The sequence below is a fragment of the Drosophila guanche genome, unplaced genomic scaffold (genome assembly GCF_900245975.1).
Source record: "Drosophila guanche unplaced genomic scaffold, DGUA_6, whole genome shotgun sequence".
NCBI classification, from domain to species: Eukaryota; Metazoa; Arthropoda; class Insecta; order Diptera; family Drosophilidae; genus Drosophila; species Drosophila guanche.
The window spans coordinates 586,407-656,370 of NW_022995750.1; the positions used below are offsets into that span (position 1 = coordinate 586,407).

Consider the following 69,964-nt stretch of genomic DNA (forward strand, 5'->3'; position numbering starts at 1 on the left):
TCAAGGGCCGATTATGGGATATAACAAACGTGAGGCACTTTTTATTCATTTTTATCTCTGGAATAGTTCATTTTCGTCACTAGTTGATGATTTAAGTGGAGAGCGAACAGAAAAACACATAAATGAAGTTACTCTCAAACTGTGCTGACAAACATTCGGTAGCAGCAGCAAAAGCCCAACTCATAATTTTCCCTTACAATTCATTAAATTCGCTCAAATACATCATGTCTAAAGCTTTCCGCTCCAAATTTCTCTCATATTTCCCCAAAGCTTCCGCTCACGGGCTAAGCCGGCGCCCGCCGGCAGGTCATTTGGTTTATTTACTCATTTAACGGCTGGACAAACAAAAAGTGTTTTCCAATCAATGGCTCTCAAAGTGTTTTTGAGGAAGTCTCAATGGCTCTCAAAGTGTTTGTGATACAAATCAATTGCTGGAAATCAGTTGTTGTGTCCAATGACTCTTCAAGTGTTTGAGAGAAACCTCAATGGCGCTCAAAGAGTGTTTGGGAAATCTCTATTTCTGTCAAAGGTTTTAAATCAGTGGCTGTGAAAGTGTTTGGTCCAGTATGATGCAAATCTTTAAAATTGCATAAAACTGTATATAAGCTCAATATCTTAAAACTCGGCGCGAATAAATCAATGAGTTAAAACCAAAATAAAAGACTTTAAAACTTGTTTCGAAAAAAAATCTGATGGAAGATATGGAAGACAAGATGCAAAATAAATTGAATAATACACATAAATGGTGAGGGACAGTGAGGACTGATAGAAAAAAGTAAGTATTATTATTATGTATTAAAATGAAATGAAATATGTTTTGTATTTCGGTTAATTATTTGTTTATTTATTTTTGGTGATTTATTATGGATTTATTGGATAAAGTCAAAACAGTGGAGAATACTTTCGTGCTACACAATAATATTTTAAGTTTCTAGATATTGTTTCTTCTGTCTCAGGTACAACATTTAATAAATTCATGAAATCTGCTTCGATTATTTTAAGAAATGTCTTAATTTGATGTTAGTATGACAAGAATATACAAAAAATATATTTAACGTCAACTCTGTAAGCATATTGTTGGCTATACAATTTAGAAATATAAAATTACGAAAAGTGCATAAATGAGTACATCCTTTTTTTGTTTTTTTCGCTTTTTCGCATTTGTATTTTCCTGGGGTTGCCTATTTGTTAAGGATAGAGTGATTGATATCTGTATGTACATATAAGTATATAATTTACCAGATCATATGCATATATTAGATAGACTCCATAGTCCGATCAAAAACAGCTCCACATTTGATGAATTCCTCTTTCATTTCTTTCATATGTCATTTTCATTTCTTATCGCACTTTCACTTCTTAGATAATGCCTATTTGGTTTAATTGCAAAAGGTGATAAGAACAATTGTCTCATTAAAACTCTTAAAAATCAATAATCCCTTAAGAATAAACCCCATAAAAAACCCCCGTTTTGAGCATGGACGTTCATTACTTTTTGTTACTCAATACATTTATAATCTTAATTGGCATTCCTTTATATATTTTTCTTACAACATTTTCCCTCTTATCTTGACCTCTAACATGTGTGCTGTTCCCTTGAATTACTTTGCACCCTTCGTTCAATCATTCAATCGGACCGCAACAATCGCACCTGGCTGCCTCTAATCATCAACAGATAAGCCGCCAACGAACCCACAAAAAAGTGATATCAAAAATGTTTCTTTCCTTTTATTTTTGTTTGGAATTTATTTGGTTGTATCTTTGCCCGCGCATGGAGTTGAATACTGACTGTGTGAGTCATACTGTAAGTCTATAGTAAGCTGTAAAACTATTTGAATGGATTCAGTGGCCATTGCCGTAGTCGGACCACTTTTTTCCGAGAGCCTGGTCGCGAGCCTGCTGCCGCAGGACCTTTCCACTGCCCGTCTTTGGCAGCTCCGTGAGGAAAAAGACGCCACAATGAAGCTGCTTGTGGGTGACGACCAGCCGCTTGGCGACATACTCCACAATGTCCATTTCGCTCAAGCGACTGCCAGGGATCTTTACGACAGCAGCGGCCGCTGGATCGCCATCCACATCGTTCCAAAGGCCAAAGACACAGGCTTCGATCACGTCTGGCAGTTCGGCAATCACTTGCTCCAGCTCGTGGGGGCAGTACTGGGCCCCATGGAAGCGCAGCATTTCGTTCTTACGCTCCACAATATGCAGGTAGTTCTCATCGTCAAAATAGCCCATGTCCCCGGTATGGAACCAGCCCTGATAGTCCTGCATGCGCTTTGTTTCGTTGGGGTTGCCATAGTAGCCATTCCATTGCTTTCCATTGTGCAGGAGGATCTCACCCGTTTCGCCATGGCCCAAACTGCGGCCAGCATCGTCCAGTATTTTCACCCTCACTCCTGGCACAATTCTGCCCACAGATGAGGGCTTTGCCACGCCCATATTGGCCGAAACGCCCCCAGTTTCTGTGAGGGCATAGCCATAAGATATCTGTCCATTCAGAAGATATTCCTGCATCTTTAGGACATTCGCCACATAGCAATTGCCGCCGCCAATGCTGATGAAACGAATGGTCGCGAGTCGCTGTTTGCTCAGCGTTGGGGCTTTGACAAGGGATGCCACCTGCTGTGGCACCAACGTGAGGAGCGTGACCTTGTACTTTTCCACCAACTGCAGGAGATATTCGGGAGTGTAGGCACGATCCGTGATGATGCGCGTGGAGCCATGGCAGGCGCTGAAGAGCATCTGAAACATGCCAGCGGACCAGTCGATTGTGCTGAAGGACAACAGAACATCCTGGCCCGTGACGAAGCTACAGAAAAGAGAGAGAGAGAGAGAGAGAGAGAGAGAGATTAGGGAGGGATTTAATCCAGAACATAGCAATAGATCTTACCCAAAATCAAATAGACAAGCTGCATTGGTTATGGTCACGGCCTTGGGTAGTCCGGTCGTGCCCGAAGTGCACAGAATGGCAACCGTTTGATCACCACCCAAGGGCAGAGGTTCGGGACTGCAGTAAGCAAACAGTTTTGTATCTATGAAACAAAAAATGGGAAAAGGCTCACTTACACATAATAGAGCTCTGCCTTCGTGGGCTCCAGCAGATCCTCCACTCTAGGAATGCCCAAACGATGCTCTTTGAGGGTGTAAACATGACTCTTGAACATCCTAGAAATGATGCTGATGCGAGGATAGACGAGACCGTCACAAAAGATGATCCTAGGTCGCGTTATGGAGAACAAGTGCTTGAGGGTGTCCTCGTCGTGCCACGGACTCACGGCATGGAAGGGTGTGCCGTTCAGAAGACAGCCCAGCACCACTGGCATTAGATATGTGGTATTTGTGCCTGCCACACCCACCACATCATCCTGCTTGAGGCCCAGGGCTTTCAGTTGTTGAGCAATCCGAATGGCAAAGGTGATGGCCTCTCCATTGGTCAAGGCTGTGCCGTCTGTATCGGAGATCTGCAGAGGAAATATTAATGGGCGGAGTTCTAGCGAAAGAGCGGCCAGCATTCACCTGACACAAATTCGATGGATGATTTCGCATAAATGCAAACAATATTTTACCAATCGAACAATCTGCATCGAAAAAGCTTTGCGGCCTCGGTCCACTCCATATTTTGGTATATTTATCGAAGTGTGTGCTCGAGCGCTCCATAATAAAGGGTCCGTCAGTCCGCTGATAAGCGCTCTGCTCTCTCCGAAATGTCGGATGGGATGTCTACGGCGGGGTCCAAACGCTTCGCACGTTCTACAGCAACTGGCAAGAGGTTTCCCTGCAGGTGCGTGTGCTCTGCTGCTGTCCAGCGCCTTACATATCATATCTTATCACGCTTTATCGCGCCATAACCGTTTTCGATTACGATTTGCGGTTTTGCGATTTCCGAGCGGTTTGCTACGTCACTTAGTTGAGAGAGAGAGAGAGAGAGAGAGTGAGAGAGTTGCCAATGCTCAGACTGAGGTGAAAATGTGTACATACAGAGAGGGAGAGGAGATTAAACCATTGACCATTGGGGTACATGATTTCCAAAGTTTATTCTGGTATTTTCTGTTCAATTTCGATCCTTAACTTCCAAAAAATACGCCTTGGTGGCCATTCGATTCGTTTTGCCATTGGGACTGCGCATCAGGTCCTGCATGATAATGGCCCCTCCATTTAATCGCTTGTACTTGGCATCCGTGTGATCTCTCACATAATCCACAATGTCCTGAGCTTTCAGATCACTTCCCTGCCTCTTGACGACAGCGGCGGCTGCCTCATCTCCATTGATTTGATCCCAGACGCCAAAGACACAGACCTCGGCGACGTCTGGCATCTCAGATATGATCGTTTCGATGTCATTCGGATAGTACATGATGTTCTGGTACTTGAGCATGTCCTTTTTCCGTTCCACAATGTACAGGAATCCATCATCGTCCATGTAGCCAATGTCTCCAGTGTGGAACCACATTTGAGAGTCCCGAATCTTGTGGCTTTCCTCGGGATTTCCATAGTATCCCGCCCAATGCTGGCCGTTGCTAATGCACACCTCACCCACCTCATCAGGACCTTGGGATTCTCCCTCTTCACAGATTATCTTTGCCTTCACTCCACTAACCAGGCGACCCACCGAGTTTGGCTTCTCGTCAAAATGGTGGTTCATGGTAGCCATGGCCCCCAATTCCGTGAATCCGTAGGCAAAATGCAGACAGTCGCTGCTCAGACGGTTTCTAATGAGATGCTGCGTCTCCACGGAAGCGCGACCTCCTCCAAATAGGTAAGACCTGATGCTCGAGAAGTCTGCGGACTCGAATTCCTCAGAATTGGCCATCATGGCCATGTGGGAGGGTGCCTGGATGAGCCATGTGATTTTGTATTCCTCAATCAAGCGCATCATGTTGACAGGATGGAAGACATTATCTGCAATAATCCTGGTAGTGCTGAAGACTCCCGATGTGATGGTTGTCAAGAGTCCAGTGATCCAGTCTAAGGTGCTGTGGGTATACTGAATATCCGAGGTGGTCAGGGAGCTGAAAATAATAAGGTAAACGATTAGATACAGATACTTCTCGGTATCAAGATCTACCTACTAGCACTCGGCTAGAATCTGTCGACTGTTGGTGATGGTCACTGCCTTGGGGATGCCCGTGGTGCCCGAGGAACAGAGTATTGCCAGAGTCTGATCGATGCCCTGCTCCAGTCGCACGGGCAGAAAGTTATCCTCGATGGAGGATGAGAGTATCTGCAGGATGGGAGTCGATCCTCCCTCTGGATGGTTCCGCATCGTAACGATCTCCACCTTCTCCAGGTCCTGAGTGGCTTCTCTCACTTTCTCGTACTCATCCCCGTCGCAGAATATGATCCGTGGCCGTGTGATGGAGAAAAGCTTCTCGATGGTACCCCGATCGTAGGCGATGTTCAGGGAGTGGAAGGCGATGCCATTGAAGAAGCAGCCATAAGCGACGGCAGGGATATGGGTGGTGTTCCTGGCTATAATCCCCACTATATCCGACTGGAGTAGACCCTTCGATCGCATATACGAGGCTACACGCATCGCATTCGAGTGGAGCTCTTCGCGGGTGAGAATTGTCTCCTCAGTGGTGGATATCTGGAAGGCACAAATGTATCTCTCCCTTGATGTTAGATGGATATCGAAACTCACTTGAGCAATCAGCTTCGGATGCCTGCGCATTTCATGGAAAATAATCTCCCCAATGGATAGGTTCGGCGCAAAGTACTCTGTGATCTCTGATCCACTCCAGATCTTAAGGTCTCCATCGTAGGAATTTGCGGGTACATAAGGCATTGCCTCCAATGATTTTTTCTCGACTAATGGCAATTGGCGACTGCAGTTGCGTTTTTATAGAGATTCGCACTCGCATTGTATCTTGTTTGTAGATAAGTTTATCGCCACTTAAACTTACAATGGCACTTACATTTACTTTTACACTCACGTGTACACTTCTATTAAATTTTGATTAGAGCACACACACACACACACACACACACACACACACACACCATATTGAGATTACAATGACTGGTGGCACTTTTTTCACGAGCAGATCTAGATGTGTGGGGCAGGGTCAGGGGGTGGCCATTGGCTATTGCATGTTGCATCATCATCATCATCATCATAATCATCATCGGGTGTGTCTTTTGTTTGCGTTTTCATCGCGTGCCAATTGGTAAATGAACTTCAATCATCGATTCGAAAATTATAGGCCAGATGAAAATGCAAATAACATAGAAAATACACAAAAGTGGTTGGATCTTTTACAAACAATTACAGTTTCAACAGATATTTCTGCTGTAAACAGAAGCTCTCTTCTCGAAGCTACTGGTTCCTGTGTATCTAAATGGTATTTGGACTTTTATGGGACATCGCAAAGGATTCAATATTTGTTTGAATTTACTTAAATAATTGTTTGATCCCCACAGTATTGCCTTTTGGATGAAAAGATATTTTTCCATTGGCATTTTGGTGCAACTGTGAAGTTCGCTATTTGTATCTTTATTCGAGTGAAAGCTAGATATTACCATGGAATAGTTTAGATAGTATCTACGTGAGGACGAGTGTGTCTTGTGAGAGTGCAAAGTGCTAGCACGCTGTTTACATTTTGTATCTGTATCTGTTGAAAAGTGGAACTCTATCTGCGTAACTGTGGTATGAATCTGCGGGGACGTCTAAGTGGAGGCGAACCGCTTTATGTAGTCCGCTTTGACCGCCTGACGATTGACCTTTCCATTGGCACTCTTGGCCAGCTGCTGCACGATTTGCACCCCACCATGGAGGTGCTTGAAGGGCACGGAGATGTGCTCCCGCACAAAAATCTCCACCTCAAAGGCTTGGACTTGGCTGCTGGGACGAAGGACCACAGAGGCAGCTGCCGCGTCGCCCTCCTGTTCGCGCCACAGGCCAAACACACAGACCTCGGAGACATCGGGCATTTGGGCGATCACTTCCTCGATCTCATGCGGATAGTACATCATTCCCAGATACTTTAGCATGTCCTTTTTGCGCTCCACAATGTGCAGATAGTTATCTTCATCAAAGTAGCCAATGTCGCCCGTGTGGAACCATCCTGCGGAGTCCTGCATCTCCGCCGTGGCCTTGGGATTGCCAAAATATCCACTCCACGGCTGTCCATTGTGCAACAGGATCTCTCCCACGCCTGACACCGACAGATTTTGCCCTGCGGCATCGACAATCCTCACGCGGATGTTGGCCAACAAACGACCCACCGATTCGGGCTTCGATTGCGTGTCGTAGTTGTAGGAAACGAGGGCGCCCAACTCCGTTAGGCCATAGGCATTTCTCAGGATACCCTGGCCATGCAGGAAGGATTGCATTTTCCTGAGAGTCGCCACAAGACAGTGGCCGCCAGCGAAAAGCAAGTGCTGCAGGCTTCTCAGCTTCTGGGCCTTGGTTTGTGGGCAATTGGCCAACATGGCGACATGAGAATTGGCCATAATGGTCCACGACATTTCATTCTGTTCACAGATCTCCAAAAAGTGCGCGGGGCTAAACATTTCACTGGATATCAAACGGACTGTGCCATAAACCCCAGCCGTGACGAGAGAAATCAGTCCCGTCAGCCAGTCCAGGGTACTAGGAGCATACTGCACATCATTGGGCGACAGGTAGCTGTACGAAAAATAGTCTTTAAACCGAGTTCTCTGAGAGTATTATTCACTTGTGGGGTGTACCTGTGGCACTCGAATAGTTTGCGACTGTTGGAAATGGTCACCGCTTTAGGGGTTCCTGTCGTGCCCGAAGAACAAAGGATGGCCATGGTGCGATTGATGCCGCCAGGAAACTCTGAAGGCTCATAGTTGCCATTTAAAGCGGTTCTAAGTATCTCTGGGACGCTCGAGACATGGGGAACCTTTCCATTAACTATGAGAACTGTGGCACCCAATGTTCCAGCTATATCCTTGATCTTCTCATAGTCCTGACTGTCGCAGCACAGGATGCGGGGCTTGGTGATGTTGTACAGATCCCTGATGGTCTTCTCCTCGAGATTCGGATTCACGGCATGAAAGGGTGTGCCATTGAAGAGGCAGCCATAGGCCACAGCTGCCACATGTGTCGTATTCCTTGCCATCAGACCCACAATATCCGTTTCCTTTATGCATTTTTGTTCCCTCAAATACGCACCCATTTTGGAGGCATTCTCCAGCATCTGCCAGCGCGTGAGCCGCGTATTATCCGTGTGTGAGATCTGGAATATCCTTTGGGGCTCTCGCTGCAGCTGCCGAAAGATGATCTGTCCAATGGTCAAGCCTTCATTGTAGAATCCATGCTGCCGTGCTCCGCTCCATATGTGTTCCTTGTCATCGTACTTCGTGGTGGGATTACTGCTGCCTTTTGGATTCAACATTTTGATGCAACTGGCGGCTGGTCTCTGGTGGCGGCTCCTATTTAAAGGTCACGCAAAAGATTGCAAAATTGGAAATGGAATCGAAATTAGTCGGCAATTTAGCAGCAGTTAAAGTGTCCGGATATATTTCGACGACAAAACGCTTTCGCTTGACACGAGATGTACCTTTTTCTCTGTCAGCAGCATCCAACGATCAGACGATTATTCATTCAAAGTTGTGTAATGGTTCAGTTTAGGCGTTTATTGAATTAAAAGTGCCGTTTTAGGAGGGTTCAAAAGGTATAATTAGGTGTGTTTATGGGTCACATTATGTTTGAGTAAATTTTCCGGGTTATTTTGGGAAATATTTTTGTGGAGTATTTCAGTCAGTTTACGTTATAATGTATCTATACTTCTCAGTCATTTTTAGTTCATTGCCACTATGACTTGATGACTGAACGTCAGCGCCATCTACTGTTTTATTTTGGAACTCTTCGCCACCTAGCGCCTTTCTGTAGTAGCACCTGGCGCCACTATAAGGCGGCAATAAATGGAATCTTAAATTCACAAATTCGACGCACTGCCACGCAACATATTCGGAGCAGCATCCTCTCATTCACGAAATTCGCAACATCTTAATGTTGCACAGCATGTTGCTTGCATTGGCACAGCATTGCTTTCTGTGCCAAAAATGAATAACTTCCGAACGAAACAATATTTTTATAACCGGTAATCGAAGAGTAAATATTGTATATTGTATTTGTGCATGTACCACACAGAAGGAAGCGTTTCCGATCCCATTCGACCCCCCATTCAGAAGTCTGGATGCAAAAACTTGGTTGCCCCATCTCCTAGGGTCTCTGACTGCTAGGCGCTCATAAAGACGGACAGGCGGACAGACAGACATGGCTTTATCGACTCGGCTTTTGATACTGATCAAGAATATGCATGTGGATTTAATCCCTCCCCACAAATACAATATACCCTATTTACACTTCGAGTAACGGGTATAAAAAAATCAAAAGCTTTATATGCTTCCAAGAGTTCTGACCTTTCCAATTTCATCATTCGAAACATCGTAATTTTATAGATAACACTCAGAGCGTGTCAGATTGGCAGAGATTGGACCGTCATTCTCCCACAGATACAAGGTACAAGAAAGATATCTAGAAACCAGGTCTAGATGATGTATGAAATGACACAGCAGAAAATGTGACTATCTGACATGTAATGAAGTGTTATTCTTATGATAAGCAAATGCAAATGAGCCCCTGACTTGTTTTTACGTGTATTACCTCGGATTTATCTTCAAATTTTTCATACCCAGAGTATTTGGGTGTGATGTTCACTTTGCAAACAGAAATGGTGAAAGAAGAGAAGAAGCCTTGTCTTTGGACCGTCGTCATATCTTCCATTCCACAAAGCTGCAATCTTTATGGGATTATCTTTTGTTTTTGCTATTATTTTGGTATATAAGAACGAGGGCACTCGGAAATTAGGAACAGTTTGAAAAGATTGAAAGTCAAGAAAAGTGCACGAAATGCCTTACGTACCAGCAACTTCGTACGATAAAGATCTAAAGATTTGGAGTGGCGATGAAATCAAAGAGTACTTTGCGCCGAACCTATCCATTGGGGAGATTATTTTCCATGAAATGCGCAGGCATCCGAAGCTGATTGCTCAAGTGAGTTTCGATATCCATCTAACATCAAGGGAGAGATACATTTGTGCCTTCCAGATATCCACCACTGAGGAGACAATTCTCACCCGCGAAGAGCTCCACTCGAATGCGATGCGTGTAGCCTCGTATATGCGATCGAAGGGTCTACTCCAGTCGGATATAGTGGGGATTATAGCCAGGAACACCACCCATATCGCTGCCGTTGCTTATGGCTGCTTCTTCAATGGCATCGCCTTCCACTCCCTGAACATCGCCTACGATCGGGGTACCATCGAGAAGCTTTTCTCCATCACACGGCCACGGATCATATTCTGCGACGGGGATGAGTACGAGAAAGTGAGAGAAGCCACTCAGGACCTGGAGAATGTGGAGATCGTTACGATGCGGAACCATCCAGAGGGAGGATCGACTCCCATCCTGCAGATACTCTCATCCTCCATCGAGGATAACTTTCTGCCCGTGCGACTGGAGCAGGGCATCGATCAGACTCTGGCAATACTCTGTTCCTCGGGCACCACAGGCACCCCCAAGGCGGTGACTCTAACAAACAGTCGAAAGATACTCGCCGGCTGCCAGTAAGTATCATTTAGATGCAATCTCTCAGATATCTATCTATCTATCAATCCCGTCGTTCATCTGCAGTTCCCTAACTACCTCGGATGTTCAGTATACCCACAGCGGCCTCGACTGGATTTCTGGTGTCTTGACAACCATTACATCGGGAGTCTACAGCACTACAAGAATTATCACAGACAATGTTTACGATCCTGTGTACGTGTTGCGGCTCATAGAGGACCGCAAGATCACATGGACACTGCAGGCGCCCTCCCATATGGCCATGATGGTAAATTGTCCGGAGTTCGAGTCCACAGACTTCTCGAGCATCAGGTATTTCTTATTTGGAGGAGGTCGCGCTTCAGTTGAGACGCAGAAGCTCATTAGAAGTCGACTGAGCAGCGATGGTCTCATTTTCATGTATGGATTGACGGAATTAGGGGCCATGGCCACCATGAACGTTCATTTTGATGATAAGCCCAACTCTGTGGGTAGGCTGCTCAGTGGCTTGAAGGCTAAGATAGTCTCTGAAGAGGGAGAATCTCTGGGTCCCGATGAGCTTGGAGAGGTGTGCATCCGCAATGGCCAGCATTGGGCGGGATACTTTGGAAATCAGCAGGAGACTCGAAAGATTCGTGACCCTCAGATGTGGTTCCACACTGGGGACCTCGGTTACATGGATTATGATGGCTTCCTGTATATTGTGGAACGGAAAAAGGACATGCTAAAGTACCAGAGCATCATGTACTACCCGAACGATATCGAAACGATCATCTCTAAGATGCCAGAAGTTGCTGAGGTTTGTGTTTTTGGTGTCTGGGACGAAGTTAATGGAGATGAGGCAGTCGCTGCTGTCGTCAAGAGGCAGGGAAAAGAACTGAAAGCCCAGGACATTGTGGATTATGTGAGAGATCATACGGAAGCCAAGTACAAGCAGTTGAATGGCGGTGCAATCATCATGGAGGAACTGAAGCGCAGTCCCAATGGCAAAACGAATCGAATGGCTACCAAAGAGTACTTTTTGAATATCAAAGGAAGGCAATAGATGGGGAAATTGTATGTTTTTAACTTTTTACTCAAAAGAAAACTCATTGTTGCATTTTTCTTTCATATTTCTTTTGGTTTCTTTTTTATTTATAAACATTTCACAAACATCTTTTATTCTTTTGGGGGGTCTTACACAATTTTTTGGCTTTTCTTTTCGGTTTTATTTTGCATTTTTTATTTTCTTTTGCGTTTCTTTTCGGGTCGACAACAATTATTTTCAACTATTTTTGGTTGTTTTTTGTATAATTATTCTACTGATTTCATTCGACAGGCCTTTGTTTTGGTTTGATTCGCTTTTCTCTTTTGGTTTACTGTTTAACTTTTCTCCCCCTGACTTTTCCTACGATTTGGTTGTAACTAGTTACCTGGATTTTCCTTGGTTATGCGCTAGAGCAAAATTCATGTTTTCCGATCTTAAGACTACATTTGTGTGTATGAGTTTTCTTGGTGTAGTTTTTCTTATACAATTTGTTGCTTTAATTTTGGCTGTGAGTGTGTACTGTGCGCTTTCGTCCACTTATAGCTCTATAAAGTAAGGTGATTTTTTTCTTCTGCTTCTGATTGGTGTTTTTGTTTGTTTGTTGTTATTTACATTGCTTCTTTAGATACAATATCTTTTTTTCTGTCTTTTGATTGTAGAGAACTTCGGCCGAGAAATTCTTTGCTGGAAGATATGTGTCATGATCTTTATCTAAAGTTTTTCGCTTGGGTTCTTGTGCAGAGATTAGATTCGTTTTCGATTTTAGTGTGGCAAAGATTGAACATTTCTGTGTACAGGAACAGGAGTGTTGGGTAGTGTCGATTGGTGTGTGAATGAGTTGCCTTCAGTTGTAGTTTTTCTTGTTTCTTTTAGTATTGTTAATGCCATTTTCCTTAAGATCTAAATCCATACGTTAATCTTATCATCTAAACATTTCTTCTGTCTGTGAATTCCCATTTTTGTTACTCCACCTAATGCTCAAAACTTCCAAGTCTAAAGTTGTCTCATGTGTCTATCGTATTTACAATCTGTGCTATCGATTGGACTGCCATGCTGCTGAACAATTTGCCTATAGAAATAAATGATAATTGACAAAATCCGAAGAATCGACTAAACTGAAAGCAGCACACAACCAAAGTACCCTTAATACGCCCCTCAATTAATGGAACCCCCGCTATAAATAAATGCCTAATTGTTCTTCTTGCTTATTTAGATCGATATATTATCGATAACATTGTGTGTTTTTTGTCGTGTTCTTCTTCTAGTATTTTCTGCTATTCTTCTCCTTCTGCCTATTTCTTGCTTCAACATTTATATGCTCACATTTTAAAACCCTGTATGTTCAATAGCTTTTTCATTTACATTACCAACTATCGCTGTAGTTATCGTTTATTGATCTTCTTCGCTAGCTTGCTATAGCTTTTCATTTACATTACAAATATCGCCATAGTGTAATCGTTATCGCTATAGTCATCTTTCATAATTTTATCGTTAATCGTTAATCGTTAATAGCGCTTCGTGTTCGATATTCTTTCGACTAATGTTTTTTGGCACAACTTTTACAACATGAATGTTTATCTATCAATATGTTATTGATTTACCGAAAAAGATCGCCGATCGATATTTATCGATCTATCAGTTTATTTCGAATTTTCTTTTACATTTAAGTTTTGTGTATGCCTATGATTTTGAATGACAACAATTATTATGCATGGGTGCCCTTTTCTGTGTAGTGTTTTTTATTTTAAATATTAGCATAAGTTTTGAATTTTTCATTGATTTTTGATTTTTATTTTTGGTTTTCCTTAGTAATTTTCTAATTTCTCTTCTTACCTTTTATTTATCGAAATTATATTAAAAGCAAAAGTTCAAAGTGATCGAAAAGCATTTCCAAAGAACTTAGGAATAAAGTAAAAGACAAAACAAGCTTAAGAAATAACAAATATTCATAAAAACTACAAAAATTACAAAAAAATTCGGTTTTAGTTGAAATATTTTATGTGTCTTACTGGTTTTTTTGTTTTGGTTGTTGTTATTGTTGCTATGTAGAATTCAGTTAGTACTTTTGTTAGTATTTTTTGGCTAAAAGTTAAAGCTGTTAGTGCATCAAAAGGGGCGAGGGGGGATGTCTTGGAAGTGGTTTATTCGTATGAAAAAAGGCACTTAAAAAACCAAAAAAATTTGGTTTAATTTTTTGGATTATTGGTAAAGAACTCTCTATATGGTGGTGGCTCTATATGTCGGTTATCGAACCGATTCGATATTCGATTACGTATTTGTATTGTCTGTTTAATTGGTTTTAGTTGTTATAGATTTTTATTATTAACTCTACTTAAGGAAAACGGGGAAGTAAACTATAGCTAAAAGGAGCCGCTGGGACCCAGAATACAGAAGGAAAAATGTAATAAAAGGCTAGTGTTTAAATCAAATAAGAATTCAGGACAACGAGTACTCCCATAATAATTTACATAGTATTAAATATTGTAAAACTACTTTAACAAATGCTCAAAACTCGAAAGCAGGCTTCAAAGTATAGTTCTAGGAGTTCTAGGAAAAAGGATGCAAAAATACCCACCACATAAACCATTTTCTCTTAGTTTGGCCTTAAAATAAAAATACTTCTTGATTATACTTTTTTCATTGTGTGCTTTGCAGATGATTTTCTTCGTACGATTGTTTTATTCGATCTCTTCTTTTCGATGAATGAACATATAATTTTATTGGATTTTTTTACCTAGAGTTGTTCGTTTAGCTTCCGCTTCGGGTTTATCGACTAAACTTAGTAAATATCTACACAATGCTCTTTACACAATTCGAATTTGTTTTTAAACTAGAGATTTGTTTTGGTTGTTTCGCTTAAAACTTATTCGTATTCATTCGTATGTACAAAAGATGGTCGATGGTTCGACCTCTGATCCTAGGATTTACGATTTAGGGCTAAACTTATCAAATTTTGTTTTTAAGTACAAATCAATTGTCATTTTTTAATTTGTTTTTTTAAATTTATTTTGAACTAGTCTAACTCAAACAATTGTTGTGTAGGTGTGTGTGTGTGTTTGTGTGTTGTTTTTTCTATAATTATTAATAACATTAACTACTATGCAGTCACACTTTTGGATCATCAATTGAGCTTAAGAATTAATTTTTAATAATCATCATTCCAACGTCATTCGAATTATCATTTTAATCTTTAATGGAAGTGCCTTGAAGCCTTGCCTATAACTCTGTTCTGTTTCTGTACTGAGGGGGAATGCGCCCCTCGTTCTCTCTCTCTCTCTTGTTTTGGATTCTACATAGCCGTTCGCGGTCCTTAGAAGGTCCTTTTTATTTGAGGTTCAACAAATCATTTGGAAAACACAAAACGCAACACAAAAAGAGCATGAAAATTAATCCAAATGGGAACCAAAAGTTTTTGGAAAGAATGGAAAAAGAATTGAAAGAATAGGTTAGTACAATCCTTTCCCATGTGTGTTCGGTTACATTTGCTGTTCATTTTTTTAAGTTTATAGGTTTTTTTTAAGTATTAAATTTAAGTATTGGCAACGGCATTTACTCATCCTCCTCCTCCCTGAAGAGATATGTGCTCCAGTAGACCAAGTTGAACAGGGCAAAGACCAGCGGGAAGGTGATCCGTGATATTACATCGATTCTCTTCGATCTAGAACATTGTCTTTGGATAAATATTCAACAAGTACGAAGAAAATATATATTAATTGATCATCTAAAGATTGGCTTTTTGATTTGATTTGTGATTACTTTTTTTTCGGTTTTCGGTATTTTTTTTCTTAGTTTTTTTGTTTCCAAATATTTCAGTTTCAAATTTTCATTTCTCATTTCAAAATTTGTGTCTTTTGGCAAAATAATTTGTTTGTTTTAAAAATGTTTGTGAGGCGGCGAGGTGGGGCGCGTGTGACGTGCTGGAAAATTATAAGTGCAAGGGGTGTGGTGAGGGGTGGTATCTACAGAGGGGTTGGGAGGGGTTGTGGGTCAGGATGGAAAGGGGGGTTGTATCTACAACACAACATTCGATTGATTGATTTTCAAAACAAACAAATCACACACAAGAAATTATTTCAAAAGGCACAAAAGCAATAAAATTTTCACTTTTTAGTAATACAAAATAATACCATTTTTTAGTTTAAATTTAAAAAAATTATTTTTATGTCAAATTTCAAACTTTTGTTATTTTTTGTATTCGTAAAATACTTTTTTTCTTTTTACAAACATTTTTTTTTTACTTCACTTGTTTTTTTTTTCTTCTTTTAATTTTGGCAACATAAATGATCAGCGAGCAAAAAACTGAAGTTGTTTTTAACAAACGGCAAGCAAGCGGCAGATATTTCGGGTGTTTTTTCACAGGAGAGTCGGAATCAATGAGAGAGACTGTTTGAGAGATTGTTTTTGTTTGATGTGATAGCAAAAAAGTCAACAAGAGTTAGTGAAAAGAGAATATAATAGAGAATAGTAGTAGTACACATGTTCACAACATCAAAAAGTAAATCCATCAACTACTATATGCACAACACACAGATAGAACTAAAGTATATTTCAAGAGATCTACTAGGCACCCCGCCACTACCCCATTGCTTAGGGGCAGGGGGCGGTGCCATGTATCTCAGTTACCTTGTGGGGAATTTCGATAGCCAAGTCTTGCAGCAATTGGGTCGCTTGGGTGCCTGCATATGCACCTCGCACTGGAGACGCTTCTCGAGGGCCAGAGGATCGCCGGGATGGCGCACCAGCGGTTTCTGTTGGCCGACACCGCGTTGAAATTGCGATGCCGTTTGACATGAAACAAATGAGGGGTACGATGGTGGTTCGATGAGTTGGTTGGTTGGTTGGTTGGTTCGAGCAGGTTGGCAGGTGTTTCAGTGGGTGGTGGTGGTGGTGGTTTAGGGAGGCAGGGCATGTGCGTAAATTTCATTTAATTTTCATTTTCATTGCGATATTTCCAATTCAATTCCCGGTCGAGTGGTGGTTTTGCGATGATACGGTGGATGGGTTTTGCATTTATTTTGTTTGGTTGTTGTTGTATATTTGTGTTGTAGTACACGTTTGAAAAAAGTTTTTGGTTGTTGTTGTTTTTTGTGGTGGTAATAAAGAAAGAGGCAAGTATAAAAGAAAATAGTTGTTTTAATAGTTTTATCATAACAATTTGTTTTGAGTTTTAAGCCAATTCGACGTTTTGATGTTTGTTGTTTCGAAAGGAAAAACAAATGATGGCAGAGAGAAATATAAGTCCCGTAGTAGGGGGCTTCCTTTATAGACGCCTATGCGTGGGTATTCCAAATATTAAAAAACGGACATGGATGGATGCTTTTCTACCCAAAATAACAGACAAAACGGTGTCAATAGTTCTTGTTTATATTTTCTGCTATTTTTATCTTTTCCCAGTAATTTTATATGGTTTTTCTATATTTGCTTTTCTATATTTTTTGCATTTGGTTTACACTTTCCTTTTTTCCTAGTATCTATCTATTATCTTCCGATCCTTTAAAGTTGTTATGGTATTTTTCTATATTTTCTAGCCTCATCCCTTATTTTTCTGTATTTCTTAGAATGTTCTACTAGTTTCTGGTAGTTTTATTAGGCCCTCGCCTTATATAAATAGGATTTTTTAGAGAGATAGTATATCAAGAGTTAAGTACCATTGCGAAGGTTGCATTGCTATCTGTATCAAGCAGATCTGAAGCGGCGTCCAGGGAGGCCTGCTCCAGATCTCGGCGCTTCTTTTTCATATTCTCCTTATGCATGTCTGCGGCCCGATCCGTATATACCATATCGTAGGATATATAATGTTGCATGTTGTGAAGGACAGATGTTTACAAGAATTTATATGTTCCACAAAAGAGTGTCGGGTGTTTTCGATGGTGTTTTTTAATGCAGTTTTATATGAATTTTAATACACACACACACACACACACAAAGTACAGTTAGACAGCGAGTGTTTTAAGGCGAGACAGAGACAGACAGAAAGAGAAAGACATGGAGAGATAGTCACACAATACAGAAAGAATAACACGTTTAAAGATTCGTAACAAGTTTCCATCAAAGAAAAAAGATTTATCAAAATAATTATTTGAATTTCATATTTTACCACACACATTATTTTTATAGTTTATACAAAAAGTATTTGGGTTTTATTTATATTTACAAGCATTTATTGTTTTTGTTTTTGTGATACAACATTGAAGAACCGAACAGAAAGCAAAATTCATCGTGTTGTTTTTTTTCCAAACGCGTTTATTTCGTGGGTTTTTTGAACATGTTGCGTGTGGATGGATGGATCATAGGGTTATAGTTATAGGGTATTTTGTATAAGGATTGATGTGTCGGTGGGTGGGTTTATAGATGTATGGTTTTTGGGCGCGGAATGAAAGTAAGAGAGTAAAACAGAAAGCTTGGATTAGTATAGATTCACACGTAGAACATCAGTTTGTTGTGGTTAGATATCAAACAGATGAAAATTAAGTGAAACGAAAAATAGTACACATATCGAAAGATCTACGACTAAACATTTTGGTTTAGATATTTTAAGATTATATATAGACATTGACATATATGTGGGGCGGAGGGGCGTCGTTCGGCTCCTGCCCTAAGTATGTAGGAGAAGGCAGTGTATTAGTGTGTTAGGCGGTCCACTGTTTTTGTGAGTGTGTGAGGCGTTTATAGTCAGTTCAGGCGCCCAGAGATGTGTTGTTTGCTTCAAGTACAGAATCGAAAACACACACAGAGTTCTGTGTTTTCTTCAAGTCAATCGATATACAGAGAGGTTGTTGGTTGTGTGACTGGTAACTGGTTCTTGTATGTACACTTAACGGCAGACATATACATATACACATTATGCGTATATGTTATATAGGTAGTAGTATTGGTATTTGGTATTACATATTTCACTCGAGTTACAATAAAAAGCAACAGTCAAAAATAGTAGTAAAAAAAAGGAAAAAACACCATCGATTAATTAACATTTATAAGGTTGTTAAGAAGCATATCAAATCTCAATTACTAGCTTTATTCGAACCTGAACGGGATGCATAGTTCACTAAGGCAAACTCAAGCAATGCCCCGAACACGAAGGTCAAACAGACGCCGGTCCATACGTCAATCGCCTTCGTATAGGATACTGGTGGCAGTGATGCATTAATGCCCGATGTTTGTGTTGCCATGGTCAAAAGAGTGGTGACACCTGCCAGAAAGAGAAATTCAATTAATCGCAACGATGCACGAAACAATTTAATAAATTCGAGACAAGATAATATTTTGTAGATCAAAGAGAGAGAGTGATCGAACATGTTGGTTGCTCGATAATTCCCAATGCAGTTGGCAGGATTTAAATCGATTCGTTTCGACTGTAGAGTATCCTGGTAATCTTTTTTCGAGTTTTTCTTTTACTCACCCAATGACACACGCGCTGGCACTGCGCCTTGATCCAGCCAAAATGATACCCATGATACAATGACCAACATACAGCATGGTATATAAATTTGTATTAAGTAATATGAGAATTCTCGCTTGAATAGTAGATCGACTTTGAGGCAACTGTATTCACCTATGAGTATACAAGGTATATAAAACTGTGTCAAACTCAAAATCTAATTGGGAAGGATGTCTTTTAAAAAGTGGTATTCTTTTGCTTCGTTTTCGTTTTCGTATTCGTATTTTTGGTTTCACATATAGTACACACACAGACAGATAGATAGTTTAGTTAGTGGATATCCAATATATTTTACAATAATTAAAGATTTTGACAGAGAGAGAGAGAGAGAGAAGAAACATAAAAATTGTGTATTGCTTTCTAACAAATTTTGCCAAGAGAAAGAAAACCAACAAAAAAACTCACACACTTATTATAGAAGAATTTTGCGTTTGTTTTTTTGTCTGTACAGAAAATGGTTGGTGGGAGCGGGGAAAAAGAAAATGCAGTGGCAGAGTGGGGAAAACGGGAGCAGTGGTGGTGGTGGTGGTGGTGTGGTAATGTATTTACAGAAAAAACCGAGAAGCTGGTGGGGAGACACACAGAGAGTGGAAAATTATAAAATCAAAAGAAAAAAATTGCATCATAGGCAAAAAGTAGATCCAACAGCAATTTCAATTTTCTGACTGTTTTTTTTCCTTTTTTTTTTGCACAACAAAAATCTTAACGGAAATGAAGTTTTTGACGTTCGATGTTCGAATTTCCATTCTCCCTACACTTCCTGGCACGCCCATCGAGTACGGTAGCACGCCCCATTGGGCACCGCCCCAGCCCCTTTGTTGTATGCTTCATTTCCGTTAATTTGTTGGCAAATGCGTTCCATACTCTTCAAGACAAAGGTGTTTTATTATTTGAAAACATTCTCATATTTTTCCCTTGATACTTTTGGGAAACTTTGTTCATTGTGAATCGTAGTTTTAGTTGATTGTAATTTCTCTCTGTTTATTTTTTGTGTGTGTGTTCCCTTTTCAGATATGTTTGTAAGCGTTTGTTTGTTTGCTGGGCTGCGTGTGTGGTTCTGGGTTTCTGGATTTTCGAGGTTATCTAGAACAAATATATTTCGTTGCACATCCTGGCACATCTGGCACAATTCGCACTGTGGCTTTTGGCTTTGCTTTGGTTCTGTTTCGGTCTGGGCTTCTCATCAATCAAACGAAGCAGCCTCGCTCGCTCTGATTACAGCAGAAGCGCATTCGAATCGTACCTTAACACGAGCTCTCACACATTTCTTACTCCGCAAAAAAACGCTCATAGAAGATATAGAATTAATAAACTTTATGTGAGCAAGTAACTGTCAATGCGACAGAGAAAGAGAAAGACAGCGAGAGAGAATACTAAAATTGCAAAGAACACTACTGGCAACATCTATGTTAATAAATGTACGAGTATATCTTATATATTATATATCTTAAAGAATACTACGTATGTCATTGTTTTTTTTTTGGCTTAAAATAAGGGAGAAAATAGGATACATTCAGGCTTGCTCATGCCAACACGAACTTTGAGAATAGAAAATCATAAATATCTTATTTTTAGTATGAAGAAAGCTTAGACACTTTCTTGGATATTTAGAATGATGGGGATGATTTGGTTTTCATTGGACAAGAGCCCTGCATGAACACACAGACCAATATACCAAGGCTAGTATTACAAGAGACAAATTTTTAAAATATAAACAATTAAACATAAAATATACTATTTGTCTATTAAATGTGAGCTGACGCCTCTTTAATTAGAATAGTTCTTCTTCCTTTTTTTCATGTTACTTTAGAGAATTGCAAACGAAATGTTTTCTTTTTATACCCGGTACTCGAAGAGTAAATAGGGTATATTGTATTTGCGTGGAGCAAATGTAACACACAAAAGGAAGCGTTTCCGACCCCACATTCAATAGCAGAGTCGATATAGCCATGTCTGTCTGTCCGTCCGTCTGTCCGTCCTTGTGAGCGCCTAGTACTGAGAGACCATAAGAGATAGGGCAACCAAGTTTTGTATCCCGACTTCTGTGTGCTCACACTGTTACAAGTGTATTTCGATATTCCCCCTGTGTCCACAATTCTGAAGATAAGTGAAAACTATTCCGTAGGGAATGACCATATTTATCAGATCACCGAATTGAGATCAGATTGGATTATTATTATAGCCAGAATGAAGAAGTCAATTTGCAGTGGCTAAACCCAGCCCGCCCAGCAGCTTTTTTATGTTTTGCGCATTCTCTAAAAAGCTAAAAGAGCTGTTGCCGTAAGAAGTGATGTAGATGTAGAATACATATGTAGAAAACATGTAAAATGTCAATGTAAAACTCGAACAAAAAATAAAAAACATTAAGGTACAGATTAACTAACAGAGTACCGGGTATAAAAGTTGTGACACGTAAGAAGCGTCTCAAGAGTCCTTTCTCATTGTAAGACTGATTTATGCAAGGCTCTGTATTAACTACCTCACGGATCTCTTCACGGATGGGTTATGATGCGAATAAAGGACAGCCCACTAACTGGGTATGAACTTCTAAAATAAACTTCCTCTAAATGCTACTCTAACGTTTGAGGCGTTTCAGGTGCTGAGTTTTTCCTTAAATAAATATTGAAAATACTTTGGTAAACAAACTCAAATGAATCCTCTACTCGTTGCATTGGAACTCTATTGCACACACACACAGTTCTTTTTACCTCAGAACTTGTACAAAAAAAGAATCTCTTTGCATTCGTTGTTTGCAATGCGTTCGTAGTACCTGCACATCATCGTCAGGATCATCATCATCATCGGGAACCATCTTTGATGTCTCTTTGTGCAAAGTTTAAACAACGTTGCAGACAATTTCCTCGATTAATTTAGTTTCCTTACGGCTTTTGTCGTACATTTTGCTTCTTACATTTCATCAGTTTACTCTCCTGCCCTTCTGTGCTTCCTGAATAGTTAAAAACATTTATAGCGGGGGCAGGAGGAAAAGCGCGCGCAAGTGCTCATAAAAAGTAGCAAGGTAAAAATTGCTTCGAGTACTCGTATCTGTGTTCCTGAAAGTGTATCTAAATGCGGGTGTGGAACGACTACTACCACTATGGAGAATGGATGTTTGTGTGTGCGTGTGTGAGTCGTAAAAAATTGCTGCTTACGGGGATCGATTCGATTCGGGATTGTCGAAAGCAGAGAGCAGAGCAGCAGCAAAACGATATGGAAATGTGTGCTATGAAGTGGTTATGAGGCTGTTTACACATTTTGAAACATTTACTGAAAAGGTTAAAAGGCATGCAACAAAAAGACAAGCTATGGAAAAGATAGATACGAGTAGATAGACGAGTAGTAGAGAAGTATTCGAGTAGAAGTAGAAGTAGAAGTAGAAGTAGAAGTAGAAGTAGAGTCGAAGAAAACGTTTTGAAGGCGGTAGAAGGAAGGAGAGAGGACAGTGGAGGAACAGAGACGTACCCGTGTTGGTTTTACTGTTACAGTAATCAGTCAGAAACTTCTCCAAAGTGAAGCGAGGTAGGTGTAAATTCTTAACGACCTGCACCGGGTCACCCTCCTTCCAAAGGAACACCAAATCATTTGTGGTCCAGCCATCTGTTTGGGTTGGGTTATGAATGTGGTTAGAGGTGTTAGTTGGCCCGTTAGATACTGTATCGTTTCAACACTTACAACTGGCCATTCTCAATGAACATATCTGTCTATCCAATGGATATAGTTTGAGATTCATTGGACAAGCCAATGTCAGCGAGATACGTATACTGTACAGAACTGAACCGTTGGGAAATATGCGTATATACACATTGGGCATGATTATGTTGTGAAAGTGTCCCTCCTTCTCGTTTGAGAAGAAAAGATCCGGCATCCAGACTCGGTTCGCCTCCGTCAGTGTGAGGTATTTGAGCCGACCTTTGAAAGATCGGATACAAAAATACAAAAATAATATTAAAGAAAAATGATTTACACTTTAAAGAAAAAGTTTCATTTACGTTTTCTGTTATTTTATGAAATTTTTAGGTATCTTTTCCGACTTACCCTGAATATCGTCGAACTTCAGACGCTCATCCGTCCATTGCTCTCGGAATGTTAACTGAACACTGTACTCCTGAAGGATTCCAAGGATAATCGAGTCGAACGGTGTTCATAGGTTGGTTGGTGGTAAAGAAAAACTCTCATTAGTAAAGGAAATCAAAGGGTGGCTGCTGCTTTTCATGGATCGATTTTTCGGTTCAATTCAATTTTCAACTACAATGCAAATTTTCAATGGAATTTTCTTTGTGTTTCGAGTGGAGGAGGTTCTCAATTTCATTTAATTTTACTTGATTAGGGATTAGCAAAGAATGCAATTTCTTTCTTTATTTTTTGTTTGGTTTGAATATGAAAAGAGGCGAGAGCAAGGCATGTCGAAATTTTTGGGGGGGTTTTTTTGGCATGTATATTAACTATACATCTCCTTTATATACTGTATATATACGTATATATATATGATTTTAAGGACCTCAGCATTTTGTTTCATGTCTGAATGCCTAGTAAACACTTCATAATACAACAAAATGCAGGGCATGCAACGTGTTGCACAGGCAAAAAGGCAGGCAAAAAAGAGCAAACAGCAATCAAGCAAGGAGGTGGCAAGCGGAGTCAAAAGACAAAAGCAAAGGTGTCTTAAACATACATAGATTCATGGACATTCAAATATATCTAAAACATTCTTTAAATAAATTAAATTAAATATTATATGAATAATTTATATTTATGGCTTAAAATCTAACTTAAAAATTAAATTTTCATGCGATAAAATCTTTGATAACTTTAAGTAGTATTCCTAAAGAATTTTCATAGAAAACTAATTAAAACTCATGCAAAAAGTGGTCGAGAATGCCACACATCAAAGGATGGAACATTTTGGTAACTCAAAACTTGGGACTCTGAAACATAAAAAGTGTATGGAAAAACCCTGTTTGATGGCCCTAATGAGAGCTACTACCACTTCTGTTGGTGTTTGTCACTCGTAAAACTATCAAAAATTTTGACAGAAAAGCATGAACATCGTTTCCTATTCGGGAAAGTGAATAAAAAAGACTACTTTTTATAAATATGGGTATGGGGCTCTTTTAAATGTCGTTTTCCTGTATTTCTGTTATCTTTGCGTCGTGTGGCAGTTGTCGCTTTTTTTGTACCAGAGCAAAACTGCAGAGGATTGTTGAGTTGTGTGAAATGGATTTGTGGCTCTATTTTCCGTTTAAATTCTGCATGTAATAACCTGTTTTTCATTTATGTATACTAAAGCAGTTTTGAAACCATATTTTCTTGTCAAAATTGAATTTAAATGAAAACGAAACCGAAATCGAAGGAAAATGATATTGAATGAGAGAACGTGGGGAGTTTTCTTGTAGGTTTCAAAGATTGTTTAAGGTGAATGGCGGTGGCTGTATCTGTGGAGGTTGGTGGTTGGTTCCTCACTTAAATTTATGCTTAAACTATAGCTAATACTTAAACGTAGGTTTTTTTAGTAGTACTTTCGCTGGTATTTTGCTTGCATTTAAGAGACAGAGTTCGATCTCTAGCATGTGGCATCGTTTGTGGCGGTGATTGGAAGAGAGAGAGACACAAAAGCGTTTAAGCAGGAGAGCCTCTGAGTCGAAAGAAATGAAAAAAGAAAACCATAGATACATAATCGTATTTTGTACAATTAAAGATATGCACGTATATTTTATACAATTATTAGATATAGTTTACAATTGAGTTTCTGTTTACGAAAAATGTACAACTATTCCATTCGGAGAGAGGCGCTGCCACTCATAGGCATACACAAATTATTCCAAATTTTCGGCATTTATTACGAGCACACACACACGCACACACGGCACACACATTGACAGACAGCAAAAGTGAGAGATAGTAAGCGGCTTTTTGGGGTTGTGTGTGTGTGACTGGGTTTGTAGCTGTAGTTTTTGTGGTTGTGTAGTTGTTGTTGTGGATGTGCTCGATCCTTTGAGGCGGACTCACCATTTTGTAATCATCAATCTTCGATATGGATCGCAGGAACATGTTCACCTTCACCATTGTGGCCAAATTAGCTACAAAAATGCATCATCAATCATCGATCATCAATCAATCTGCCATCCTGAACCTGAACTTAGTCGGAATCTTAATTATACTTACTAACTACCTTTTAAGGCTTACAAGCTATTTATTTGATGAATTTTCATATGTGTGTGCACGAAATGTTATGGAAAATCAAAGGAAAACACACAGAAAAAACTCAACAAGAAAATCTGAAAATGTTAACAAAAATTTAATTGAATACTAAACAAACAATATTCGAATGGAAGAAAAATGTCTGCATGGATCTCATTTAAAAAAATTTGAGTATTCTGCATGTTATGTCGTATTGTTTTGCTGGATTTTTAGTTTGCTTGCTAATTTGATTTTTAGTTGTAGATTCGATTTTTATTCATTCTATATTATTTTTCTTTTTTTTTTATGGTTGAAATTTTTGCATAGTTGTTCATTGCGCTTTGAAGAATACATGCCACACACACATTTTCAATTTCGGTTATGATTTTAAGGGGTGGGAGGAAACCAACGCAAAAAACAAAGAACAACTATTTTCCATTGGATTACTTGGGGGAAAGAGTGAGGGTTTAGGGGGACGACACACGCATACACAAAAGGACATACATCGACAAAACAAGAACACACATTTTCACATTTTCATATCCATTGTTCCACTAAATATTTAGTACATACGAACAGCAGCAAAAAAATGATAAATCAAATTAAGTAAATTTCGTCGAGAAAATGAATAGCAGCATTTAATCCTCCACATGAATGCACATCTGTAGGTCGCATTTTTAATGATGAATTCAATTTGGATACAAGATTAATTCAATATTAATTTAATAATTAACAATTAACATTACGATTTTTTATAGAGCTTTTTTTACAGAAAGACAGACAGAGGGAGAGAGAGCTGTAGAAATTAATTTGTTATCTAGAGATTATTTTATTTTATTTCTTGTTACAAATTAAAAGAGATAGCAATAGAGAGAGAGATAGATTGAGAGAGACAGATAGACAACTAGTGAGTGACAGAAGGAGTTAGCGAGAGATGTGTACAGGAAAGAGATCCAAAAAGACATTTTCGTTTTGCTTTGTATTTTTTACATTTTTGTTTGTTGTATAATTATATAATGAAGAAAAGAAGAATAAAACTAATTCAATTACCAATGCAAACGGAAGAGAGCTTTCTAATTTGAGAAAATGCAAATTGAAACAAAAACTAATGCGAGAGAGAATTTTGCTAAAAACTTTCGTAAAAGGAACTGAAGGCGAAAATGTACAAAAGGAAATCATCAAATGGACGAAAAATCAATTAATCACATCGATAGTCAAACATAGTTCATTGATATGTATTATAAGTAGATATATATATAAAATATATTATAATATAAGATATTTTTTTCTGTGGTATCTTTTGTCTTTTTTACCCTTAGAGAGAAATAGAGCGGAATACAAGAACAACAACGACAACAAGAACCCTATCACGTATCTCACGAGACGAAGGAGGTGGAGTTGAAGAGGAGGAGGTCAAAGGGTAGGTCCTAAGATTTGCAGTTTGTTGGTGGAGGATTAGACGCGGCGTGAGGGGCACTTACCATAGTCACATCATCGATTTTCGATATACTTCGTACGAATATGTTGACGCGCACAACGGCGGGACCATCTGGAGGGGTAGACGATACATATGGACAATACTATTTTTTTAAATTCTTTTTTTTTTTGTTGTTTGGAAAAAATGGTTTTTATAAGCAACAGCTGTTGCGCCCAAGAAAACTTAAAAAATGAACCAAAAAGAGAAAAACGAGATTTTATTTGAGGCGCCCTCGGCCAAAGGCAGGCAACACTTTTTTGTAGATTCTTTATGCGAGCGCAGGCAACACTTTTCCTTAGGCGGCCGCCTTCCCACTGTAATAAAGTTTTATTTTATGGCTTTTCTTTTTCTTTTCGCTGTTGCTTTGGCTTTTCTTTGGTGTTGTTGTTCTGTTCTCTTACATTCTACAGATACAAAGAAGGTAAAGCTATGCGTAAAGAGTACTTTTCTGCTGTATAAGCTAAGTTAAGCTAAGACTAAAATTGCTTTTGTTTTTCTTGTTTATGGAGTAGTGGCGGTGGTTTGTGACCTTCGAGGGGAGTGGGTTTTTTGACTCAAACTGGGGTGGTGGTGGGGTGGTGTGGTGTGGTGTGGTGTTTAGATGTGTGTGGAAATTAGTAAAAATACAAATGGAAATTCGTGTATTGTGTATTGAAAAAAAACTTCTAATTTATATGCCTTAATAGCTGAATAGAGCTTTAAGCGTAGATATACAATATATACTCGGATATTTGTCATATACATATATGTATTTCAGCGTGGGTGTGTGTTGGAGTGTGAGCGCCTGTGCTATTTTTGCAAATATTTATGATGCTTTTACATTGTTAATGATGTCATTGCTGCTGCTGCTGCTGTGGCAAAAGTCAACACAAAATGAACTGGAAATCAGGACAAACTTTATTCGTAATTAAATTAATAAAAAAAAACAACGAACTGCAATGCAAAAAATGAACTCTTGCAAAAACGTTGCGCATCGTTTCGTAATTCAAGGGGACGGGTAGGATAATCGATTTTAAATGTCCAATAAATGGTTTGTGTTAACGGGGGAGAAAAAAACACATACAATATATATGGAAAGAAATGAGCGTGAAGGACACAGTTTGCACTTGCTTTATGAGGAGGGCAGCCACCTCGAGTGGCCAACACTTGAATGTAGTTATTGAACTAAATTAAAAATTGGGAAACAAACAAACGTTCGATTTGCTGGGTCTCTAGAGCCCAGCAGAACAACATGAACGCAAAGGATAACGTACATACAGGAAGGTACAGAAAGACTTGTACAGGAAAATCGGCCATAAAAAAGTGGCAAAAAAATCAAACTCAATATGTGGGCTGGTTGGGAATATACATATGTATGTATTTATACGCATAGAGGAGAAAGAGATAACAAAAACGAATGGGTGTGGGTGTGTGGGTGTGATTGTGGGTGTGTGTTTGTGTGAGGCAGGAGCATTTCTAGATAGATGTGGCAGAGTAAAAGACAGAGACAGATAGAGACATTGAAAGAGGAGTGTGAATTGGGGGAGTTGGGGGATTATCGAATCTCTATCCAATGTTTGTTTGATCGAATTCTGTTTTCGAATGATAGTACTGGCTTCTCGCTAGTTGTATTTGCTTGCTGGGTTGGGTTCTCCATGTGTAAGTGGACTTACCATTTTGATATCACTAATCGTCATAATACTTCGTACGAATAGATTGATTCTGACTATGGCGGGACCATCTGGCATAAAGTTTGGGGTTTAAATTGTGAGTTTATCGACAACATTTTGCAAAAAAGTGAATTTATAACTTAACTAAACTCTGAGCGAACTGAATGTCGGCTGAATATAAACTAAACTAAGTTAGTTACTTAGATTATCGCTATAATTTCGATTCGATTTTTCGTTATTTTCGTTATAACTAACACTAAATATCATGTTTTTGTTTTTGAGAGCACTTGAAACGGAAAAAAGCTTAAAAAAAAAAAAACAAAAACACAAAACTCAAATTTAAGGGTATTCCAAATAGAGTAATAGTATTAGTTGGTGTTATATTAGAGGGTATGCTCACCTGTGCCATTGATTCCGGATGGTCGGATACGTGCGTCGTATTTGCCTGCACCTAAAATTTGATCTAAGACTTTTTTCTCCTTTTCTCGGAAATTTATTTTGGCATTATTTGCTCTGAAATCAGGATATGGGGATAACGTACGAACGGTATAATTTTAGAAGCAAATTTTTCTTTGGACTTAAGCTTGAAATTTATGTTGAATATTTTTGGAAAAAAAGCTTCATACAGCATCGTTTTTTTGAATATTTTTTGATTTTCTTATGTACAAATTAGAGGTGGAATCAGGGTGTTTTTATTTTGCATTAAAAAGAGAGAGATTATTATACACTGTCGCACTTATCAGAAGAAGAAACCAAAGTCACATAGAGGATGCGTATTTTCTGCTGACTCTGGCCTCGACTTGAGCGTAAATAATTCCAAAATTTATGCTCCGACAAAAATATTACACGAAAATTTAATTACATTTTAATGAGAGAAAAAGGCGTGAGGACGAGTAGTATTCTGTGTTTTTGTAAAGTAAAGTGGATGAAAGAGGCATAAACTACACGACTACTTCAGCCATTAAGTGGAGGAGGAGGAGGGGCATTAACCGATATATGTATGTATCGTATTTACTGCCCCTCGAAAGCGAGGCATGGGCTCTGCTTGTGCAGTGTCAGTGCGCCACAAAAATTAATGACAATTGTATGTAAATTGCCATTTTGGAAAGCCACTTGCCCGGCGCTTAAGTGCTGATACTACAGAGCCACGCGTAAGCAACAAATTATGAAGAGCGGCTGGTTGGTTGGTGTTTTACTTTTAGCAGTAACTGTAAGCCGACTCAGACTGATGTGCAGCAGCGAAAAGGCGAGGCCGAAGTAGTACTAGGACACAGCTAGGCAAACACAAAAAATGATTAAAGCGGTAATAATACATATCTAGAAAAATCAAGAAAAAGCTTATGCTGGTCTCTTAATATGAGAGAGTGTGTGTGTGCGTGTGTGTGAAGGGGGAATGGTTAGGTATCTACTGTGTACTTACAGTGAAGCACTGCAGAGGCTGGCAAAGTAAAAAATCGCCCAGAAATAGTGTCCACTGCCCATGGCTAGGCCTCGGTGTGTCTTTCTCCTGCTGTGTGTGGCCTTCGGTGCTTAGATATGGGTGTGGATCGCAGCTTCCTGCTCCTGCTCCTTCTCCTTAGCCTGCTCCTGCTGCTGATGTGTGTGGCCTCTGAAATTCGAAAGGAAGGGAGAAATATGAACTACTTTGATAATTCTATCGATACGGTAGTTCATTGAATAATTTTCGGCACCTAACAAGCACTCGGATTACGCCGCAGATTCAGTCTTGCACCATGGCACCCTCGCACTCTGCCAACCTGCGACCTAGACACAGGATGGGGTGTGTGGCATTTGTGTGTGGGTGTAAATTGGAAATCAAATTTAGACCAATTAACATGCTATTTTGGCCAATCTGTGCCCTGGCATCACCTGAAATGCAATTCAATCTATGCAACGGTCGTTTGCAGCCTCCTTCCCTGTCTCTATCTGTATCTGTAGATGTGCAACTCTCTGTGGCATCTCTATCTGTGGCTGTGTGCGTCTCTGTCTCCGTGTGTTGGAAATAAATTAAGTTAATCCTGCGCTATGGCACACACTTCCTGATTCCCGAAATTGAAAGTTTAAAAGGTTTTGCCACACCAATAAATGGAGCTTTAATCTGTTTCAGGAGGCAGCGGTGCATCCATTAAGTTGCATGAAGAATGAATATTGCAATCCGCCACTCAGCCAACGCAATCCACACAAAGGCCATGGGGAATAAGAAGTTGAAGTTGTGTCGGGCCCAAAAGATGAAGTTGAAATGCTCTAACAATTGTAGGTTCTTAAAAAGATATTTCAGGTATCTTTCAGAGATGGTCGGGCTACCGACTGAAAAGTTTTTCGTCCGGTAAATTAGGAAGAAATAAGACTATTTATCAGTGCAAATATATAAAATATTTTTCAGGGTTGATGTATCTCTTATCCACAGACTCCACTTTCCAATCCTTATATCCTTCTTGCAATACTCTTTCAAAGCATACTCCCACACACTCGCAGACATTCTTTGCTTACGCTCTCATTCTCTTCTGTTCGTTTCATTTTGCAACAATCATTATGGTTTGGGGGCATTTAAAACAATGCCACACACAATGACTGGCAATATCCCCAGCTGATATCTGTCGACCAGAGATGCTTGCCCCAAAAGAGAGGAAAGCCTGAATACCGAATGGAAAATGTGGAAATGCAAAATGGTAGGTACCCGCAGTGGTTGGATGGGGAATGGGGAATGTGGGATGTGGGATGTGCCGTGTGCGTCTGTGCGTATATTGGAATCGAATTAATCCTTTTATAAGCATTTTTCTCTTCACTCCAGTGGTCGATGGGCTCCTGCTGCTGCTGCCTCTGCTGTTGCTGTTGCATGGGTGATAAGTGCGTGTGGCTGCCACGCCCGTTTCTGACGCATATTCAGAGAGAGAGAGAGAGAGAGAGAGAGAGAGAGAGAGAGAGCGACGGGCAGACAGAGACAGGCAGAACGAACGAACATCTGCCGTGGCCATGACCGAGTCGAGTGCCATTATAGTTGTTGCAGGCGGCAGTATGCAGCAGACTGTAGGATCTCAATGCAAATAATCAATTTGTTGAAAGGTTCATGCAACACATACACAATGGGCATCATAATGGGGTAGAATGGGTTGAGCATGGAATGGCAACAGGCTACAAACAGGAGGCTGGACTGGGCTGGACATGGCGATTCGATTGAGATTCGTTCGTGCTGTGTTAATTGGCTGCTGGTGCTGCTACTGCTGTGTCTTCAATTTGCAACCCATAAATACACGGACACCCCACTGGCTGCAGTTGTGGCCATAGTTGCAGATAAAGATACACCGCAGGAAAAAGGCCAGAAAAGTAAGGCCACACCATGCACCCACCATGTCACCAGAGAGATTACATGTACATAAATTGGTTTTGGCATCGAAGAAATGTGTGAAAAAAATTATTGCAAAACTATCATGGGAGACATTACTATGAACACACAAAAACATACTGACAAATTAATTTTTTCTGTGGTTACTATTCCTCTCTGCGTGCTCCAGGCACGTTCAAATATCAATCTTTATAGGGCTACCTGAAACTTAGCTCAGTACTTGCTGTGCCATGCAAGATTCGTGCCTGCATCGAGAGGAGAAGGTGACGCTGAAAGGAGATTGTTGCTTCATTTTACATGGCAATTCTGCTTGTGCTGATCTTGCTGCTGGGAAAAACCGCATTTAAGTGATGTTTTGAAGCACGAAGTCTCTTTAAGTTCGCTGACATTCGAGAGGGATGTTTGTTCCACCGATCCTTCGAGTACAACTTGATGCCAAAGCAGAATAAACGCGCATTATGGTGTTATTTTTACCCCAATCAAAATCATAAGACGCAGCGGGGGGTAGTCATAATAAGCAGAAAAATAAAAGGAGACCCAGCGATTGCACTGGCAGAGAGGACATGGACCCTAGGAGGTCCCTTATTTTTGTTGCGCTCTCTGTGTGTGTTTGTTTGTTTGTGTTTTGTTTTTCTGGCCCGCTGTCAAAGAAAGTTAACAATGCGAATGCGACTGCCAAATGTCCCACATTTTCAGCTTGCCAAAGCAGTTGGCGCCAAATGCCCCTACCCCACTCCCCCTTCCTCAAAGTGTGTATGTATTTGTGTGTGGTGTAAATGGGTTTACTTTTATTTCATTTGTTTGTGCGTGAGAGTGTGGTGTGGTCTCGTCGACACACTTTTTCCCAGCTAGGCAATGTGTGTTCTCCCACACACAGAAGCAACAACAACATGCAAGAACAGCACTTCTGTCAGTCAGCCGCTGGTTTTGAACCGCCGTTTTAGCCGCCTTGTTAAAACACAAAAGTTGAATGAACGGCATGGAAAACAGTGGCAAAAAGCGACTTAAAGATTGATTATGACCGGAGTTGGAGGAATCTCTGGCAGAGATTCCATAATTGAAATGAACAAAACATAAAGTCTCTCTGGGTGGGAGTAGCAGTAATGATCGAACATGTTGGCTCAGACAGTGATCGAACAGCATCCAACATGTCCAGGCCATTTTGCATGTTTTTAGATTTCGCTCAAAGCTACATTCCAGAAAGGATTCCGTTCCATTTGTAAACCCTGAGCGCCACCAATCTATCAGATTTATTTCACATTTATTCATATTTTTGTTATACCAAAATCCCCGACATAAGTTCCTTCAATCACAATTTTGAAAAGATTATTCAAGGGGGATTGGGACTCCATTCAGGCGGGACTGGTGTGGGTGAGGGTGATGGTTCAGGGGCTTTTGGGGCTTAAGGGGCCTTTATCCCCTTGCAACATAATTTCTTCCAGTGTTTCCAACACACACGCACAACCACTACACACTCACACACACACACACATTTACGTATGTATTTTTTGCGTTTTTATGCCGGGGCGCTCAGCGGCGCTTGTAGCTCGTTATGTTGATTGGATTTTGTGCCGAACGCCCGCACAGAACCAGAAAGTAGTCCACACTCACATCACACTCACACTCACACACACAGATTCATGCACACGCACACTATTAAGGCACTTGCGAATAAAGTCAAGTGTTATACGACGAGTGTGTGTCTGTGTATTGTGTATGCATGGCTGTGTGCGTGCCATAAAGCTCTGGGATTCCGTTTTTTGTTGCTGCTTGTTGTTGTTTTATTCGTCCGCTACGCCACGTTTTGCCCCTCGTTTCGGTACGTTCCCCCGGGCCCCCCGTTCCGCTCGTTCTTATGGCATGTACTATGCAAAAAATAAAGAATTTTACACTCTCGTTTTTCGCAATATGATTTCTCTCTCTCTCTCTCTCTCTCTCTATCTCTGTGTATGCTCTCCCTCGCTCTCTTTGGTTTTATTTTCTTTGCTAAATTGTAAGTAAGTGGGCTTAGTAGCATTTTGCGTTTAGGACCTCTTTCTGTGTGTGCTAGGATTTGCATAAAGCTCTCACCTCCTCCGTGTTGGTGGGGCAGCAACGGAGACTTTTGACTTAACTTTAACATTTTCCCAGAGCAAAGAGCAGAGACACTGAGAGCGACAGTTTCCACAGATAAACATTGAATTCAGTTCAAGCCGGAAACGACAACCACAATGGCCCCGCCGCCGTCGTTGCCGCTGTAGCTGCCGAGTTGGTTTGATGACATTTCGGGGAAAAGGCCAAAATTGGAAAAAGAAAAGCGAACGAAACGAGCAGACAGGCAACGATACAGAAAGAGAGATACACGTGAAAGGTGTGTGTTTGCAAAATGTCAAAGTGCGTTTGCATAGCAGCGAGAGAGAGAGAGAGAGGGGTGATCTTTTAGTTTATTAGAGCAACTTAAATACACCATAAATTATTTGAATATTTACGCGCATTTTCCATCAAACTTTGCAGTTATTTCAGTAGTTTGTATGCTGAAGTGACATTTCTTAGATGTTGCTCCCAAATAAAATTCTTCAAAAACCTTTCGAAGTGCCTCCGAAGTGCTTCTAAAAGCGCTCTTAGAACCTCTAAAATGTTTCCATGCTCTTACTTGGACTAACTAAAATGGCACTAAGACCATAAAACCCTTTCTCCCTAACATGTTTGTACTTTCATGCAAACTTTTCATTTCATTTTCCCATCAACTTTCTTTGCACATCTCGCAAATGTCAGAGCTTGAACTTTCCCCATCTCTCAGAGAGCTAGCAGAAGGAGGAGAGGCACCAAAAGGTCACGGTTCGCGTCCAATACACTCTATCCTTCCACCCTCTTCCTCTGTCTCTTGCTCCAACCGTCTAGCGTTCTGTCTCTGTTGCTCGCATGCGCTCATAATTAATTGAAATGTCAATACATTGTTTGTGCTGGCAAAAATATTAATGAAAGCAGCCGAAGGAGCAGGCAGGCAGCAGCCAGCCACCAGCAGCCAGCAGCCAGCAGCCACCAAAGAAAAATCTCTAGCAGAAGGGCAGTGTGTGCTCTATTATTAGCCACCAAGGAGTAGGGCTGGGTGGTGGGAAGAGGGCAGGGAATCATCTATCAAAAGGGTGGCGTATACGTGATATTTATTTATAGGAAGGAAAATCTGAACTTTAACTGGAAATTAACTTGCATGAAAATTGGTTGCTGCTGCGGAGAGGGTATGGGATTTATGGCCGTTAACAAATTGTACCTCTGGTCGCTCCGCGGCCGCCTCCTAGTGCCTGGCCAGAATGGGTCAATAAACCAAATAGTAGACCCCTAAAGGCGATACAAATGATAGACCACTCGCATGCCACAGGGCGTAGAGAGGTAAAGGGGAGCGTATTGGCTTGTGTGTGGGACTGGGGGCATGTGTGGGCGTGGCAGTAGTCAGGACAACACGCAATAAGCGCGCGATTAGAAGTCGTGCGCCGCTGCTGCTGCTACGTCCACCGTTTAATTCCCTTTTAAAAATGCACACGCACGCAAGCCACACACACACATGGATACAGATACTCAGATAGATGCTAAATAAACACAGATACTAAACGCATACACACAAATACAGACACAAACAGTTAGACTTTTTCGCATACACATAAATCACATATTCACATGCTCTGCTTTGCGGCCATTTAATGGCTGTCAAGATAAGCTTTCAGGGCTTTCGCATTGCCTTCATGCTCCTGCCCCTCATGCCCCATGCCCCATGCCCCATGCCCCATGGCCCTCAGACACTCTTTCTCTCATATTCTGCTTTGTATCTGAGTTTGTGTATGCATCTGCTGTCTGTCTGTGTGTTTGTGTAATTGTTTCTGCCACAGTAAATAATTGCCTAAAAATGGCGCAAACGCTAAGCCGCTCGCCTGTCAAAGTGCATTTTACTGTCGGATCGCCATTCCGCTAGTAAGAGTGGCATGCCACGCCCTCCCACCCCCAAAACGTTGCATTTCAGTGCAGTAAATTGGAGTTTTTCCTGGTTAATTCAACAGTTTCTGCAACTAATTCTATAAATTTTCAATAATTAAGGGAAATTTCGACTAAAAAAAAAATTTAATCTAATAATTATAATTAATTGTGCTAATTAATATTAGCACCATTTTTACTGCAGAATTTATAGGAAAAGAGGGAGTTATTTTCCATATGTTTTAAGGCAAAGTTCAGTAATTTTTTAAGTATTTTTCAGAGATATATTTCATATATCGATTTTTCTTTCTTCAAATTTCAAGTAACTTGAGGCAGTTTTCCCTCTAAAAAATACTCAAAAAAATGCAAGCAAAGCCAAATTTGAAATATCCATGTGGCAGACGTCTTTTCTTTCTGCTACTTTACACCACAGAAAACTTCTCTACATATTTACACTTTTGATGCTCTCCAAAAAGTATATTTTCATGTAGATATGAAAGCTCCTTAAGTTTTCCCTACTCTCCCTGCTCCTTGTATTAAATCATTGATCATCTTTTTGGATGGCACAAACTTTTTGTTATCGCTCATATGAGTCGCTCATCCTCATGCTCATCCTACTTGCTCGTCTTTCAATTAATTCTGTGGATATTGAATGTGTAATCGGGAGGAGTTGGCCGATGGAATGAAAACATTTCAATTAAGTGGAACTCCTGGAAGATTGAGGGCTCCAATGGGAGCAGAGCCTCGCAAAAACTTTTACTTCAAATATCCCCGCAGGAATGGGCGGGGAGGATGCACTCAAGTTTCCTTCAAGTTTCAAGTGGCCCGAAAATAGTTGGCATTGCGCATACACTCGAGTATGCTGCTGTATCCATCCAGCTATATCCTGCTGCTACGAATGGGTATATCCTGCTGCTGCTGCTGGGACACAGATACGGAACGTGGAGTATCTGCTGGATAGCTAGTGCTGGTGCTATCCAGCGGACGGATGGAAAGTGCTTGGCCAAATGGCCAAATCGTTAACCGAAAGCCGAGACTCCTCACTCACTTACTTGGGGTCCAAGGATTTTATGTCCTGCCATGGCAAGCGCCCGTCATGCCGCCTCCCCCCACTTGCGTTCTCGGTTTCATTGTCAATTGACACTTTTTGTTGCCGCTCTTGGGGCGCTCCTTCTTGGGTGTCGCCACCGATTTGAGCTGCTGTCGTTGGTGCTGCAACTTGATTGCATTTTCACAGACTGAAAAGTGGGGGAACTGGAAACTGTTTGGTTTTTATGGCTGCTGCAGCCCCTCGACTGCTTATTGCTTTCCGGGGGTTTTTTCCTTGTTTTACTGCGAAAAGTTGTCTGCTGTTTTTTTGCTCTGCTATTTTCTGTGCTTGTTGCAACATTAACTGTGTTGCAAATTGAAAGCGAAGCGAAGCGCTTGTTGCAACCTCTTGCGGTAGAGCGGGAGAGATTTATGTATGCGATCAAAAAACCGTGATCCTACTTTGGCTAATTAATTGCCATGGGAAATGAATATCAACTTAAATGTATTTAGTGTTTGATTAATGAATAATTGATGTCTGCACGGACTCGCGACCTGCCACAGGACTCTTTCACCTCGGCACAAAAAGGAAACACTTTCACCTGCACAAAAAAATAAAAGTTGAAATGAGCAGCAGCAGCTGGGTGGCTGGATGGCTGGATGGCTTTTCCACCTGCTAAAAAGGAGAGCTGGAAATCGTTGACATTTTTAGCTTCATTAATCATTCAAGTGGATCCTACACCGTCCCATCACAATCCCATCCCTCGGACGTATGAACGCCCGTTCATTCGTCCGTTCTGTTATTAATTACAGAAATGGCATAAACCTCCACTCTGCAAACATTAAAGTCAATTAAAAGAGTGAAAAATAAATAAGCCAGCGAAAAATACATCACAGAGAGAGAGAGAGAGAGAGAGAGAGAGACAGAGAGCGGGGAAAATCTCCAACGTGCCGCGTGGGCGGCAGGAAATGCCATTAAATGCAGAGGAAATTCAACAGAGGAGCAAATTCAGGTGAGAATCAGAGAAGCGCTCTATCAATGCCCATTTAAATTCATTTAACAAATATTCGAATTATATTTCGAAAATAATCCATAAATTGTAATGCGCGATACGTGCCTCTCAAACTGATTCTATGTTGCACTCATTTATTGAAATTTTAATTGAAATTCTAGTAAGACAACATAACAACAAATATGACTGGAGATATCTGTCTTAATGGCAATATTTGTTGGCCATTATTTTTGGTTACGATTTCCAGCTGATTTGGCATTTAGCTGTCACTTTTTTTGAGTACTTTCTTTGAGTGTATAGGCTTGGGGGTTGCGCTCAATCTGTGTAGCACTATATAACCCCCTTTGAATATATTTGTTGAACATTTAAAAGCTATCAAAACTGTTTTGTGTCGAATTTATATAACATTTTCACAAGATCAAAGAGAAATGTTTTTTAACTCCTTTTCTAGATTTTTAAAAACAGTTTTCTTCTAAAAAAAATCCAATCTATTTCTCCGCTCTCTCTCTCTCTCTATATATATATATATATATATATATATAAGATAATCTGTTCTACTTTGATGTTCTGGAAAACTGTTTTTAAAAATCTATAAAAAATGTTAAAAAACATTTTCGATCTTGTGAGAATTGTATATAAAATCAACGCAAATATGGCCCAAAGTGTGGCCAAAAGTAAAACAAAAACTGTAGCCAACAAGTTTATGCAGAAAAGGAGAGAATTTACGAGGAATGGTAGATGGTAGCGGGTTGGCGGTAACGGTAAAAGGGGGGGGGGGGTGGTTCCTGCGTTGCTTTTGTCCGCTTGGCCATAACCAGAAAATGACAAAAGCCATGTCAACAGCATGTTCAAGAGGGTTCCAGAGTCCAGAGAACACAGAGCGAGAGAGAGGGTTACAGGGTTTCGAGTTTCGAGTTAAGACAATGCCCCATGTGTCCGTGCGTCCTTATCCGTGTTGTTTGTGGCCAGAAAAGTCTTACAGAACTTCCTCCATTCTGGCCCTCCCCGCTCTCTACCACTCTGTGCTCCGTTGGCCCTTGTCCAATTTTTGGTTACTTTTCCGTGTGCAAAGTCTCAAAGAATGGACACGATAATTTATTCATATTTTATGCCACACACACACTATCTCCTGCCTCCTGCATCCTGCCTCCTGCCCTACCATTGCATGAATGAATTTTTAAATAATCATAAATTTCTAAATTTACACAGGAGACACACGAAAGCGACACTGAAGACACATGGCTCCTGGGGGCAAGATAAGCCGCACACAGAACGCACCCAAACAATGACCAAAAGTTGAAAAATCTTTCGGCAAACAAAAGGAATTTTAATGAATATTTTCTTGCATGGGATGATGCGGTCTCTGCTGCGAGAGTGTTGATAATTGCCACATAAATTTGTGCAACACTTAAAGGGAGAGAGAGACAATAGCAGAACCAGAATGGAGGAGATGTAGAAGCAGCAGCACTGGCAGCAGAGAGAGAGAGAGAGAAATGTGTGAGAGATATTTGAGAGATTTTCATTAGGTACGAGTATAAACAAAATGTCTGCGTTGACCCAACAATTTGGCTGTTCATATTTATTATGTGTGTATTTACATAATGCATGCAATCAAATATTTCTCTCACATGAAAAGAGCACAGTGGCCCAGAGGAGAGCAGGAGGATGGTTAAAATATGGGACATTTGAAGGTCGTGCCACTATAAACATTCAACGAGTTATTCGGCCAGACATTCAGACGCAGAAATTTCGCATTTAAATTATATAAAGTATGCAATGCTATGGCCAAAAGACACCTGAAATCAGTGAGAAAATGCCATGGGAAGAGGAATACTTGAAATATTCCATGGGGAATATATAATTTATAAAACTCCATTAGGAACCATTGCAAAATTCGAAGAAAGGGTACATCCTTTGTTTATTTCTTTAATTCTATAACTTTAACATTTTAGCAAATAAATGATTTGAAAATTATTGATTATTGATCGATCTTGCCTTTCCATCAATAAAAGTAGGTTTCAACATTTTGGTTAGATTTTCCATACTAATCAAATATAATTTTAGAGTCTGATTCGATGGCTAAATGCCATTTATTTGAAGGTCAAAGTCCCAAGCAAAATTGAATAATGTTTATATAAGTTCTCGAATAATTATAGAATGGAATTTTTATCCCCAGATAACTGATTGCAAAATGCAACTGAAAATTGGCAAGCACCTCCGTGTGAATCCGCTAATGAGCTTTCGTTTGTGGTTTTTGGTATAATAAATATCATTGAATTTGGCGAGTGTTTGAGTGTTTCGAGTGTTTACCCATGAGTATCATCAATTGCTTAACGCACACACTTACACACACACACACATGCACGCAGATGTTAGATACTTACACTTACGCGCTACTTGCAACGTCTCGCAGTCGGTGGCTGATGGCTGATGGCTGGTGTCTGGGTGCTTTTGGTTTTGGCTTTGGTGCCAAGAAATTTCTGAAGCGGGGCGGGTCGGGGTGCAAGGCCAAACAACTAATTGCGGCGACACATAACTTGTTGCACGCCCCCCTACGCCCGCATCCAACCTTAGTGCCATGCCTCCACGCTGCCACACATGCCACATGTGTGTAATGTAATGCCTCAGATAGACGGAGCGGATGGACGGAAGAACTATTGCCAACAACAACAAGGGCGACAGCGACAGCAGCGAATTGCATTAGCCATCGCTTTATGGTGTTTTTGTGTGTGTTTTGCCTGTGCGTGGCTGTGTGCGTAGCTGTGAGTTACAGAGGCGAGTACAAGGCCCCGAGGTCACATCGCTTGTCTCTTGTTTGACAATAAACAAAGTCAAAGTATCTTCCATCTACTGGCTACTGTCACTGCCACTGCTATAGGCCACCTCCCCCCGTGACAATGGATTTTTCTTATTTTTTTCTGGTTTTTCATATTTGTTTGATTTGCTAGCCAAATATGCAGAGGGCTAATGAAATATCAGTTGTGTATATGTACATAGGAGCTATAAAAAAGAACAGAATTAACTTAACAGGGAGGTAAGTGCTATGAGGAAAATTTGAGTAGAGGTAGAAGTGAGGATTTGATACAGATAGAGAATTCTGGGGAAAGATTTCAATGAGAGACTGAGTTGAGAGATTCACATTCTGAAGAGATGGGAAAGAAATATTTCACTATCTATATTTATTCTACAAAAGTCCATTTAAATATGCATCGATTATAATAAGTGTTTTCTTATTTATTCATCTACTCACTGTTTATATTTTGTATCATTTTTTTTATTTATCCATAATTAATCTCCATCCATGTACATACATATGTATATATATATTTCGGTTACTCATTTATCTTATATCTTTATCACTATATATAATTTTACCTTCCTCTTTTTTCCTTTCTCGTGTAATCTACCTTTAAATAGTTTTTACCTTTGAGTTTTTACCACCTATGTAGCATTAGAGAACTTCCCACTAAAATAATAACGAGTAGCAGTTTTCAGTTTTATCACAAACCATCAACATAAATTCTTTTATCTATGTAGCCAACGATCTGCATCTGCCAGATAGCTTTCACACCAGCTGTTTCCACAGATAAACAGATAACGCAACCTGCCACCCACTATTTCGACCTACCATTTCCATTTGCCAAATGGATTCTTATCGTTCTGCCACTTTAACGCTTCCACTCTATGCCCCTTCCCTCTTTCGTTGATATATGTATAGAGAAATATTAAAACCGGATAAACAGTTTTACAGGAAGACAGCAAACAGCGACAGGCAATGGCAGGGCAACGGTAGCTGGATCTTTATAAAGTTATTTGAAAACCCTTGATGGCCAATATCCAGCCTGGCAGTCAGGCAGGCAGCATGTGGCATGTGGCATGTGGCACCGCAAAGAGAGGAACCACAGAAACACAGAAAGGGGAACCAGAACCGAAACGAACCGAGGAACCCTTGGACCTCGAACGTTGCGGACATTACGTTTATGGTCTGCCGATGGGCCATGAGAGCGGGCTAAGAGCTTAATAAAATTATGTGACGATGATTGCCTCTGGAAACCCTTTCCACATGCCCCCAAATGCAGCACTAGTAGCAGCTGCTACTGCTACTGCCTCTTGCCCATGCCTCTTCCCTGTGGTGGCGGTGCTGTTGCCTCCGCTTTTGCAGCATGGCTGCCACTTGAAAAACGCATTAAGGCTGCAGTTTTTGTGGCAGTGGCATTTGTACGAAAGCGTACAAATTATGTATATACAAAATATATATATATATACATACATACATGTATTTGCATGCGAAATATATCGTATAGTACGAGTTGGCTGCTCGCTCGCTCTCTCGTGGCCTCTATGCATGCCAGAGTGGTTTGTTGATTGCATGTTAAAAGGCCTTCGCCTACGAGAGACTCACTCCTTCGGGCACCATGCACCTTGCCACATGCTGCAGAAGCCTCTTCTACCTTCTCCCACTCCTCTTACTGCTGCTGCTGTTACTACTCCTGCAGCATCTCCTGCTTCTCCGAATGCTGCTGCTGCCCCTCTTCCCTTCTTTCTGCTGGTGGTACCTCCCCGTCTGCCATGAAATTTAATTAAAAACTTGTGTGCCATGAAATTACATTTCAACGTGAGTTTCCTCTGCAAGTGTATGCGTGTGTGTGTGGCACGTACATCAGGTGCCACACCACACCACGCCCCACAGAAAAGTTGATTTTTATGTAAAAATGTTCAAAAGGAAAAATTGAACAAAAAAACAAGAAGAAGGAGGAAAATAAGTCGCTCGACTTCCTCTTTGGGGCATCGTTCTCTGATGGAAGTCGTTTGTGGCTTGCCGCCGGCTGTTGCACCACACACCACCCTTTGGGGCGAGTCTCTTAGGGGGCAGTGCAGTGCATAGTCCAAAAGTTGAGCAAATTAAACGGGGAAATATATTTTATACGATTCATTCGCCTCCCTGAATTATTGAGCACTCCAAACGGCTCACTGGACTCCAATTTGACAGGCAAAAATCAGTTTTCCATCTGTGCAAATTCTATTTGATAAGCGTCGAACCCAGGAAGGCTTTTCGGACTATCAATTTCGACCATTTAAATTGAAATTAAAGTGGACAGAGTAAAAAAAAATATCTACATAATGGGAGAGAAATTTAACAGGGAAATGGTATGCCAGATCCGGTTTTCCAGCGAATTTTCTAGTTTTTATACCCGGTATTCGAAGAGTAAATAGGGCATATTGTATTTGTGGGGAATAATGGTTGTATGTAACGCACAGAAGGAAACGTTTCCGACCCCAGAAAGTATATATATTATTGATCAGCATCAATAGACGAGTCGATAGAGCTGTCTGTCTGTCCGTCTTGTTTTTCGGCTAGTTCTCAGAGACTATAAGAGCTAGAGCCACCAAATTTTGCATCCAGACTGCTGTATGCTCACACTGAAACCAGTGTATTTCAAATATGAGCCACGCCCCCTTCCGCCCCCGAAAAAGGGCGAAAACCTGCCAAATCTCCGTGGGGAATGGCCATATCTATCAGATCACAAAATTGGGATGCGTTTGGATCAGTCTTATAGCCAGAATGAAGAAATGAATTTGCAGTGGCTAAACCCACACTGTCTCGCAGCTTTTGTTGTTCTTTTCACATTCTCTCATTCACACTCTACTTCTGCTTCACTCGGCCTCTGCCTCTGCCGTCCCTCTGCCTCAGCCTCCGCCGACTTTTAACCCACCCCGCCCCGCAGCTTATATTTTTTTTTTTTTTGTGTGCGGGCGCTGCCATTGCCTCTGCAGCGAGTCTGCAGTGTGTGGGTCTAGGGAGCGTGTTGGTGTGAGAAGTGTTGTAGATGTAGATGACAGATGAAGAAAAAACACCGCTAAGGTGCAGATGTAGTACTGAGTGCCGTGTATAAAAGTTGTGACTCGTAAGAAGCGTCTCACACGTCCCTTCTCGTTTTTCACTGCATTTAATCCAATATAGAAATAAATGCAGAAATGAAACAAATAGCAACAACAAATACCGTATTTCCTATCCTATTCTATTCCTATTGCTTTAAATGCTATAATTATCTCAAAAACAAATCCACTCTCTGACATGGAAATTGAATGGAATTTCCTATAAATATTTGATGTGGTCATAAATTCCCAAGAATGCTCCCGTTGAACACAAAGCAACTTGCAGTCAACATTGAAAAGAAAGAAGGCAAAACTATAATCCTTACGATAACCTGTTAAGGAGAATTTCCCCTTGGATTTCAGGACCATTTTGCTGCCCGCCCCAATTATGCTTAGCTATCGCCCGGGGTGCACAATCGCTATCTCCCTCTCTCTCACACTAGCTCATAATTTATTTACGGTTTAATTCGCATTATAAATGCAAATCTCGCTTCTGGCCCAATCCGCCCCCGCAATCAAATTGCAACACCTTTTGTGTGTTTCAGTTGTTGCTCCTCAGTGCTTTCTCTCTCTGCTCTGCGTTCTGCTCTCGAAGCATATTTGTTATGCAAAAATCGCTGCTTTTGCACCCAAGTTTTGCATATTTCAATTAGGAATTACACATAAGGTACCGCGAGGGTAAGGGGAAGATATAGAGAGAGAGTGAGAGAGTGGACTCTCGCTCTTTGGAAAATCCGCTTAAAACTTATTCAATTAAAGTTTCAGTTCCACGGAGCAGCAGGCAGGCTAGCAGGCAACATGAGGGGATGGGGGGAAACAAATTCGAGTCGTAAAAATGGCGACCATAGCAAACGAGCAAACAACAGCAGTAAATGCCACACAACTATGGAGAGAAATGAATGCCGCATAAAAATATGCACATAAAGTGTGTATAATATTTGTGCAGAGGGAATACGGAATACAGAGGATTACGAGGGGTACAACAGAGAGGGAGGGAGAAAGAGCTGTAAAAAATGCAACAAAAAATAGCCAACTACAAAGCAACGAAATTTAGATACCCTTCAATGAAAAACTTTCTGAAACTGTTATTCTTTGGTTCGTAAATTTGTGAAATTAAGCCATGCCCACGGATAAGGAATTAATTACTGCTTAATTAATTACTACTCATAGAAACACGCAGTCAAACTTCATGGAGTGGCTATGTTCTTCCCTTGCCTTGCCAAAAAGTGTGTTTGTTCAAGTCTCGAAAGGCCGAAAATGTATTTTTGTCCCTGGTCTACATTTATGAATGTAGATAATGTTTTAAAGCACAAACTTTTGTGTGTGTTTGATCTGTCTCGTTCACTGAGTACCTGAACTTTTTGAGAATTGATAGCCGGCTGTGGAGTATATTCGATTGTAGTTCGCTCTTTGCCTCGTTTTTCTGCGTAACAAGCTCCACACCAATGTCCAGCATACCTCTTGTAGGGTATTCAAAACTAGATCCCCCTTACACACGGAACAGGGACAGGGGAACACAGAAATGTGGCAAATAAATCAGCAGTCACTTGGTGTTGGCCCTGGCCATAACGATTGTGGGTTGCATGGGTGGGTGTTTGTGGGTGCGGGTGTGAGTGTGTGGGTGCTGCTACTGCTGCTTGTCAGCCATTTGCTGGGTTTATTTACGTGACATTACAGCGCAGAGACCGGAAGGACATCCCCATGCACGGAATACTAGAAAAGGGAATACTGGGAATGGTTTTTGTCTTGCATGTATTGAACGGATGGAAATTCCTTTCATTGATCCCCACACGAGCGTCGCCTTTTTTCGTGGAACGGTTAGAAATATTTTTCTAGGAATTTTATTTTTAGGATAAAAAATGTTTTTTAGCTTTTTTTTCTGATGTTTTTTCTTTCTTCTTTCCCTTTTCTCTACTTTCTCTGCTGCCATTTTTCTTTGTCGACAATTTTGCGTGCCTTTTCCTGTTATATTTGGGTGTGGATAATAATCTGAAAATCAGCTTAAAAATCTGCGCCCCAGCAAACATCAGACAAATATCAGCCACGAAAATAATTCAGAAACTATGAAAACTTTTGCACATCAAAAAAAAGATGCTGAAAAACAAGCAGGGGAATAGCTATGGCTAAAAAGAAGGACAAGGCAACAAATATTTTTGTACAATTTAGTTTTCATTTTCATTTTATTTTTTGGGGGTTGGGAATAGGCATGGCGTGGCGTGCCAGTGGCGTCTATCTTTTATTTACCCGCTGGCCGCAGACGCCACAACAAAGCAGACATTTTCAGACGCTATGTAGTGAGTGTGAGTGTGAGTGTTGTGTGCGTGGGGCCAGAACTACACAGGAAACGTGACTTATTTGAAATTTATATCTCACTAAATCCGATAAAAAACTCCCCAAAATCCCAAAAAAAGTGAGGCAAATACCCTGCACTTTATGGACTAAATTCATGGCCAGCCTTATCTTTCTTGTGGCAGGAGCACGGCCTGTGCTTTAGAATTTAGTTTTTGTTTTTTGCCAAAAGCTTAATTAGAAAGAACATAGAAGAATGGATAATCGCGCGGGGGCGGGGCTGTCGGGGCCATATGTGCAATATGCAAATGCAAATGCATGAACCCCCCGCAACAGCAACAGCAGCAACAACCATTCACAAATTTAAATCAACGAGCACACAGTTTTCCTTTCCCCCCCCCCCATCCCCTTTCAACGCTCTTTCACTCTTTCCTCCCTTTGCTGTGTTCCATTTCGTTTCGTTTTTCAGCTCGTGTCACACACGCCATTCACTTGTTGTTGCCCTGCCACCGCCCCGCCCCTCCCGGTGCCATTTGGCCACCCCGTTTGCTACTGCTGTTCGACATGCATCGATTACATAAACGGAGGGAGGCAGCAGCAGCAGCAGCAGGCAACAGCAGCAGCAGACAGCAGGAGGAGGGGCGGCCCGTAGGATGTAGGACCATGAGCATAAGTCACGAAGCTTTTGCTAATGATGAGGGCCTTGATGCTTTTTCAATTAACCAAATGTGTGACACAGAGATTTGGCTGGCAGGGCAGGACGCAGCAGAAGGTAGCAACAGCAGTGAGGCAGGAGGAATGGAAATTTCAGTGGAGAAAGAGAGCAGGCGATAGAGATTCAGTAGAGAAGAAGAGCAGCAGAGGCAGCGAGCAGCAGCTCAGCGATTCACTGACTGGAAGGACAACTATGTACGTGTGCCACGGGTACATAAATCAAACTGAAGGCAGTTGTTGTGTCCTTTCTCTATACGGAGAACACACTCTCTGAGACTCTTACATACTTTCCCCCACAAAAGGTGTGGCTGCAAGATCTTTGATCTGAAAGATGCGCGGCAAGAAAGAAGAGGAGAAAATGAGTTGGAAACAGATTCTAAAGCCTCTTCTTACTTTTATTTATGCGTTTGAATTTCATTAGAAATGGCCGATAATTGTGTCTTTGGTTGCATGTTGCTGTGTCTCACCTTTATCTGTATGTTACCTCGAGGCTTATTGCTGCCGCTCCTGCTCTCCATTTATATATATTTTACTCTCAAAGATTATGGTTTCACCTAGTCTCTAACTATCCATCCATATTTTCCTGTTGGTGTAACAGGACTATCTGTATCTATTGCCATGCCCTGTCATCATCCATCTTTTGGAGTGCCTGTGTAGGAGGAACGTTTGACTCCTGATGAATGAATGTTGTGCAGCCAATAAATCCATTTATGCTAAGCACTTGCTTATTATTATAATCCTCTGCTGTCGTAGCAGCAGCAGCATCAGACACACTGCCACACAGAGAAACGCCCGAGACTCTGATGAACATTTAACCCTAATTTGCATTTATGTTGCACATTGCCAGGCGGAGGGTAGGGCATAGCTGAGCAGAGGATGAGACTGTGGCTCTCTGGTTCTGTGATTACCTGTGCCATAGAGCTTCTCCATCCCCCTCCTTCCCCTTCTCCCACTCTTCGTCTCTGTCCCTCTTTTGTATCATTCGTCAGGCAATAAAAGTAGTTCGCAAAAAAATATAACACACATACACACAGAGAAGGGGGAAAGGCTGAATGGCATGGGTGTGGGCGTGGTGGGATGTCTACTTATAAACTCACCTTAATTAAACGTGATTAAGTAGATTTCCCTCGTTTTTCTGCTCAACGAACTGTTTAGTTGTTGTCGATGCGGGTGTGTGCCATGTGTGAGGTGTGTATCTGTGTGTGTAATTATAACCACTGTTGTGTGTGGCTGTGTATGCCCTGTACTTATTAACTGGCATTTATTGTTGTTCTTTTTCTCTCTCTATCTCTCTCTCTCTCTCTCTCTCTGTCTCTATGTATGGCAGGTGGCATGTGGAAAAGGTGGCCGCAAAAGGCGGAGGGTACGAGTACTTTTTCATTGAGTTTGCGGATGAGCAAAAGAAAAAAGTTGTGGCTTAGTGGGAGTTTGAATGCGAAAATGTATCTTAATGTGATTGATTTTACGGGAAATATCGATGCATATGACACAGAAATAGGGTTCTAATCGGGCTACAAATTTGTGGAATGGAATCCCAATGGAGTTTTGAATAGTTTTTGATGGGAAAAGAAAAATAGATAAAATAAATAAAAGTTATTTGATGGAAAAAAAAGGAATGAAATTAAATCCGGATAGTTTAACCAAGGGAAATTACGAATAAATGAAGTTCTGACCAGTTTATAGATGGGAAATCTAAGAATACAGCAAATTCGCAGTGATTTTATGGCAAATAAAGTTAAAATATAATTTATTGAAATTGTTCTTCTTAGGAAATGCAAAGGAAAGTAGAATTTCAGAAATTGTGTCTAGAATTTCATTAAAAATACCCATGAAATCTAGAGAAACTTCATAAAGAAACTTCCGAAATCAACAAATTTTGCTCAGGGTAGAACCTATTCCTCCTATGCGTAGAATTTTCTAGTGTCTAGGCTCACATTTCGCTCAAATATATTTCACTCTAAGGAGTTTTAACGCTCCCCGAACAATTGTCATAAATTCTTTACACTTCCCAACTCTGCCCCGCACTTGGAACAAGTGCCCCAATTAAAGTAGAATCGTTTTGGAAAATCTCGTTGCTTCTTTGGTGGATTACTTGGCTGCTTGCCGATGCTGCCCCTAACTATGGTTCCCAAGAGGGTATTCAAGTTTTCGGTTGCTACGAAACCCAACCGAAAATTAGCATTCAATTTTCATGTTTATTCTACGAGTTCTCTGCCGGCCTCTCTCGGTCTCTGGGAATCTCTTTCTCCATTGTTGGTTCGTTGAGCAGCGATAGCTGCTTGGGTTCTCTTGCTGTGGAGCTGGGGCTTTTCCCTTGCCCCTGCCACACTTTGTGTGTAATTTAGTTTCGTTTGTTTGGCATGAAAATGAATTTGTATTATTGTTTGGCATTAATTTTCCTTATTAATTACGCTTATACGAGTGGACTACAGCGCTTTTTTCCTCTACTTATGTTGTGGATTGTCAATAGAGTGGATGCTCTTGCATGACCCTCCCTGCCGCTTTTTGCTCTGGAGTAGATCTCTCTACTACTTCTGGCTCCTCTTCTCAGACTCGGGACGGACTTCCCCCTGTCTACCGCCTTTCTATGATTTTTACCGACCCACTCTGCTGCCTCCCACACAGTTGTGTGATTTTCCCAGGGGGTAATTTCGAGAATTGGTTGTGCGGTGCGGACAAGCAAATAAATAATGAGGACGACGACTGTGTGGCACAGCCACTGCCCCATCCACAACGTCTGTTGCTGATGTCGTCAACTTTTGTTTAATATGCCCAAAACGTTGCTAGAACTTTTCTTCCACTGATGCCACTGTCGCCGCTACTTGTCATCGTTCAACAGAAATTTTGCCAAAGCCTCTGAAAATCCTTTGGCCCCAGAGTTGAGTTGAGTTGAGTTGAGAGTCCTTTCTGCCTCGCCCACTAGAGGATTGTCTATGGCAACCGCGAAGCATCTCTCTCTCTCTCCCACTGTCTGCCTGTCTATGTTCTCTATAATTGCCTTCTTTTTTTTTGGCCTCAAAAGTATCTGTGTATCTTTGAAATTTTCTGGCAGCATTCAATTGAACTCCCCCTTAGACTGCAATTTTTCAATTCCCGGGCTGCCTGCTGGCTTCCCGGCTTGGAATTGCAATTCAATTTGGTTTGTGCTACGTGGCATTATATTTTGAGTTGCGACTGCAACAACTTGCTGACTTTTGAGCTTTCTTTTGAAGGAAAAGGATTCACCTTTTGTCAGAGAACAACAACAGAGAGGAGAAACAGGAAGCAGCGAAAGCAGAGCAAAATTTAAATGTCAACGCTGATGAAGCCAAAGGCTGTGCCACTCATCATAAAAATCACATTCGCAGGCGCATCCTACATCCGTATTCGCTCGTACAACATCCTTCCAGGGAGGTCCTTCTACCCTGGTCTATGCAACAGCCCTTCCTTGGCTCCCCTGCTCACTTGTTCATCCTCTATGGCTCTCTTCTTCAGCTTATATCCTCTAGAAACCCTTTTTCTCCTTGCCGCGTTCCCTCACAAAAGGCTCCCGCGTCAACCTCAAGCAGCGCACTAGGCCACGCTGATTTGTACACAGGACAACGCTGGAGAAGGAGCAGGAGAGGCTACAGGCGAGGACACAGCACAGCACAGCACAACACAGTGGGTACAAGAAATATACTTCCGTGTTGATTGTTTTGTTTTGTTTTGCTTTGCTTTGTTTGGCTTTTACTTCGTGGAAACAGAAGACGAGGAATAGCAGGAGGCATGGAATGAGCAGAAGGGGGAGTATAAATTGAGAGGAAGAATGGCTAGATGGGATGGCTGTGGGGGAGGGGGAGGATGAAGGAGGTATGTTTTGCTGCTACCAGCCAAAAGACAGGACAGGACGACGCCCATAAAAAGTGACTACGTCTGCGAAAATCACTTTAAAAACAAGTGAAAGGAGAAAGGACACGAAACGAAACGGGGAAACAACAAAAAAATGTACATGGAGTCGTAGTCTCCTGTGAGTCTGGGAGGCTGAAAGGCAAACCTGTCTATCAACAAAACTATTGCAACAATAAACAAGGAACAATTTGACAATTGAAGTGCTTCCTGCAGGATAAGAAAAGATGGCAACAAAAAGAAGAGCAAAAAGAAAGGCAGAAAGTGGGCTAGAAAACGAGGCAAGCGAAGGGGAATGTGGGGGGAGAGCAGCAGCAAGAAAGAAGGCTAAGAAAAGCAGCCAAGGAGAAGCAGGACAAGAGTAGCACCAAAATGGGATTCGTAGGGTTCCCCATTGCGAGAGGGGGAGCCATTCGAAGGAGCCTGGCAGCAGGCAGCAGGCAGCACTTGAGCACAGTTTCCGGTCATTTACACGTACGCACACACACACACACACACACACACACACATGCACATGTCAATCTCTGCGTGAGTCTATGTGTGACACAGTGTGCTACATTTTTTATTGGCATCAAAAAAAGTGTTGCGCTCTCTGTCGCTCTCTCTCTCCCTCTCTCTCTCTCTCTCTCTTTGCCGCTCTCCGTTCTTTGGGAAACGCTAGCCAAAAAAAAATAATTCCCCCCGGTAATCACAAATGAAATTTCCACCAAATTAGACCAAGGTCAGTGGCTGGAGATTGGGAGATTGGGAAGGATGGAGGGGTGAGGTACTGCTACACATGTCAGCAATTTAAACCAAAAGGAGCAAGGGTTTCGCAAAAGTATGCTACGGAAAATTATCAGCGATAATGGTAGACTCCTCCGTCCGTCATTTTTCTAGAAACAACAAAACTTCTTAAGTTCATTTTTTGTTGTTTGTTGTGCAGCGAGAGGAGTGGTAAAAAAATGAAGCCAAAAAGATTAAAGGAGGAAGATGGGGAATGGTTGAAGGCAATAACAAGCGAACTAAAATGTCTGAAAGGAACAAAATTGTTGGCTTTTCTCACAGACTCCACGTGCAGCCGCAGCAGCCTCAATAATCTCTGCCTCTGCCACTGCCTCCCAGTCTCTGACTCTCTCTCAATCTCTGTCCCTTTAATCTCTCTCTTTTATACACTCTCTCTCTCTCTCTCTTTGCGCAGCTGCTGGTCCTGCAGGATCAGGGTGTGGTGAGTTATGCTGCTGGCTGGCTGGCTGCTGCTGCTGTTATGCTGTGCTGCTGCTGCTGCTGCTGCTGGAAAAGCGTCGGAAAAATGTCTTGTGGGCCCTACCTTCTGCTGGCGTCGTCGTTGACTTCTGATTTTCCTGCTGCTTGGCTGCGCGTTGCTTGGATTCTGTCGCTGCTTCTCTGCTACTGTCGCTGCTTCTGCTGCTGATATGTGGACACGGGCACTCACTCACACTTTTGTCGGGCACTGGTTGGCAGGGAGTGGGGAGGGCCCCAGCACTCGCTCTCTCACACACTCGCACACACACACACAGGCACTGGCTCGTCGGGACACTCACACACACACGCGGCGCGGCGCATTGACAATTGTCGTTCGCTGTCTTTTTGTTGCTATTGCTGTTGTTGTTGCTCTATTTTTTGTGTTGCCCCTTTTTATATTCCGCGCAATTATAATTCACATTTTCCACCGACGTATCTCAGATTTTGTTGTATGTGGCATTCATGTCGGCTGTTTGTTTGTCTCTCTTGCTCACTGCTCTTCTCTCTCGCTCTCTCTCTCTCGTGAGCAAGTGTGTGTGTGCGCTTGTGAGTTTGTCAGTTCTTTTTTGGTCACAAATATCGACACAGTCGATGCACACTTCCGCTTTGGTCAACCGAACACGTCAACTGTCTGCACCTGACTGACTGAATGCTGCCGCTGCCTGCCAGTGGCCCCAGTGGCTGTGGGAAAGTCTCTAAAAAGTTTTTCCGCTGTCAGAGAGAGAGAAAGAGAGAGGCAAGGCATCAGCAGCAGAAGAGAGAGAGAGAGAGTGGATGTTGTGGATGCTGTTTAAATTCCGCTGTTGTCGCTCTCTCGCGCTCTCTGCTGCTGCTGCTGCTGCTGCTGCTTTCTGGCGTTCGGTGGCCCTTTGTTTTGATTTATTTTTTTTGTGGTAGGCCTTTTTTTTAGGTACAAGAATTCCAGCAGGGTCCAAGATGGTCCGTTGGTCCATGGATGGTCCGTGGTCCATTTTATACCAAAAACTAACTAAAAATAATATGCTGCCTCTTGTGTTTTAATCCTAGTCTCTCCCTGCTCCACTCCTTGGGTTGGCTTCAGCAAGGGGCAGGAACTGGGGACGCGGTACATTGCCCTTTCTCCCCCCAAGAGCAAATGCAAATCCACTTCGGAAAAATCATTCGAAGCGCAAAAATTGGCGCTGACTGCAAACAAAGCAACAACAAAAATAAGAAGAGAAACTCGGGCATGAAAAATACTCAGACCCCGAAAATAAATATCATAAAAATATGAAAAATAAATAAATGAGGCAGGAAGAGAGGTGGATAGGTGTGGGGTGTGGGGTGTTGGGGCAATGGGGTCCATATATAAATATAAATATTTGGGAACCAGCTACAGTTACGTCTCGGCTTAACAAAAGAGCTACGGCTGCTGGCTGATGTCTGCTGCTGCTGTCCGATTCGGGTTTACGGGGGGTCAATTGGGTGAGGGTGAGAAGGAGAGAGGGGTAGGGTTATGGGTATGGGCTTTAAAAGGTGAGTGGGTAGATTCAACAAAGGAGTTCCAGGAGGGGGTCTACAATGGAGGAGTTTGCTGCTTTAATAATTTGTTCCAAAAGTGGTTCCAATTGGGTTTCCAAAGGGTACTCCATAGGGTCTTCCAAAGGGTTTTCCAAAGGGTTTTCCATAGGTCTTTCCAAAGGTGTTTCCATATGTTCCAAAGTGCCAGTTTGCGTTTCAATGTTCGTTCCAAAGGCGTTCCAAGATACCTTCCAACTGATGTTTAAAAGGGTTTTTGGAAGGGGGTTTTAAGGGTCTTCCACCATGACTTCTAAGGGTTTTCCATAATGGTAGTGGGTTTTGCAAACAGTAACCCTGCTCCACCCATGGACCACGTGGACCGCGTGGGGGATACGCTTCTGTTCCGTTGTTGATTCTTCTGTTTAAGCGGTGATGCTGCTGCTCTTTATGCAAACTGCCGTCACATTCATCCTCATCCTTCCTCTCTCCACCTCCAACTCCACCTCTTGGACCAGCTCTCACTCATCCTGCCACCCCCTTACCCCCATACCCTTGGAGCTGCTGCTGTTGTTGTTGTTGTTTGTCGGTCGGTCGGGGCGTCTCATGAATATGTAAATTGTTATTATTGCATATTGTTAGGCGCCAGGAGCAGCAGCAGCAGCAGCAGCAGCAGCGAAACACACAGGATAACAGTGGACTGGCAGGAGGAGGAGAGTCTTACGCTAAACGCAAAAGCAGGTGAAATGCAGGAGAAAAGAAGGTGCGGCTCCTGCTTGCTGGGCTAAAGATAATGCGAAGCCGTAGATACCCTTGACAAAAAGTCGTAAAAATATGCAACAACAAAAAAGTGAGCAGTATTCAACAAGAAAATAATCGAATAGTATGTAGAGCGTTGAAGATTTAACTCACAGAATTATCATTGGCTGCAGTAAGAGTTATAGATTATAGCAACAGAAGAGTCAACATTCTTTGTGGATTCTTTCTTGATTCACTTGAAACAAAGCGTCTCCTTTGGCAAGGGTTTGGGTGTACCAGCACAAGCAGCATCTTTTGCCCCTTCCGGCGGAAATAGTAGCTGTGCGAAGGAACGACTGTAACTGTAATTCCCATAGATTTTGACAAATGTCTCTCTCACGCTGCGAATAGAAGAGAAACAATGAATACGAAATGTTTCAAGGAATTCCACTGGTACTCCAGCGTCTGGGCGTGTCGTGTCGTGTCAGAGAAAGAAGTTCTTGAATTCCAGAGCTCACAGATTCACTTGAGTCAGCTTTAAGTTGGGTGAAATCATTGTCAATGGCGACGGCAACACCTAGGCAACAAAGTAATGGCCGTCACACACACACACACCGATACAGCTACAGCTAGCTGTAGCATACACGCGTGTACTTGAGGAGGCAAGTGGCAGTCAGTCAGGCAGCAGCAACAAAAAGCGGCAGCCTTGACAACCTGAGAACATGCCAAAGAACAAGACATTTGCCGCGGCGGCGACTTTGATTGGCAGCAGGACGAAGGCAGTAGATCTAGGAAAAGTAGAAGTAGGATGAGGAGTAGGCGGGGATCATCATTGAATGTGTACAGAAATCTATATGTGCGTGTGTTTGTGTGTGCGCCCATGGCAGGCTGTCGTCATCGCCATTGCCATCATCGTCATCGTCATCTATAATAACATCAAACAGCTACGCCGTCGAGCCGCTCTCTCGCTCGCTCGCTCGCTCGCTTGCCCCAGACACGACACACAGCGAGCCGTCAGTTCTTGGGCTTTTCTCTAAACAAGCCACAGAGCACTCCTGCTGCTGCTACTGCTGCTGCTGGTCTTGCCCCATTCCACCTTGCTACCAGCCTGCCTCCCAGCTTGTTATCACGAGCAATAAAAAGCTTGCCAGCAATTCCCTGCTCCCGTTTAATTTTTTTCCTCTACTGTTTGCCTTATTCTTAGAATGCCCTCCATTTGGATACTAAAGCGGTCAGGGTATGGGGAATATGTCATTGAAGCGGGCTCTGGGGAGCAGATTGGCAATGGATTGGATAGGGCTGTGAGTGTGAGATTTCGGGAAGATTATAGGGAGTTTTCAGGCTGATATTTATGGGTGGGAAAAGGGCAAAAGAAAAAACGTTTGGGGTTTCTAGTATTTTTTGAATTTGTTTCCTCGATTGTATTTACATCTTTCCCTTCCTTTCTGAAGAAAATACTTCATAATATCCTTACTTTCCAGAGCATCCCCTATTCGGCTTGGAAATGGTTGGCCCTTAATTTCCCGTCCAATGTTTTCGTTGATTTTTTCCCGATGCTTACTTGATTTTTCCTTCCTTACGATTTTCAAACATTTACTTTCGCTTTTTGCAAAAAGTAAAAAAAACATAGGCAAACAAACACACACACACACACATATTCAAATGATTGTGTAAAGTGGTGTGGTGTGGTGGGGGGGGGGGGGGGGAGACTATAGGTAGGTGGTAAAAGGGAGGAGTCGCCCCCGCAACAGCAGCCACAGCAGCAGAAGCATAGAAAAGAGGACCACGAACAGCAGCCGTAGCAGCCTCAGCTAGTGGAAAAATCCGCCCCGTGTACGCAGGCGAAAATTTGTTGTTGTCGGTGGCAAGTGGGTGTGGCAAGCGGCGGGCAGCGCAGCCGGCAGCCGCTGCCTGAATGCGCGTTTAGTTTCAAGTGTTATTTTTGTACTAGAAGCAGCAACCAGCCACCAGCCACCAGCTAGCAGCTAGCAGCTAGCAGCCGAAGAGCGGCGGGGTGGCGTGGCAAGGACTTCGGTTTTTCCTTGGGACTTTCTTGGGTTTTGTTCCTCGCGCGCCTTTCGCCTTCGTCTACGTCTACGGCTTCGTCTCTGGGTCTGCGTCGTTTCTTTGCCTTCGTCTATTTTGGCTCAAGTGCGTAATTGATGTGAAAAGTGGCAACAAACTGTTTTTTATTTGCGCTTGCTTTCAATTTGTTTAAATTGCTGGGCTGCTGTCTTGCCACACTTGCCACTTTTCCACCCTCACACACACTGATTGGGGGCAGAGACACATAGATACATTTTTTTAACGCTGATTGAAGTTTTATTGAATTTTAAATTGTCTTGCCCTGCCAGCCACCCCATGTCCCTTCCTTTCCATTCCATTCCTTTCCTTGCCCGTCTTTTCACTTTCTTTCGCTGCCATCCATTTTATAGTACGTTTGCTTGACGCTCTCTCTATTTACGCACTCTCTCTGACTCGCTCTCTTTGCCCCTCTGACTGCCTTATTCCGTCTCGATTTGCTGCTGCTTTGGTTGAGTGTTTTATTGTTGACACAAATAATGTCACTCAAAATGTCAAAAAGAGGCCGCTGGAATTTCTGTTGCCTTGTTTTTCTTTGGTCCATTTTTTGTTGCCCTTATTTCTGCTGTGTTGCGTTACGTTACGTTGCTTGTTGCTACTAAGGTTTGACATGTATTAAAAGAGAGCTGCCACAGGTGTGGGGAGTGCTGAGACGTAGACATTATTATTTCTTGGGCGAAGGCAGCCTGGGAGGGCATAGACAGGAAGGCAGGGAAAAGGGATGGAGCTTTCTCTTAATTAACTTTAAATGTAGATTGATTAATATTTATATTTGACTTGAAACAGAATGGAGTAGGAAAAGGTGGAAAAATGGGAAATATATAGAAAAATATACAAATACAATACATAAAATAATTATAATAATAAAATATTACATAGTGATAGGGAACAAAAAATTATATATAATGAATAATAACAGCTAAAATATTGAAGGAAAATTAATCAATAAGCATAGCATTTAGATGGAATTTCTCAATAATAAATACATTTCAAAATGACAGCCTTTAAAGTCATAAAAATGCCACTAAATATGTTTTATCTTCTCTCAGCTATCCATCAATCGATAGTCTCTCGGGAGTACTTACAACTGTGGCTGTTATGGAAAACCCCATGGCTAGAATCCACCTGTTTACCTTTCATTTTCTGCCAATTAACCAGCCTCTCAGCTAATTGTAATCAGCAGTCGCCTATACTGAAGCATACGCCCCACGCTCCACGCCCCATGCTATCCGCCTCTTTGCCTCCTTTGGGGATGCCTGGGCGTCCCTCAATTACTTAGCAGAGCCGAAAGAAGCAGCTGCCACAAGTCAAATAAAACATATTACAAATGGCTCCCACACTCCACTCCCTCTGCCACACCATCTTCTGGCATTACTCAGCCTACTACACAGAGGCAGGGCGTCGCTACCACTGCCACTGAAACTGCCGCTGCCGCTGCCTGATGTGGCAGCAATCTGACAAATTTCGCACAAATTATGCTTTGGCCACAGATACAGATAGAGAAGAGAGACAGGGAGAGAGGGAGAGAGTGTCCTGTGTGTGTGCTTCAGGACAAAAGGCGACGAAATTATTATTGCATTAAGTGGAATTATTAAATTTCATCGACGGCGACGGCGATGAAGGCTCAGCACAAATAAAAATAAATAAATCTAATCAAAAATAAGCACACAAATAAAGAAAAGAAACGAAAAGCAAAGCAGGGGAAAAGCAGAGACCGGGCGGACGACGGGCGGGCCAAATAAATCAATAAAAAGAGACAATGCGGTGGTCCCTTTTTATTATTTTTTTTGTCCCACAGAGCAAGAGCAGGAGCAGAGGCTGGGATGCTGCTCGAAGTTTTGCTGCTGCTGCTGCTGCGGCACTCAAATCAACATAAACTTTGATATATTGTGTGCCGCAATAGGCGCGCTGGGCGATGTCCTGCCACCAGGCGATGTCCTGCCGCTGATTTAATGGCTGCCGAACCGAACCAAACATAATACAAGGGGCAAAAGGGGGACAGGGAGACATAGACAGGGGCGACAGGCAAACTACTTATTACGAAACGCTGCTTGTCGCCATTGTTGTCAATTTTTGGGGCCAGGCTCCGGCTACGCTGTCTTTGACAGCCACAGGACTCCATTCCCTCTCGGCCACTCCATCCTCTCCTTCACTCTCGCTCCCTCACTCCCGTCCATTTGTAGTCCTTTTTTGGCCTCACTCTGCGCCACACCATTCAAATAGTGGTAGTCCGTCGCATCATCATCTTTATGGCTATTGTGATTTTTGGAATTAATTGCTGGCACTGCCACACACACACACACAAACACACAAACACACACTGAATGATTCGGTGGCGCCACTGCAGACCAAGTGCTTAAAGGATTTTCTGGGGAGCAACAGTTTTTCGTAGGGTCGCTCGAGGGGCGGAGTAGGCAGCGACCTCTCTCTTTCTGGTTACTTGATTGCCCTCAAAAGTATGCTATGCTAATAAATTCACGATTTTATTGTGCAACCCGCCTCACCCCCTCTCAACCATCTCTCCCGAACTCTCTCTCTGTGCGTTGTTTTCGCTCCCTCTTTTTTATGACAGATCATTAAAATTCTTTCTGTTCGGCTGGCGGGGGTTTCTTATTTTTAAGAAGCCTGTTTGTCTTATTTTTATGACCGCCGCTTGATTCTCGCACCGAACCGGCTCTCTCTATGTGTGCGTGTGTGTGTGTGTATGTCAAAGGGTGCATTAATATTGAACTTTATTTCGTGGGATATTTCGGAGGATCCGGTTACCAGCTAAAGCCCCCAGATGGCACCCGAAGCCCCCCCCCCCCTTTAACTGGCCTCAGCACAAAAATTTGTTAATAGCGACGCCTCCGAGGTCCAAAGAGGTCCAACGATGGGGTTAAGTGTCCGAAAATGGAGCTGCTAAAGATGTAAAAGGGTGGAGGAATGCCAAGAGAAGGATATACAAAAGGGAGGGGCCAACAAAATTCAGCTACCAAAATGGAAGCTTAACGAAATGGGAGTATCAAAAAGGAAAAGCTTCGAAAATGTTGCCTTAAATATCGAAAAGACCAAAAAATGCTAATTATGGAAGCGGAGAGAGCGAGGACAAGCCCATGAACCATGAATTTTCTTATGCATAAAATCTAATTACCAAGGCAGTTCCGCATCCTCTGTTACTCCCCTCGAACTCCAATCGAGTTAGACAGCTCTCCACTTACAGCATCATATGCTGCTCTCTGCTGCTGCTCTGCTGGTGCTGCTCTTTGACCTCAACGCACATTACGTATACGCCCCAGCTGTTTTTTGTACGCCCCAGCAGCAAAGCGCAGACAATTGCCACCCACTAAAACGGAGCATGGGTGCAAATACTTTGGCAAACATTGCGTATACGCAATATATACGTTGTAATAAATGCTGCGACATGCTTGCGGCATGGCGTAGTCGTCGTCATCAGCGGCGACACTTTATTATTGAATATGTCGGAGTGGAAGTGTAGCAAAATGGGAGTTTTTCGGTTGGTAAAGAGGGTTGGAGAGGGGAAGAACCACATTTGCATAATTGATCGGCAACGATGCGCGAGGAGCAGCAAGCGAGAAAATGTAGTCGCCAGACAGAACTCATGCCAACAGCTCCAACAGCTCCCTTCTTGCAGCTCCTGCCTCTGTTTTAGCTTTCAGTCCGCACTCGGGAGTTTTTCCCACAGCAAAAAAATACTTCAGCAGTGCGTGCTGTCTGCCATATTGCCTCTTGGTGTGCCCGTGCCCCTCATCCACAATCAAATATTGATGGCTCTGATGCTTGCGCCGCTCTGACGACAATCCTTCAATAATTGATGCCTCGTGTGATTTATGCGCGTCCGCGCCATCGAGGCTCTCAATTGTGCAAATCAATTTCAATAATCGACAAACCAGTTGGCGGCAGCGGTGGCGGCAATGATCGAAATGGGTGTGGCAGTGGCAGGGGCAGATGCAGAGGCTCTTCCCTGAAGCGAGGCCTTTTTTTTGGGAGGAACAAATTATGGAGTTTAGTGTGAATGGAAGAAGAGTGTGGAGTGTAAACAATATTAAAAGTACAACCCTTTCAAAGAGATATTTTTGCAATTTTCCTCTATGATGTTCCTTCCGCTTTATACAAACTAATGAACAAAATTATGCCTACCCTTACCCTTTTCACTCACTGGGAAAAACTCTCATGTCTATCCTCTTAGACAACCACCAATAACTGAGCAACAGAACATGGGTGGGAACTGTCACTGGCACTGGCTCTGTGTACTGCTGCTGCGTAATGATCAAACGTCAACAGCGCGTGTCCTGACGTCCAGCGTTCCGTAGTTGTGTCTGCACACAGAAAATGGTTTTGTTTTGGGGTGATTTAGGAATTATTTTCTTGAGAATTATGGAAGAAAAGCCGATAAAATATTATTTACCCAATTGCAAAATGACAGAAGCATAATAAAAATGCCATAAGAAATATTAAGAATGAATCCAAATACAATAGCGTAAATTATCGAGAAAAAAAACGGAATATTCTACCACGCTTCTATTCTACGCTACTTTTCAGTATATATGTACATATGTGGGATAGGTTTATTTAAAGGATAGTTCATTGGGTCATGTAACATGTATTGGGTGCGGAAATTAATAATCTCTTTGACATGTTCAAACGGCTTAGGAAATTACGACTTATTCACAACTGATACCGACGCAAAACACGACTGCCCAACTACACGTCTGACAACGGATTGCCGACAGCTCTCTCTCTCTCTGGCATATGATGCTAACAGTATTTTCAAATCAAAATGATTAGAAAGAATTCAAGAAACTAATATAAATTACTGAATTACAAATCCATAAAATCTCAAAAAATACACAATAAACCACAAGTTACATTTTTTTGTAAAGATGTACAAATCGTTAGCGAAATTTCCTAAATTAGTTTCAAGTTAGTTTAATGTTTCTCACAAATTATTGTAGGAGTCCATTTTAGTATATTTTTCTGAGTGTAGTTGTACCTTTAAGTCTCTTAGACACACACACGCACACAGACACACACCTAGACGCACATATCCTTAGCACTGTGGCAATCAGACAGCATCAAATTGTTTCTAATTAAGACTCCCTTTTCGATGGCTTGACTGTGATGCCCCTCCTCTCTTCCCACCTTTGACTTTAGCTGCTCCGTTGCTGCTCTCCCGCTGCTCTGCTCTGCTTTCCTGCTGCCAAAGTGCTGGCTGGCATCCTGTCTGTTGTCTGTGCACTCAAGTGTTGTCTATGGCAACCGTCTGACTGGCAAATGTTGTCCAGGACACACGTTCCGTGCCTCTCAGGCCCCAGGTTTAATGCACACACATACACAGAAAGACAGATACACAGAGACACATAACGAGCTAAGCGACGATGTGGGTTAGTGCGGGAGGGGGTGTGGGAGGGCGGAGCCAAAAATGGAATTTAATTATAATTTCTGCTACTCATTTTCGAGATCGCAAATTGCAGCACAAATTAATATTTAATGCAACAAAACGGCTGGCAAAAGGACATTTGTTTATTGAATGTATATTTGCAGCAGGATTGTTGAGTATACAAAGTCGGAGTGCAGGGGAGAGTGGTGGCAAAAGGTAGCGGGGAGAAAGTAAAAGTTTTTTGGCCACGCTGTCACAGAGAAAATTAGCACGTAGCACGTGGGGTCAGGCCGGCATCATCATAATCGTAATCATAATCATCCAGCGGGGGCCTCATTTACGTGACTCCAACGCCCATGTCCATTAGAGCAACAAACAGGAGCAGCAGCAGCAGCAGGAATACACGGTAAAAGCAAGGGCAAGACACAACCCAAAGGATTACAGCATCCCAGGGAGTTATTAGACCTATCAACATTAGCAAAAGCAGAGAAAAACCAGACAGAGAGCGAGAGCAAAAAGCACAGGCAACTTTTTTTTCTGCCTCCGCTGTGGCCTCAACTTTTGGCAGCTTAACCTCACTCTTGCCCCCTTCCGCCGTAGCACAAGAAGGGACAGAGGCACGAGGGCTAATCTAAAGTTTGTTTTATTAAAAAATAAAATAAAATATTAATGGAAAATGGAAAATGGATGGAAGCTGGGGAAGGGAAAAGGACTGCTCCCCATTTGCACTTTTGATAAATTAATTAAATGCACGAACAAGAAAGGGCGAGGGCTGGGCAGGGGCTCCAAATCTTTAAAATAATTAATTAAATAAACGAAATAAAACGAAAGGAAAATCAAACAAAAAGTGGTGCGTGGTGCGACGGGGGGAAAACGCTTTGAATGCCAAATGATGAATGCGCGTCAAAGCAGAGAGAGGGGAAAAGGCAGGCTAAAAATGATGGCAACCAACTGACACAGAAATCCATTTTTCATTTTACAAACATGAGAAAGGGTGGAGGGGCGCTTGGGAGGTGGGGCCAGTGTGCTCGGACCAGTCTGTGGGCCGTTTCCCTACTTATTTATGAGACTTGTTCGATGTTGCATGTTACACCAGACAACACAACGCAACACACAAAAACAACAACACTAGACACTGAAGCAGAAAAAGCATCCAAGAGCAAGAGACAGAGATAAAGAGAGAGAAAGAGAAAGAGAGAGAGAGACAGAGACACAAAGAAAGAATCAACAGAAAAGGGGTAGAGATTACAAAAAGGAAAATAAATAAAAAGAAAAAGAGAAAGAGAAACAACAGCAGCTAACATGCTGCTTACTGATTTTCCTTTTCTGATTGTTGCCACACTGCCTCACTGCCACTGCCACTGCCACCAAAAAAATATCATACAAAAAGCCCCCGAAAACAATCCTTTGAGAATTAAAGCCAACAATGAACGAACTTTGGTTTCCCTAGAGTCACAAAAAAAAAACTATTTCCAATAGGGAATTACGGCAGCAAGTTAAAAAAAAGTGAAGGAGTTTGATGGTGGTTGGAGGATACATTTATATTGGGGAATATGAGTTCGAATTATACAATGATTTCAGGATGATCATCATTTTCCCATATCAACCTACATATATATTTTTTTCATGCTCCTTCCATCGCCTTTTTTCTAGCTTGTTCTAATAATTCGAATCTGTTTTCATTAACTCCCACCAAAAGGCTATCCATCTGTTGGGAGCTCCTTGCCTTTTCCTATGGTTTTGTTTTTAATCAACCCCCCTGTTCGCCTCCCTTCACTTCTCTCCTTGTTTTGTTGTATACACCACCACTTAACCCCTTTACTTTCATCCCCATTATTCAACCCCCCCAGTTTCGTCGTGTAACCGGAAAATGCGTACAAATCTGTTTTTAGCGTGAAAAATCTTGTTTAAATATTTGCATTTCATATTCATCGAGACGAGTAAAGTTGTTCAAAATGTGCTCTAAAGTAATCGCTCCAATAAACGAGGGACTAAATTATAAATTTAGAATTTCGCAAAGTAAAGAATTAATAATTGAGGGAAAACCTGACAAAGGATAAGATCTATAAGTGATCGAAATTCTGCAGCAGCAGCCATCTGTTGCGTTTTTATCTCTTATTGTCTTGATTTATTTAGAATAACTTTTTTAACCCATTACCCAAGTACTCCTTGAAATCTCTAGAAATTCTGCTAAAATTACGCGTAAAATAGGTTTTAGCTTTCACATATACCTTTTGCATAATCAAAGCTCTTGCAACAACTATTCGAACCGATAAGAACTCATAAGTTAGGGCATTTCTTTAGCTCCTTTCTGCCCCTCCCACCCCGTTTGCCCTCGAGTCAAAGACCTTTACCATGTTCTTTCCCCTCCTTCCCTTCCTCTACGTTTTGTTGTTTTTTCGGTTGTTTTTGTTTTCTCTTATTGTTGTGTGTGAGAAGCGCCTTTCTTTCTGCATTTCGGCTTTCGTCTTTCGCTTTTTCGCATTGTCTGTTAAATTACGTATACGCCTCGCAGCATCTGTAGCTGAATGTGTGTTTTTATGTTTGTGGCTGTCTTTGTGTGTGTGTGTGTGTGTGTGTGTGTGTGGCTGTGGCATGCAAACAAAAGCCAAACAAAGCCGCTGTCAGAATCCAAGTCGAACTTGAAAAAAACTTTCTTGCATAGAGATTTTGCTTTCCCATTTTCCTTATTCTTATATTTCCGAGCGGGAGTGGCCCCCGCACATGCAGACAACAAAAATGAGTTGTAAATGTCAAAAGTGTGTGTTTGGGGAAGTATTTTCTTTTTTTTCTGTGCAGTGCCTTAAATGCTGGCAATCTGCAAAGCAATTTGAAAAGAAATGAAAATATGCGCAATAATTTACACCCCAGGCCATTTTCCCCCGGCCACCCGACCCCCAACCCCCCCACACAAAGACTCTTCCGTATTTGCTTTTACGAATGTCTGACTGAACGTTGTACTATTTTCCATTTTCCCATAGCTGCTGCTGCCCTGACAACTCTTCAATCTGATGGCCATGGTCCCCCCGTACTGTACCTCCTCCTCTACTTTCTTTCTGCCACTTTCTCCCATCATGCATGTGTGTGTGTTGCTGTGTGTGTATGTGTGTATGTTTTGGCTGTAAGCAGCTGTCAGTGATTTCTGACAAATTGATTTGTCAGTCGACAGGCGACCAAGGGGAACGGAACTGAGTTCGGAACACAGAATACTCGCACTGCCAATGGAATGTGGTTCGAGGGATGGGAAACAAGGGGCCTAGATAGAGAGGAGGAGCAAGCGGGTGGGGCAGGGAGGCGGCTCTGACGCTGACGCTGACGCTGGGGCTGTGGCTATGGCAGTGGCTGTGGCTATGGCTATGGCTAGGACTGCTCTGGCCGTTATTGGGGCGCGTGTGCTAAAAAAAGATGAAAGCCGCCGTTTGCCGTTTGCCGTTTGCTGTTGCTGCTTCCCACACTGCCTGTGACTCCTACCTCTCGCTGCTTGCAAGTGACCCTCCTCCTGACTGCCTGCCTCTCCCTTTTGCCTGCCTGCTGCCCCTTTGCTGGCCCCTCCTCTGCTGTTGCCATGCCTCGCCTCTATGCGTGAGAGAACCTTCTGCTGATGCTGCGGGTAGCCGAAAAAAAGAGAAAGCCACCCAAGCAGAAGTAGCAGCAGCAGCGGCACCCAAAGAGTTATTGGGGCACCCAAAGAGCAGCACCAATACCACCACTAGAGCGTGGTGAGTATTTTTTTTCGGGAGTATTTTCCTTTGTGTGTGGATGTGTGTACGTTTAAGGGGTATTGGTATACCCTAAAATTAGCAAGGATTGATGGACTTGAGCAAAGGCTGCAGTTTATTTGCTATAAGTAGAAGAGGAAATTTTTGTTATGCACCTAAAAAATAACTCATTCTTGTATACCAACAGATGAAGAAAATTTGCAATTTAAAAAAGACGAAAAGGGACGTGTGAGACGCTTCTTACGCGTCACTACTTTTATACCCGGCACTCAGTACTACATCTGTACCTTAGCGGTTATTTGTCTAATTTTACATTTTTTCTTCATCTGTCATCTACATCTTCAACACTTCTCACACCAACACGCTCCTTTAGCTCGCCCCCTTCCCTAGAGCCAAACACTGCAGAGTCATGGCAGAGGCAGAGGCGTGGCAGAGGCAGAGGCCGCCCACTGCGCGAAGCAGAGTGTGAATGAGAGAATGTGCAAAAAACAAATATAAGCTGCGGGACGGGGTGGGTCCACTGAAAATTTCTTCATTGTGGCTATAATAATGATCCCATCGGATCCAAATTTGGTGATCTGATAGATATAGTCCTTCCCTCATTTTTGAAATACACTTGTAACAGTGTGAGCACCCAGAAGTCTGGATGCAAAGTTTGGTTGCTATAACTTTTATTGTCCCTGAAATCCAGGCGCTCATAAGGACGGACTGACGGACGGACGGACGGACAGACAGACATGGCTCAATCGAACCGACTATTGATGCTGATCAAGAATATATATACTTTATGGGGTCGGAAACATACAACCGGTATTCCCCACAAATACTATATAACCTATTTACTCTTCGAGTACCGGGTATAATAACTCACACTTGTATAGAAACAGATGAAGAAAATTTGCAATTTAAAAAAAACGTATTTCTTGTTTTTTTTTTTAGAAGTACGCTTATTAATATCAATTTTGAATATCTGTGATTCTAGTTATAACTGAATATTTTGAATATCAATCATCGCATCAAATAATAAATGATATTCAGAATAAAATAATACAATACAATTTCTTCCCAGCATTTCTTGTACATTTCCGGCATTTCCTTTGTGCTGCTGTCAGTGGTTTTTTTGTTGTTATTTTTATTTTTCAGTTTGCTGGGTTTTTGCCGCTACCTGGTGCTGCCGCTCTATCTGCTCCTCCTCATCCTTCTGCTTCTCTACTGTTGCTGTCCCGCTGCTAATGCAGTGGCTTTGCAGTCCGCCCGCTTGATTGACATTCGCACTGATTGAATGGACCCGTGACTGACGTGGGGACTGACTGCGAGAGTGGGAAAGGCTCTCTGGTTGGGGAGAAAGGAGCGCTGGGTAGCAGTGTGCCGTGTGGGTGGTTGCCATAACAAATGGTTGTGTGGGTGGGTAAGAAAAAGGACTTTAAACAGGACTTTGTGTGCGAGTGGGGAGTGGCAAATACCATTAGATGAGCAGCTGCCAACGTCAGTAAACGGCAAGAGAGAGAGAGAGAGACAGAGGGGAGCTGGAGAGAGAAGCTCGCTTGACAGTTTTATTTATAAACTGTGCAAATAAAACTGTAAATCACTAGAGAGGGATAAAGCAGCAGAGGGAGCAAGAGAGCGGGGAAAGAGCGAGGGGGAAAAGCAGAGCACCGAATGACCTACATAGAAATGGAAGTGATTCTAGGGAGGAGGCTTGACCAGCGAAAAAAATGGTAGGCACAAAAATAAACACATTGAAAATGGAAACCAAAAACGTCGCGTCTCTGGGCAATGCCACAAATCAAACAATTAATTTCGCCGAGAATTTCCCAGTAAATCAAACAGCCAACATCACAACGAAACAACGACAACAACAATTGTTGGGCGAACCATTTAACTATGTAAATAAATATCCAAATAAAGTAAATACTTTTGTGTAAATAAAATTAATAGATTGGCAGCGACCCGCACCCTATGCCTACTGGCTGAAATATCCATTAAAAAGCAATCAATATATGGAAAATAAATGCCATGTCAGAAGGGGAGTTCCCGCGTGCCCTGCTCCTCCTCTGCTCTTATTTCATTTAGCTAAGAGCCAGAGAGGTCCTTTCGCATAATCTGTATTTAATTTACCCCCAAACAAAAAATCGAGCGAAAAAATTGAAAAAATGTCAAAAAAAAAAACGAGACAAAGGCAGAGAGCGGCTACGGGAGTAGTGGTAGGACCCCAATGAATGGCCATTAAGTAGCACACAGCGGGGGGCGGCAGGAGGAAGCCATAGAAGAAAAACAGACCTCAAACTTAAGCTCAACCTCAAGCTCAAGGTGTATGTGCCACAAAAAAAATAAAAGGGAAGAGTGGAAGAGACGTTGGGAGCGAGAGTGAGAGTCCGTAGTGAATTGCCATTTTTGCAGGGCTACACAATATAATTTGTATGCCTTAGACCTGGAGCCTTCTGCCTCATAAAATGTGCTACTTGCTGCTTCCCACAGAATGAGCCACTGCTTCGGCCCTTGCCTGCCTGCTCGCTCGGAATCCTGTTCTTTTTTGCCTTCAGCAGTCAGTCTCTTTCACAGCCAAAGATTCAACCTCGTACAGAGCCAGAGTTAGATATAGGTTGCCAGGCCGCCCCAATGTTGACCTGATTCTAGTGACGTCATTGGGGCAGGCAGGCAGTCAGGCAGGCAGTCAGGCAGGCAGTCAGGCAGGCAGTCAGGCCTCCACTGCGAATACGTAATGTGCGAATCGCCTTGCATTAGGCGGATACATTTCAAGCCAACGAAAGGACAGAAAGGAGCTGCACTTGAAGGACGGGACGGGAGAACGGAGAGCAAGAGCTACACCCTGAAAATGCTAGAAAAGATGCAGCTTCTACAATCGAAGGATGAAAGAGGAATGAGGAAGCTAGAAGCCACTCGAAGATGGGAGGAAGAAGCTGCACGCTCAAAGGATGGCTGCAAGGATGAGCCGCCAAAGAAAAGAGTGAATAACTTGATTAAAAAGGAGAACGAAGAGGAGGAGCCATAGCAGAATACATTATCTAGCATTAAAGAGGGATAACAAGAGAGGGACAGGAAGAGAAGTACCTCATACTCACCTCCTCCCACCGAAAGCATTACAATAGTAAAAGCCCAAGGTATAAGCCTTCCCCAATGGCAGCAGCATTTTTTGTGGCAGGCCACAGAACTGATGATAGCTTCAATTTTCAGCTGCTGCAACTCTGTGGCTGTGTGCCGCATGCAACTTTCAGAGAAAGTAAGGGGGAGGGAGAGGGAGAGCAAGAGCGAGAGCGAGCGAAAAACTGACAGCTGGCACCCAAGTTATAGCTCAAAGTGCTTTGGGGAAAGGCTCTGCTCACTGCCCCCCAAAGGCAGATGGTTTTAGAAGCCACCCCACCCCACCACATATACGACGAGCGGGTGAGGCGTGGGAGTGGGATATGTGAGGGGGCGCGTGGTGCTGTAGCACTGAAAAGATACAAAACTTGAGCGAAAAAAAAAGAAAAGACGAACAGATAGAGAGCAGAGCAGAGAAAAAGAGGAAAAGTTTCAGTTACGTGCTGTTGCTTTTAATTGAATTTTTTTTGCACCACTGTAGCTTCCACGAGTAGACGAGTAGTGGTTCTGTTCGGCGCTGTTCTGCCCCTAAATGCCGCAGCAACAGCAGCGTGAGCCGTAGGTCTGACCAAGCACATCCGTCCAGGACTTCCGCTAGGACTCTCTCTCTCTCTCTCTCTGTCTTGCGCTGGCCATGGACTCTGGACTCTAGCTGGAGGGCAGTTTTCTTGTTATTTCCAACGCGCCAGCCAAGTCGCAAGTCCTTAAGCGGTTTATTTTGCTTCACACTGATTTTAGACAGTGCAGAGCAGAGCATGGCAGATCAGAGCAGCGCAGGCAGCAGCCAGAGAGGTGGCCATTTACACTCGGGAAACACAGGAGCATTCGCTTTTTACTGGTCGCTGGAGTAGATTTCTAAATTGGGAAGCTATAACATTTTGTGTGTTGTTTTATGGGATAATAATTTAGGACTTAGTGTTATATTAAGGCAGCTTTAGGTATTTTTGATGTTTTGGAGCACTTTTTTAGAATTGAATTGAACAATTTTATGGCATTTTCCTGTTATTTTCAGGCACATTTTTAATTTACAGGAATTTTCTGCAATTGTTTTTCTTGTAAATTGTATTGGGCATTTATGGCACAAATGAATGTATAATGTTTTATTCTATGAAATGTTTCAAGTATATTTTTTATTTTTTATGACATTTTATCTTCTTCTCACTTTCTCTAAAAATATTTCCCGTTTTCGGTGCTTACCTTCTAAAATTTCTCTACGTGTATCCTTTCTCCTCGATTTGCTGCTCCTGGTGCTGCAAGTTTTTAATTAAGAAGTTTCAATTTAAGCATTGGCCCCATAGACAGCCGCAAAAAGACTAGCAGCGAGATGGACAGAGAGGAGTGGTAGACGAGATGAATGCTGCGCTTTTGCATTATTATGATAATAATTTACTTACTCACTTAGAGGGTTAAGGATTACGTAGGCAGCAGGCACGGAGCAGGCTGTCAGAGAGGGAGAGAGAGAGGCTTTAACAAGGGCGAGAAAAAAGTGAGCCTGAGAACAGAATTAACTTTCACTTTGTTACGATAGCAAAGGCAAAACCCATTTGAGTTTAATCCAAAATGCGACATCTCATCATGGGCCTGCTCACGTTGATTTTCGTCATAATATTCTTTTCCGTTGGCGGCTACTACACCTTGCAGCATCCCAAGCAGAAACGTGAGTTTGCTTTTTGGTGTCTAGTTGGTTGGATCCTTGACATCCCTTCCATTCAACTGCTGCCTCACAGGTTTCAAGTCATGCTATAGCCAGGGCGGCACTTGTCGCGAAGAAGACAATTGCGAGGATCAGCTCAAGAGTG

General features: G+C 42.0%; 6 protein-coding genes across 28 annotated transcripts in view; 2 read left to right on the top strand and 4 right to left on the bottom strand.

The window, feature by feature from the left end:
- Window positions 1–1,713: 1,713 nt before the first annotated feature.
- Window positions 1,714–3,886, bottom strand: LOC117586341 (4-coumarate--CoA ligase-like 7). The gene is made up of 4 exons (XM_034276343.1): window positions 3,517–3,886; window positions 3,067–3,461; window positions 2,891–3,007; window positions 1,714–2,809 (listed from the first exon to the last, which is right to left on the bottom strand). The coding sequence occupies exons 1-4, from the start codon at window positions 3,655–3,657 to the stop codon at window positions 1,843–1,845; spliced, it is 1,620 nt and encodes a 539-aa protein (XP_034132234.1). The 5' UTR covers window positions 3,658–3,886; the 3' UTR covers window positions 1,714–1,842.
- A 123-nt stretch (window positions 3,887–4,009) lies between these two features.
- LOC117586340 (luciferin 4-monooxygenase-like) lies at window positions 4,010–5,799 on the bottom strand. The gene is made up of 3 exons (XM_034276342.1): window positions 5,642–5,799; window positions 5,070–5,587; window positions 4,010–5,009 (listed from the first exon to the last, which is right to left on the bottom strand). The coding sequence occupies exons 1-3, from the start codon at window positions 5,783–5,785 to the stop codon at window positions 4,052–4,054; spliced, it is 1,620 nt and encodes a 539-aa protein (XP_034132233.1). The 5' UTR covers window positions 5,786–5,799; the 3' UTR covers window positions 4,010–4,051.
- A 753-nt stretch (window positions 5,800–6,552) lies between these two features.
- Window positions 6,553–8,378, bottom strand: LOC117586454 (probable 4-coumarate--CoA ligase 3). The gene is made up of 2 exons (XM_034276497.1): window positions 7,690–8,378; window positions 6,553–7,627 (listed from the first exon to the last, which is right to left on the bottom strand). Exons 1-2 carry the CDS (start codon window positions 8,361–8,363, stop codon window positions 6,667–6,669), a joined length of 1,635 nt encoding a protein of 544 aa, XP_034132388.1. The 5' UTR covers window positions 8,364–8,378; the 3' UTR covers window positions 6,553–6,666.
- Window positions 8,379–9,860: 1,482 nt separating this feature from the next.
- Window positions 9,861–11,660, top strand: LOC117585972 (luciferin 4-monooxygenase-like). The gene is made up of 3 exons (XM_034275781.1): window positions 9,861–10,026; window positions 10,081–10,598; window positions 10,666–11,660. Exons 1-3 carry the CDS (start codon window positions 9,883–9,885, stop codon window positions 11,621–11,623), a joined length of 1,620 nt encoding a protein of 539 aa, XP_034131672.1. The 5' UTR covers window positions 9,861–9,882; the 3' UTR covers window positions 11,624–11,660.
- A 538-nt stretch (window positions 11,661–12,198) lies between these two features.
- Window positions 12,199–52,318, bottom strand: LOC117585948 (glutamate-gated chloride channel). 23 transcript variants are annotated; one of them, XM_034275729.1, is made up of 13 exons: window positions 51,733–52,318; window positions 29,767–29,955; window positions 28,747–28,859; window positions 25,050–25,120; window positions 23,079–23,148; window positions 22,716–22,952; window positions 22,506–22,640; window positions 19,005–19,157; window positions 18,630–18,794; window positions 17,255–17,360; window positions 16,229–16,387; window positions 15,159–15,275; window positions 12,199–14,925 (listed from the first exon to the last, which is right to left on the bottom strand). In XM_034275729.1, the coding sequence occupies exons 2-13, from the start codon at window positions 29,826–29,828 to the stop codon at window positions 14,916–14,918; spliced, it is 1,398 nt and encodes a 465-aa protein (XP_034131620.1). In that variant the 5' UTR covers window positions 29,829–29,955; window positions 51,733–52,318; the 3' UTR covers window positions 12,199–14,915. The 23 variants fall into 23 exon arrangements, with proteins under 23 accessions (XP_034131620.1, XP_034131634.1, XP_034131628.1 ...); XM_034275743.1 differs by having other exon boundaries at window positions 15,159–15,263; window positions 16,229–16,353; window positions 17,254–17,360; XM_034275737.1 differs by having other exon boundaries at window positions 16,229–16,353; window positions 17,254–17,360.
- Window positions 52,319–69,616: 17,298 nt separating this feature from the next.
- Window positions 69,617–69,964, top strand: part of LOC117586299 — a 526-nt gene continuing 178 nt past the window's right edge. The window contains exons 1-2 of the mRNA XM_034276255.1: window positions 69,617–69,822; window positions 69,893–69,964. The exon at window positions 69,893–69,964 is cut by the window's right edge and continues 178 nt beyond it. Coding sequence (XP_034132146.1) covers window positions 69,726–69,822; window positions 69,893–69,964 — 169 coding nt within the window. The 5' untranslated portion in view covers window positions 69,617–69,725. The remainder of the gene's footprint in view (window positions 69,823–69,892) is intronic.

Excerpts from the sequence above, each read along its gene's own strand:
- LOC117586341 (XM_034276343.1), bottom strand. The coding sequence starts at position 3,657 with ATGGAGCGCTCGAGCACACACTTCGATAAATATACCAAAATATGGAGT. Across the intron at positions 3,008-3,066 it reads AAGGCAGAGCTCTATTATGT|TCCCGAACCTCTGCCCTTGG; the intron begins GTAAGTGAGCCT and ends TGCTTACTGCAG. Across the intron at positions 2,810-2,890 it reads GCTTGTCTATTTGATTTTGG|CTTCGTCACGGGCCAGGATG; the intron begins GTAAGATCTATT and ends TCTTTTCTGTAG.
- LOC117586340 (XM_034276342.1), bottom strand. The coding sequence starts at position 5,785 with ATGCCTTATGTACCCGCAAATTCCTACGATGGAGACCTTAAGATCTGG. Across the intron at positions 5,588-5,641 it reads ATCCGAAGCTGATTGCTCAA|ATATCCACCACTGAGGAGAC; the intron begins GTGAGTTTCGAT and ends TGTGCCTTCCAG. Across the intron at positions 5,010-5,069 it reads CAGATTCTAGCCGAGTGCTA|CTCCCTGACCACCTCGGATA; the intron begins GTAGGTAGATCT and ends TATTATTTTCAG.
- LOC117585948 (XM_034275722.1), bottom strand. The coding sequence starts at position 29,828 with ATGGGCAGTGGACACTATTTCTGGGCGATTTTTTACTTTGCCAGCCTC. Across the intron at positions 23,149-25,049 it reads AGATTGATGATTACAAAATG|GAGTACAGTGTTCAGTTAAC; the intron begins GTGAGTCCGCCT and ends GGAATCCTTCAG. Across the intron at positions 22,641-22,715 it reads TTCATTGAGAATGGCCAGTT|ATGGCTGGACCACAAATGAT; the intron begins GTAAGTGTTGAA and ends CAACCCAAACAG.
- LOC117585972 (XM_034275781.1), top strand. The coding sequence starts at position 9,883 with ATGCCTTACGTACCAGCAACTTCGTACGATAAAGATCTAAAGATTTGG. Across the intron at positions 10,027-10,080 it reads ATCCGAAGCTGATTGCTCAA|ATATCCACCACTGAGGAGAC; the intron begins GTGAGTTTCGAT and ends TGTGCCTTCCAG. Across the intron at positions 10,599-10,665 it reads AAGATACTCGCCGGCTGCCA|TTCCCTAACTACCTCGGATG; the intron begins GTAAGTATCATT and ends GTTCATCTGCAG.
- LOC117586454 (XM_034276497.1), bottom strand. The coding sequence starts at position 8,363 with ATGTTGAATCCAAAAGGCAGCAGTAATCCCACCACGAAGTACGATGAC. Across the intron at positions 7,628-7,689 it reads AAACTATTCGAGTGCCACAG|CTACCTGTCGCCCAATGATG; the intron begins GTACACCCCACA and ends TTTTTCGTACAG.